At 34.7% G+C, this 62,570-nt stretch overlaps 4 protein-coding genes across 4 annotated transcripts; 2 read left to right on the top strand and 2 right to left on the bottom strand.

The window, feature by feature from the left end:
• Positions 1-16,883: 16,883 nt before the first annotated feature.
• Positions 16,884-23,029, top strand: LOC112020593 (G-box-binding factor 1-like). The gene is made up of 11 exons (XM_065780875.1): positions 16,884-16,943; positions 18,262-18,411; positions 18,530-18,577; positions 18,756-18,848; positions 18,935-19,030; positions 19,295-19,470; positions 19,699-19,750; positions 19,863-19,911; positions 19,987-20,135; positions 20,510-20,587; positions 22,592-23,029. Exons 2-11 carry the CDS (start codon positions 18,313-18,315, stop codon positions 22,778-22,780), a joined length of 1,029 nt encoding a protein of 342 aa, XP_065636947.1. The 5' UTR covers positions 16,884-16,943; positions 18,262-18,312; the 3' UTR covers positions 22,781-23,029.
• An 864-nt stretch (positions 23,030-23,893) lies between these two features.
• On the bottom strand, positions 23,894-24,514 carry LOC112020670 (uncharacterized). The gene is made up of 2 exons (XM_024053228.1): positions 24,062-24,514; positions 23,894-23,968 (listed from the first exon to the last, which is right to left on the bottom strand). The coding sequence occupies exons 1-2, from the start codon at positions 24,512-24,514 to the stop codon at positions 23,894-23,896; spliced, it is 528 nt and encodes a 175-aa protein (XP_023908996.1).
• Positions 24,515-25,308: 794 nt separating this feature from the next.
• Positions 25,309-27,642, bottom strand: LOC136070647 (arabinosyltransferase RRA2-like). Its single transcript, XM_065780874.1, has one exon. It carries the CDS (start codon positions 26,742-26,744, stop codon positions 25,662-25,664), a length of 1,083 nt encoding a protein of 360 aa, XP_065636946.1. The 5' UTR covers positions 26,745-27,642; the 3' UTR covers positions 25,309-25,661.
• A 29,049-nt stretch (positions 27,643-56,691) lies between these two features.
• On the top strand, positions 56,692-61,639 carry LOC111986350 (amino-acid permease BAT1 homolog). Its single transcript, XM_065780884.1, has 5 exons — positions 56,692-56,837; positions 57,049-57,228; positions 60,112-60,435; positions 60,529-60,711; positions 61,004-61,639. Exons 1-5 carry the CDS (start codon positions 56,727-56,729, stop codon positions 61,493-61,495), a joined length of 1,290 nt encoding a protein of 429 aa, XP_065636956.1. The 5' UTR covers positions 56,692-56,726; the 3' UTR covers positions 61,496-61,639.
• Positions 61,640-62,570: the final 931 nt, after the last annotated feature.

The following is a 62,570-nucleotide window of genomic DNA, read 5'->3' as shown; positions in this document are numbered from 1 at the left end:
GACTTCGGAGATCTGGTATACTTGGTAAAAATCTTCCGCGTAAGGAGGAGACTTGTTCATCACGTTTTGGACTCCATAGGAAGAGTCCTATAAGGAAAAGACTTCCGCATCAAGGAAGGGAGGTCAATCTCAAGCCACTATAAAAGCCCCAATACCCTCATAAGCCAAGGTACGCATAATTAACCCTCTCTAGCACTCTAGAGTTGTGAGCACTCTTTCTGACTTGACCTTCGGAGGGTATTTGGCCGGCACCACACCGGTGCTCTCTATTAGGTCCTCTTTTTTCTGTGCAGGTGTCGTCTCGAGGGTGCGAGCATTGTGCAATTCACTGTTGATATTTTCGGCATCATCACCAACCTTGATCTACTACTTTCATTTTCATCGGATTCATTGTGATTCTCTTGTCCAATTCTTACCCATACCAAGTCGAAGTAGTGATCTAAAGTGAGACTTGGGACTGAGAATGTTTCACAAGTACATGTAAAGCCAATCAATTTGGATTCATAAACTATTGCATTAAAGACAAGATCTTTCTTGGTTAAAAGCATAAGCGTGCAAGCAATCAGATTAAAGTTTTTGTCTGCTTTTACTTAATAGTATGAAGGTTTGTGAAATTATCCCATGGTGATGGAGGCCGTTATATGGTATGGCTGCCAGTGATCACATCACTATAATGCTTGATAAAATGAACCCAATCCTCATCATCGATGTTATAATAGTTTGTAATTTATTCCTTAGGTCCTCGTCTCTAATATTGTACAAGATAAAATATTCTCTAGTGTACTATGATTAATTAAGCTAGGAAATGGTTGTAAGCCATTTTTTTTAGTAGGGAAAAAAAATAGAGTAGAAGGATAATAGGGTTAAAGGAGTTTTTCTCTTGGCCCAAAAATTGGGAAAATAAAAATATTAAGATTACCCCGATTTTTCCATGCATCATTCTTTTTTTAATTTTTTGAGGAACAAGTAAGTGAATTTTATTAAGCTAAATCAAGATTGATTAATACATCATCCAAATTCAAAGTTAGTTCTTCTACCCATACATCAGTATCTGCAGATACAATTGCTCGTTTAGCACATCATTCTACTTTTAATAAAAAGGATATTATGATAATCAATTCTCTATCTTTCAACTTTTTTTTTATTATTTTTATTAAATATACATGGTGGAAAATACAAATATTTTCAACTATTCCAATTTTTTTTATCTTTCCAACTAAACAAAAGCCTAAAAGGCCAAGAAATTAGAACAACAATATTGGGATGGTGAGATTTAATTTCGCACTTCAGTTAAAAATTAGCATGCTATTAAGTCATGACAAAAGGAATATTATCCTCTTTGTAAATATTTTTTTTTTTTTGTTTTTGAAAAAAAAAATTAAAAAAGAAAGAAAGAAAAGAAAAAACCAGAAAAAGATAAGATTGAGGATCCCATTATTTGTAAGATTATAAAAATGAAAAGAAAAATCCAGATCTGACAATATTTTAAAAAAATGAGGATCCTCCATGTTTTAAAAAAATGCATTACCCTTCCAATCTTGGGAGTTGCAATCCTCTTCTCATTGGTTCAAGAAAATAAATAAAGAAAATGACCCATTTGCCAGTTGAGCATAAGAGATTGCATTACCACCAACAATCTTCAATTATTGAGAGAGAGAGAGAGAGCCACATTATTGTCTTGTTGTGTGTGTTAAGATTATTTTTTTTACCAAGAAATATGCTAATTCATTGCATATTTTGGTTCAGAATGTTGAAAAAAAAAAAAAAAAAAAAAAAGCCCAAAAAATCACTATTCTTTGAATGGTAGCTCATTTTAACTCTTCCTATGGCCCATGTACTGGACACTAGTTCAATACAGAACAGTCCCCTGACAATTTTCCATTGATCATTTTAAGATAGAGAGAGAGTAATTACTTTTTTTTTTTTTTTTGGTTTTTAGTTACTGGTATTAATATTTGATTTCGATTTTCATTGGTGGGGTTCAGTATATTATTCTTCAGAATTTATTGAATGCAATTCAGAATTTAGTTAATTTGTACTGTTATAATTATCAAAAAAGAAAAATAGAATTTAGTTAAGTTGTAACTTGTAAGGATGTTGCATTTAAATATTTGTAGTTTTTTTTTTTGATCCCTCAACGGTTCTTTTATTTACACAAAGAAAAAGATTACAATTCAACTTAGCCAATTTCAAACCCATTTTAATAACAAAATGTCACAACTTAAGAAAACGCAAACAACATTTGCGCTAGATCTAAAAAAAGATTAGTTAAATAGCAATTAAGCTTCTCATAATCATTTATATAGCTTAGATCAATTTAGTATATATTCAATGGAGGATTTAACACAATGTCTACCACATTCTAAACAAGTATACAATCCACAATCATAAGTCATACCCCATTAAAAATGAATGTTAAGATGGAATGGTCATATGTAACACAAGTTTAACATCATATGAGGATAAATGGTTTGTTTGAGATTCGCTTATTTTCTTGAAACTCAAAACTTTTTGCTAAAATCACTATAAATAAAAGTAAAAGTTAATTGAAATAGTATAGTGGGACCCACGAATAGTACCAAAAAGTGTAGTGGAACTCATAAATAATAGCAAAAATAAGTTATACAGTAAAATAAGTTAGTTTTTAAGCTGAAACTAAACGCACACAAAGTCGTGTGAATTTTTGATATTTTATTTTGATAACACGGGATATGTAGGTGATGAATCTTCTCAAAGAAAAAGAAGTCTCTAACAGCCCCTCCACCAAAACTGAACATTTAACCAACAATCAGACCTGGTATCATGGTGATTTTTTAAATCATAACAGCTAGATTTATCCCCACATTCATTTTTTTGGATCTTTGCTTTTGTAATGTACGTATTCTGCCAAATTAAGTAGGCCACATGATTAAAACGAGACCAAAATCTTGTAGTCAATTGGTACCTACTGATATTCCCAATCAAGACGTCAAAAGTTCAAATGCCAATCGAATTATAAAAAACAAAAAAACATGATTATAATGACAGTTGACAAATCTTTTCAGCCATAGTTATTTCTCCCTGTGCAACATCTCCAGCACCATCTCTTAAAAGGGGTAATAATTCCATTGGCTAATAAGTACCCCACCTATAGCTGTGTTTTTCTGAGCCACCAATTATCCTGTGGAATTATCCTACTATAGCTGTGTTTTTCTGAGCCACCAATTTCCTGTGGAATTATCCTATAAGATTAAAAAAGAAATTTATGAGAGACAATATAGCATCATTGGACGATTAAAGAAAATTACAACCTTTCTGCTGTTTATTTTTTATTTTTATTTTTTATAAAATATAGAAATTTTACTTCAGTCTAATCTAAGTGTATATATATGTGAAACTTTCTTTTGAAAAGTTGAATCCCGACCCTTCTCCTCACATTCTATAAGCACTTATACTTATGGAGTGACTACCGCACTAAAAATATGTGATGGTACTATTGTTGCATTTTCAATCCCCCAACCATTGGATTAGGTGATAAAACTTAAAAAAAAAAAAATATGTGGCTATATTCCAGTTAATAAATTTGAATCCTGCTTGGGGTGAAATTGTTCTCACTGTTAATGTTAACCTCAAGTGTCAAGACAGTACTTTCTATTATTATCTCTTTTTCTTTACCACTACAATCTTTGAAGACTCTCTGATCTCTGAAGATGCTGTCCTTGATTTGTAAATGGGTTATGGGTCTTGTCCATGGGTGCCTATGGGGTAATTTTTAATTGACAATTTTAAAAAAGTTTTGATATTATTTTTATGAGAAATATAAAAAATTGTCAAAAAAATCAGTTGTATTTTTTATTTTCTCATAATTTTTTTTTAAAAAAATATTTCATAAGCCAATGCCATTACGGCATCATTAACATTTCCCTTTGTAAATTATAAATTAGCCGTTGGGTAGACATCAGTGAAAGTGGAATATTGGGACCTATATGTTAGTTAGTTGTTACAAACCTTGCAATTTTTATTTATTTATTTATTATTTTAATAATTCGATAGTTGAAGGAGAAGAGATTTAAATCCTAAACGTCTTCTTTGAAAATACTAGAATGTACTAGATGAGTTACAAAACTCTTGCTCCCTTGCAAAGAATTAAAAAAAAAATCCCCTTATCTATTTTGATGATGCCGTAAAAAACCACCAGTGAATCACACGAACCAATACCTATACAACACAAAAAGAGAAGACCTAATAGAGAGCACCGGTGTGGTGCTGGCCAAGTACCATCCGAAGGTCAAGTTAGAACTTCTCACAACTCTAGAGTGTTGGAGCTGAGGGGAATTATGCGTATCTTAGTTTGTGAGAGTATTGGAGCTTTTATAGTAGAGGGTTGATATCTCTTCTTTGGTTTAGAAGTCTTTTTCTTATAGGAATCCTTATAAGCATATATTGCGGAATCCTTTCCTTGTAGGAGACTAACACTAAGCGTGGGGCACAAAATATTTCCTTATACATGCATGTGTGTGGAGGCCAAGTCAAGATTATGTCAGGACTGAGTATCTCTTTCAGCTTAATGTCATCAGCTTTCCATCTTAGTTGCTCAAGGTGTTCCCGTCAACCTCAAGGGAAAGCCGTAGACTTCTTGCCTATGAGCACAAATGGGACCGAAGGGTTTTTGGGCGTTGCCTCATGCATTACAATTTTATCCTTGTCATATTTAATTTGAATCTTCCATTTTGGATAAGGGCATACAAACTATGACATTGATATGATATATATGGAAGAAGAAGAAAATATATCAAACAACGATAGGAGAGGAAACCAAAAAAAGAAGTCAGCTTACTGTCGAGAAATGAATAAAAAATCCCCTAATCTTTTGAATGTTCCATTTTATTCTCTATCTCTAGGAATATGTAAACTGAAAAGTATATTAAACCTAACATTAATAAACGAATGGAGGATTGTTATCACCATTTAATGGTGGATACACCAAATAAGGTAAAAGCATGTTAAATATTAGTATGAGCCAATACTTGTGGATGTGAGGAGAGAGGATGTTATAAACTTATAAATGCATTTAATTACCACCTACCCAGCAATAATAAACCATTTTCAACCCAAATATTGGCATAGCTAGCTAGATTGTTTACGAAACTTCTTTCAAAAATACTATTTTTGATGAGTTTCAGTTAGCTCAATTAGTAAAGTTTTTGATGGTTGAATAAGAGATATAAGGTTCAATCTTCGCCTATACCAAAAAATAATTAGTATCTTGATCTGATAATAAAAATTATTATTAAAAATAATGCCATAAGTAAAAATCCTCTAAAAAAAGCACCATTTTTTTCTTTTTTGATTTGAAAAAAAAGCACCATTTTTGGATGAAAGGAAATTCTTCATTCACAAAGCATTAAAAGACAATTTATTAAAAGTTTAGAAAACACTTTTGCACATTAATATATACTGTACACACATGGCTATGGCAGATTTAATTTATCACTCACATGGTGGCCAGGAGGTACGGAATTGACAACTGGCTTGTGTTGTGTATGATATTTCATATTTGGTTGGAGAAGATTTTTTTATTACGAGATAAAACTACCCATCAAAAGCTTAAATGATTAAATAATTCAAAAAAGTTGGAAACACCTTTTCCACATTTGTGTGTGGAATTGCTATCACAATTATTACTGCTTGATAAAATTATTAACCCGCACCACTGGTACACATCTTCGTTAAAAACATTTGGGCAAAATTTTGGTTTTTAATTGGCATTCATTGTAATTAATTTCTATGCTAATCTCTATTTATAATAGAGAGTACTTTGGCTTCCAATAACACGATTTTCAGACCCAGACTGTTTATAGAAATGTAAAAAAGAGATGTTTAAGGTTTTTAAGGTCGAACGGTGATAATGTTATAATTAATTTAATAAATACAAAATAATATAACATATTTGTAAAAATGAGTAATTTTTATTAAAAAAAAATATAGAGAAATTAAATAATTTTCAAGTACATTTTCACAGCTTATATATAAAAAAAATACAACACAAAAAAATAAAATAAAAGTATAATCACACTTAATCCTTCAAATATAAAAATATTACTTTTTTTAGAGTAAACAATGGTGCTTAAACAATAAGATAATTTTGATGTTTCACATACAATAAAATTAAGTATATTAGTCACAATAAAATATTTATGATTTTAATTAATATCAAAATATATATTTTATAATCAGACTATTGGATTCTTTTTTAATATATCTAAGTTTTTGAAAGTTAAGTTAAAACTAATATGCTTTCATTTTAGTGAATAAGAACCTTAGTTGCCGTGGTGGTTAGCGTGTATGTATTTGTTTGAACCCTATCCGGTTCTCTAAAAATTGGACGGTTCACCCGTAGTTTGAGCGGTTCACGAACTTTAGTGTAATGTTCAGTTCTTGATGCTTAAAAAATCAGTCTTTGAGTTGGTTCACAGTTAACCCAGTCGAATTGGTCCGGTTTGGGATTGAAAACCATGACCAATAATGGAGAAGATATGGGCTTGTTTGGTTAAGAGAAAAAAGTGGAACATATGTTTTCAAATATTGACCTTGACTTGAATCGTGTTTGAACCATGTCCAGTTCTCTAAAAACCGGACTACTCTCCCACGATTTGAGCGGTTCACAGACTTTGGTGTAATGTCTAGTTTTTTATGCTTAAAAAACCAATTTTTGAGTCGGTTCACGATTAACCTGGTCGGATCGGGCGGTCCAGTTTGGGTTTGAAAACCATAGCCAATATTGGAGAAGGTATGGGCTTGTTTGGTTAAGAGAAAAAAGTAGTGTTTTCAGTATTCATTTTCACTTTTTTTTAAAAAAAAAGTGGATTTGAATACAAAAATGAATACAACTTTTCAGTGTTTTTGTTTTCTATGAATATGAATATGAATATAGTGACATATTTGTAAATACTGTGAAAACAAAAAGGTTATTATTTTTTTGACTGATGTGATGTGTGTGAGTGAGAAAAGTTTATTTAAAAAAAAGAAAAGAAACAATGACCAAACTTGGGTATGATGTATCTTATACCCAAATTATGTATTTAAAATAACTTACCAAACACTACCAATTGTGAAATAAAGTGTTTTTTCTATATTCAAATTCAGGATTTGAATATAGAATAAAATAAATAAAAAGTGGATACACTACTTTTTGAAACCAAACAAGCCTTATACCTCTTGCATGCGATATATACCAATGAAAAATATATTTTTCCCTAGTAATAAAGGGCTTGGGTATGATATTTTCACACTTAAATCAAGAATTTTTTTTTTCTCATGGTCCAGATCTTTCATGAGTAAGTTTGGCTTTTGCATATTTATGGTAGCTTACTTACATTGTGTTTATAAAAAAAATATAATTTCTAGTCATTTTTATATTAAATGTGTTACAAAAGAATAAAAACAAATTTATTTAAACAACTTTTTTTTTTTGAGAAGATTTATTTAAACAACCTAAAAGTAAAATGAAACTGAGACATATATATATATATATATATATACTGGACTTTTATGTGGTTTAGAAATACCCCTAAACCTTAGGTTTAATAGGGGGAAAAACTTGAGGACAAATTGGTAAAAATACATCTTCAACTTCACTTAAAATGCCTACAAAATAGGGCATTTTCCTACTAATTCATATCTTCAAAACAAACTTATCATATTTAAAAAAAAAAAAAAAATTATGACACCAAACAAAAAAAAAAGCCTCATTGCAGGCGTAAATCGCATGTGATGAGGCTAGTGTACACACACACACACATTTAAAAAAAATTATTTATTATTTTTTTATGGGACCAAATATTAACATTGCTTTTACATTAATAGTAACTTCTATCCTTATTAACCTTTGATTCTCAAAAAAAAAAAAAAAATCCTTATCTATAATAACAAGATTCCCGATTTGGTTTTCAACTTTTTACGTACTAAAATACCCCCACACAATTTCTTAAACTCTCTAAAATATCTCTATCATTTAATTAAATAATTTTAAATTAAAAAACACAAACTGGTTAAAAAAAAGTAATTAACTTTTTCTAAGTTTTAGATTTTTTTCTTTTATCTTCTCTATTCAGCCTAAAACTTAGGACACTATTTCTATTTTATTTTTAAATATTATTCCACGTTACCTTATCTATTTCTTAAAAAAAAAAAAAATACACGGGCTATTTATATATCACTTTTAAATATTATAACACTAATCCAAAAAACAAATAAATAAATAAAAAATTATTGCATGCACAAAATGCGTGTATTATGGAGTATCATGTACATGAAAAAGTCTAGAGACAATTTTTTCACTAAAACTCTCGCCACAACTCTTAAGTGGTCAATTGTGAGGGTCGGAATGGAAAAAAAACTGATAAATCCATGTGAACATGATAATCTTTTTTTTTTTAGAAACTGTGGACGTGATAGTTTACCGTTCATAATTAACTAAAAATTGTGGTCATAGTAGAACTGCGCACATATTATCAACTGTATTTGCAACTGGACCATAATTACATGCAAGAAAAAAATTAAAAAAGAGGATGGTGACATACCAACTAATACTCACGCATAATAAAAGGCCTTAACTTTTGGTTGGATGTAAATAGAAATAATAAAGCTAGATAGCTCAAGTGCTCAACTGTTAAGGATAAGATAAGCCACGACGTTAAATACAAATTCAAACTGACACTTCTAACTTCACTTTAACTGATACTTTTTGAGGTTCAAATCCCGTGCTCCCAATTATCAAAATATAGTAAGCTTTTTGTTTATAGCAGCTTCCATCCACACACCTGTTAACAAATGCCGTATTAGGTAATGACCTCCCTGTGTCAGTTTAGCTTTTGGTTATGTGGTAAGGCTATCATCTTAAGCCACGTCCCAACATAGCAACTTATTTCTAAGCATTTTTTGGACCACTCTTTGCACATATCTCTTCAGTTTTTAAATAATATTACACACATTTTTACATTAAAAAAACATTACACACATTTTTACATACTTTTTCATCTATACATATTTTCAAAAAATGTTACCAAACGGCCTTTAAATTACAAGAATATAGATTTATTGAAACCAAAGTAGACCCCAAAAGAAAATGGATAAAAATATGGGGGATATAGAGAACAGGTTGGGCACCATTAACACCATGAATGCTGGAATGGAAGAGGAGACACAATGCGAGTGGAGTTGGAGAGACTCTGCTTTCTTTGGTTTTCTTTTCATAATCATTTTTCTCATAAGTTTGCCATCAATTTTGAGAGTGTCTAAAAAAGCAGAGAATAGGGGAGTGAAGGATCAACCAAGAGACTTCCACTTTGAGGAACGTTTCCCAATGGGTTTTCATCTATTTCAAGGAAAATTTGACACCCAGAGTTTTGCGGTGTCCATCATTCTCATTGTCCTCCTTGGTTTGGTAATTTGCTTGATTTTCTCTAGGCAAAGAAAGAAGAAAATGAAGGCTGCCCTTCTCAAAGAGGGTGTTGTACATGAATCTGGTCGTCTTCCTTCTGCACAATAATTAACTTATGCATTCGATATGTATTGTGTCTCTTGTAATATGCAAGCATGATGGTACCCGTGAATCTCATTTGTGGTTTTATGCAAAAAAACCTACCATTACATGAGAGGATGATGTGTTTGGGATAAAGTTGGTTTTTTATTTTTTGGGCTCGAGCCTGGGGGGAGCGTGGGTAGCTTAGCTGCCTAGGGCAAGGCAATGGAAAACTTTGAATTAATAATTAGAGTAAGACATTTCTTTTATTTGAGTATATGCACGGCCTCTCATAAATTTAAAGTTCTTTTATTTTTTGCCAAAGAGGATGGTGTGCATTTAGAATTTACTGTTCTTGTACTATTTTATATTATGGTTTAGCTTTAGTCCAGTGTTTAGTGCATTGAATCAAGTAGGATCCTGTTATGTGTCCAGATATTGCCATGTGATAACATCCCATCAAGTCCAGTGCACAGAAAGCACTGGACCTAAGCCTCTCCCTTTATATTATGAGTTATGGAAATTTGTATGATTCTTTTGTAAAAATGTTTTTTTTTTTAATTATTATTAGTAAGCTGTAAGCATCTTAATCTAGGATTTAATATACTCGGCAACGCTTGTAAACAAATCTCCACATATGTTTTTTGCCATATTTCTGTTTTGATTTGGTAATTATATATAAGTCAAAGTGCCTAACCAACTTATTTTTGAGACAATTTTTTACCACTGTTAAGAGCATCCATCAACCAATTTCACATAGTTAGATATACAATTTGCGAAATTGTAAATTAGTTGATGGCAGCTGTGGTATTTACCTAGGGAAAAATATAAAAAGTGATAAGTCGGCAAATGACCATTTTTTTAAATAGTTGTGCAATCGTTGGGGTAGGAGGAATTTGAAGTTTAAACCCTAGTCTTCTCGATCCATTGGAATACCAAGAAGTATTAACTAATTTACAAGACTCTTGGTAGCTAAGGACCCCTTAGAATAGAGGAATGGAAGGACCATAGATGTGGAAACTATGCTTTCATTTTTAGTTGGTGTATGTACTATCATTTGAATCATTTCTTACTGTTTAGTGTTTAGTTGGACTTTAAGTTAAGAAAATTTCAAAAACTCATTAATTTTATTACAAAGAGTTTACAAATTGACATGATAATGAATGTAATTTATAATACTATATAATAATATAATTCTTAATCACTTTTTTGTTTTGTGTTTGAAAGTTCACACATTAACTTATAAGTTTTATATAATAAAATTTAAAATATATAGTAAAATCAATGAAAGTGGAAGCAATAAAATTGCAGAGTGAGCTATGTGTTTTAAGCCAAATTCTTATTTTATATACCAACTAGGTTTCGAGCAGCCACTAGCTTTTCACTTTAGAAATAAAAAATGTTCTCCAAAAAAAAAAAAAAAAAAAAACTCAAGTAATAAAAATTATTTTGTCACATTTTAGGTGTTCCACTTTATGCTTTACTAATCACAACTTGCAACATATTATTTTCTTTCCTTATAAAACACTCAAAGTTAAAAATGTAAAATAAAATAAAATAAAATTTATTAGACACACGACATACTACAAGTGGCCTCGAAAGGTTATTTTTTTATTATAAAATTTTTGGAACCAAATATTTAGCATTATGTATTCAATTGAACATTCTTCTCAAAAAAAAAAAAAAAAAAAAATCCAATCAAACACTCATTTCTTTCTTTATTAATAGTAATTAGCTTTTATTTCTCTTTTTTTTTTTTTTTTAAAGGAGCATTTTATTTATAAAATATCCAAGTTCACACATAGATTTGTAAGGTTTATATTAAAATAGGGTAAATTACAAATTATATCCCTAAAGTTTGGGGATGATTGGATTTTACATTCTAAAGTTTCAAATTTTGGATTTTACCTTCCAACATTTTTGGGATGTTTGGATTTTACACCCTGACGTTTTAAAATTTGGATTTTAGTTCTTATATTTTAGGGGTGTTTGGATTTTACCCCCTAAAATTTGGGGGGTGTTTGCATTTTACACTCTAAAGTTTTATAATTTTGGGGTGTAAAATTCAAACACTCACAAACTTTAGAGAGTAAAATCCAAATTCTGAAACTTTATGGTATAAAATTCAAACACCCCAAATTTCAAGGGGTAAAATCCAACTTCTGAAGTAATCCAATCACCTCCAAACTTTAGGGGTGCAATTTGTGATTTATCCTATTAAAATATTACTAATATTACTCTTCTGTTTATAGAGTAAAATCAATGAAAATGGAAGTAATAAAATTATCGAATGAGCTATGCGTTTTAAGCCAAGTTATTATTTTGTATACCAACTAAGTTATTCTTTATTCGCAGTCATTTCTTTAAAAAAAAAAAAAAATGACATTAGCAGTCATTGGCCTTTCTCTTTAGAAATAAAAATCACTTGTCCCATTTAAGTGTTTTAGTTTATGCTCTATTAATCATAGCGTGCAACATAATCTTTTTTACATATCCAATCAATCATCCATTTCTTTATTTATTAATAGTAAGATTTTTGACTCTAAATAAAAAAATAGTAAAATTTTTGTTTATCAAAAAATAAGTATTGAAATTTTTTTTACATGAAAAGTGTTAAATTCATAACATTTTCACAACAGTTTATAGGCAGTATTTTGTTACTAGTAATAGTCAATAACAATCTATTACTTAGAAATTTTCATAAAAATATTGTATACATAACATTTTTCCTATGATATGACGACTTCTATTTATATGCTTGGTAACAAATGTGGTATAAGGTAATGGCTTTTCCGTGTTAGTTCATCTTTTGGTTATGCCATAGTGGTATTTCCATAGGCCACGTCCCTACATACCAACTTATTTGTTATTTTTCAGAATTTTAGGACCAATGTTGTTGCACAATTATAGATTACAAGAACACATACAACTTTGGTATTTTATTTATTTATATATTTATTGAATTAGCTGGGGTGGTAAAAAAACCAAAGAAGTAGACACAAAAAGAATGGGAAAAGATGATATAGAGAATAGGTTGGGCACCGGTATCAATGTTGAAATGGAGGAGACGAGGTGCAATTGGAAATGGGGAGACTTTGCTTTTTGTTGGTGTGTTTTTCTTTTCTTTTTTCTTTTCATGATTCTTCCACCAATCTCAATAATGTCTACAAAAGAAGCGGAATATATCGGCCCACCATTGGACATATTCAAGACCAAGGGTTTTGTGATTTTTTTGGCTCTCACTGTCCTCGTTTGTTTAGTACTTTGCTTGAATTCATCTAGGCAAAGAAGGAAGCAAATGAAGACTGTCCTTCTAGAAGACGGCGTTTTATGTGCGTCCGATCCTCTACGTCCTATCTTGCAATAATTATCTTATGCATATGATGTTGTATTGTTTCTCTCCTAGATATGTGAGCTCCGCAATATACAAGATTAAGAACTTAATATGTTGAACGTTTCGTACAAAAAAACCTACCCTTATGTGAGAAGAAGGCATGTTTGTCAAGCATAATTAATTGGTTTTTTATTATAAGGTTGGTTTAATTAATGATTAGACAGGTTTTTTCATCTGATTATATGTACTACCTCTCATTATGTTAATGCTTCATTGTTTTTCGTTTTTATTTTTTGAGGATTGTTAGCTAGTTTCGTCTTGCCCCAGGCTTAGATTGTATTTGGAACTCCTCCCAAAAGCACCACTTTTGGATGAATGGGAATTCTTCATTCACAAAGCAATAAAGACATTTCAGATGTTTAGGAAAACATTTGTGCACATTCATGGCAGATTTAACAGTCACAAGATTGCCAGGAGGTACAGAGTTGACATGGCCAATATTATGGAAATTTTCGTATGAAGGATTTCTAGCCTTCATTAGGTCATACTTTATACTTCTTTGTATAGGGAATGTTCAAAGGGTCAGGCTTCCAACCTTGGCCTTATAAGTTACATCTAAAGGTCTAGCTGTAGTCAATGATGTCTTCATCACAGCTAGAAATGAATGTGGTTTATGTGGAAAATAGAATAGAATTCACTTGGACTTTGTAATTCTTGAGCAAAGGATGGTCTAGTGCTGGCTCTTTATTATTGATGTCTATTTTGGATGAACACTTTGTTTATTTGCTGAAAGTTTATTAAAATATAGTTGTACTGAGTAAAAATGAGGTTTTAAAAAGTTGTACATAAACAATTAAACTAAAATAAAATGTTAAATTTATCTGAAAATAAAAAAAAAATGTAAAAAAAAAAAAATGTTTGACAAAATATTTGGTTGATAATGTCAAGTTCCTTGTCTAGCTTCTCAAATTAAGACTTGCTATGATCAATTCTAGATTTTTAGTGAGTGTTATCGTTCTTGAAACCATATTAGGATAAACCCACAACCAAAAACGGTGCAAAGCTTTGTTAACTAGATAGCTGTCCTTCTCACTTAAATAAATCAATCTGATATATTACAAGTCTTTCACTTTCCCAAATGTCTTAATTACATGGGGTTGGTTCAAAACTAAGTTTAAACGTGTCTGTTTTATAATAATTGCTATTTTTATAATTAAGACAAAACATTAATTAGTTTTTAATGTAGACAAATTTGATCTCTAACTCTTTCACTTGACGACAAAAAAGTTTACTAGTTAAACAAATTGGAAGTTGGAACCCACAAAATTTTGAAAAATTATATTATGTTTCGGGTGTATATGCCATTTCTTTTATAGCAGTTGGGTCTCACACAATTGTGAGACCTAGTTGTTGTGAGAGAGATGGTATATATGGGACCCAATTATTGTGAGAGAGATGACATATATACCCGAAACATGATATACTAAAATTTCATGTGGTTTGATCATTCAATAATACACATGGCCGGAGCCACTTTCAATGTTGCCTTGGGGGGGTTTAATGTTGGGGCCCCAAATGAAAGTTTCTCAACCAAAATCTTGAAGTTAGCCCATAGGCCCCCAACGAATGAATTTGTGGGTTGGCCCAGTATTATAGAAAATAGCTGCGGTCTGGGGAGTGTTGCGGTATTTTACTGAATTGGTTTTTTTCTTCTTCTTCTTCTTCTTCTTCTTCTTCTTCTTCTTCTTAAATTAATTATTATTATTATTTTATATATATGTAGGATTCATGGAATTGAGAAGTAATATCAGAACTATTATTATGTTTTTATTGGAAAAATTACAATTTTATCTTCATGTAGTTTGGTCTTATCATAATTTAATTTACAACTTTTAATGACTACATTTGAAATGCCAACAATTTGGGCTAAATGTAATCGATAGGGTTTTGTTACTGAATGAACATTTTTTCACATATGTGGAATATGTGACCTCTTATTGATTTCATTTTGATCCAACCTTTTAGAGGTCAAAAGGTAATAACTAAAACAATTGTGGGACTAAATTTCGATATAGCTAGTCAAACCGAAAGGGGCTAAATTATAATTTACCCAAATGGAAAATTCAAAAGAAATTTATTCCACAAAATAAAAAAAAAAATCTTTTAATTTGGATGGAAGTAGGGATGGCAATGGGGCGGGGCGGGGTGGGGCAGGGCGGGGTTGAAGGATGGGGTATTTGTTCCCGCCTCGCATGGTTTTGTCTTGCCCCGTCCTCGTCCCGTCCCACCCTACATGACGAGAAAAACTTTTTCACCCCATTCCCGCCCCTTGGGGCCCCGCCTCACTTCGTAAAACTCTACTTTTTGTTAATTTGCCCTACAACTAGTACAATTTTTTTAATGAAACCTATTTCATTAATAAAAATATAATTGAAATTACAACAAAATTTATCCCATCAAATCAAATCAATTTTTAGAAAAAATTGAATAACATATCTAAGTGTTTAACAAGACAATCATAATATATATATATATATATATATCTCATAGTATAACACATAACAAAATAAAGGCAGAGAACCACATTGGGTAGAATAAAATAAACTAATATCGATATGTTTGTTTAAATAGTAGGGTTTTAGGGTATAAAAAATTTACAATTATAACCTTTAGCAACGCGGGGTAGGGACAGGGAGGGGTAGGGTGGGTCTAAAAAGTTTAAACCCATCCTCATCTCGTCCCGTGGTGTAGGGCTAAAATCTTGCCCCATTCCCGACTCATCACCTTTGTGGGGCGGGGAAAACCTGCAATGGGCGAAGCTGGGAAGGGCGGGTTAAGCGGGGCAGGGAAAAATTGCCATCCCTAGATGGAAGCCCAATGATTTCATTTTGATCCAAATTAAGAGGTCAAAACTATAAATTGAACGTTTTATTTCTAATTCATTATAAGACTAAATCATTTTAGGGAATTTTTTTTTTCCTTTTTATTATTATTTTAAGAGACCCCTTCTTGTTTTTGTAAACTCTAAACCTTTCTCATTGGAGTTTAACATTTTTTTTTGTTGCATATGTTTAAATTTTTTGATAATTCATGAATTTGAGAACCACATTGATTCCATTTAGAATGTATTTTATTCACATTTAATAGCTAATTTAATAATTTATATTGAAAATAAAATTATTAAGAATGTAAACTATAAACCTTTCTTATTGGAGTTTAACAAATTTTTTTTTTGGTTGCATATGTTTAAATTTTTTATAATTCCTGTATTTGAGAACCACATTGATTCCATTTAGAATGTATGGTATTCACATTTGATAGCTAATTAAATACTTTATTTTGAAAATAAAATTATCATGAATTTCATTGTAAAGATGACAAAGGACATACCGACATTAAGTTCAAAAGAGCAATCTTACTCATTTAAAATCAAGACATATTCCTAATTCTTCAATTAAAAAAAGAGACAAGAGCAAAACCTAAATATAAGAACTTAATCGGTATTAATTGAGCATATATCTTTAAAATTTGGAAAAATATTGTTAAAAAAATTCATAATATATATCTATACCTTTTATAAAAATAAATTAACAATATTAAATTTGAAATAAATATTATTTATTTAATATTTAAATATCAGAAAAAAATTTACTTAATTCATCAATTAAGTCTCAAATTATATTCTCCCCAAACTTGAATTTAAGGTGAAAACATATAAAACATATAAGAGCAATTCTGGATTTAAAAAAAAATTATTTATTAATTTATCAAGTAATAAATTATGATTTGTGTAACACTCTATAAATCTAGGCATTATTTTTATTGGATTTCAAATTACCAATCAAATAAATTGTGAAAATTAGCAACAACAAAAAAGAAAAAAAGAAAAAGGGGAATATATATATATATATATATATTTTTTTTTTTTCTTTTGATAATAGTCGGTTGAGATAATATATTTTGGACCGTAGATAATATAATGGAAAGGATCCCAACCATTGAGAAGCTTTAGTAGAAAAGACCCGTAGGACTGTACCGTATATTATATATATAACACACTACCTATTCTGTTCTTACCAGGACTTCCCTTTCGCGCCACAACCACAGGTCTCTGTCTCTCTCTCTCTCTCTAAGTATGCTTTGCTTTTCATACTCTTTCTCATAAGGGTTGGAGTAAAATTCTGTTTGATTTTCAAGAATTACTTTTCTTTACTTTGCTTATATTCAATTTATATCTTCTTATGTGCTCAGGTAGTGAACAGGGTTTCCTTGTTTTTTGTTTCTGTTACTTTTGTTTTTTGGGGTGTTATAGAATGTCCTTTTATGGAGTTTGATATGCGTGATAAATTGATAACATTGTTTTTGGCTGTTCTTGTCAAAGTTTCAAAATCTATGAGCTTGTTTAGAGTTGGTGTGAGACTAGTGAACTATAGGTTAATTATTTTGAGTTTGCTCTTGATGTTAGTTCTGAGAAAGTTTTGTCGGTGTGGTGATTCTTACTGGGTTTTTTTTTTTTTTTTTTCATTGGGTTTCTTTTTAAATTTATTTATTTTAAGTGGGTTTTTTTTTGGAAAGTTCATAATCTCCATTAATTTAGTGTGGCATCCATGTTTCTTATATCTCACAGTGATGTTTATTTGAGCAGGATTTTTATTTTTTATTGTTAAGATCATCTGGTTTCTGGTTCTTTAAGCAAAATTTTCAAGTTATCCTGCTGTTTACTCTGAAAGGGTGTTAAATATGGAGATAAAGACTGTTTTAGATCCTTTAGTAATTTTGAATATTGAAAAACATATACCATACATGTTTAATAGTGTAGAAGTCCTATATTACCACATAAAACTTGAAAAAAAAAATTTGTGTGATTTTAGTTCATCCTTTATAGGTATCAAGCATATAATGGAAAAATGGAGGTCTTTGTAAAATGACTTGATGAACTCAAGTAAAGTTATAAGCATCTGACTATGATATCACTTATGAAATAATTTGGGGTTTCAGAGTTGAGTCCTCTATAAAGTTAAAATTTTAACGTAGTTCATCCTTGTTAAGAGTAAAAGAGCCTGGTGTGCTAATTTTCATAGTAAAAATAGAAGCCTTTGAACTTTTAGTAATCTGCTTCGGTCACAACTTGAATAAGCACTAGTCATATTTGCTTTATACCCCAAATAGATTTGTCAAATTACAATTAGAGCTTATCGTAATCACTTATATACCCCAGATTGTCCTAGTAAACACCCTATGTGGAACTCAACACTTATAAAATCTAATCCAATATCTAACCCATTTGGGGTATCACACTTTCGTTGAAAAATGATCTAGCCTTTCTCTTTAGTTTAATGCGAATTCTAATTGTGATGAATGTGTTTCTAGAGTGAACATGTAAAGCTGATTTTTTTTTTCTTTTTATTGGTTTAATTTCTTCCAGCCAGTTATTGGATTAAGGTGGGTCATTGAGCTCATATTGAACCTTGTCAGAATGGGTGAAGCCAGTGAGATGGCCAAGCCTTCCAAACAAATGGGTATTGGGGAAGTCAACATGCCTCCTAAATGGTTCGTACCATTGTTTTCATCTCAGGTTCTCAAGCAATCTCTCTCTCTCTCTCTCTCTCTCTCCTCCCCCCAATTTTTTTTTTTTTTTTTTTCCGACACACACATTTCTTGTCATTTTCACTAAATCATTACTAATGTTACAGGAAACACCAAAGACACCTTCACAACCAGATGGGCCAACTTTTGTGCAGGTTCAAGACAAATAAAACATAAATTACATATATTTATCCATGCGTTTGTTTGTGTGTGTGTGTTTGTGTTTTGGGGGGTGGGGAGGTGGGTTATGGGTGATATGGATCTTTGGATTCGATAATGAAGAACCAGATTGAGTGTCTTTCGACTTACTCTTGTGTCTTGACTCTTGAATAGGCATATTATGGTTCTGGGGCTACCGCACCTCCCTTTGTCACTTCAAGTTCCGCTGCCTCTTTAATGTTTAATCCCTATATGTGGGGAAATCAGGTGATTATCTTCATATGTGAGAGGTCAAGCAAAGATTTGACTACCTTGGATTATAACATGGGGAAAACTGACTTATTTGCTCTTAGGTGGCTTATCAGCAATGTATGTCTCAATATGGACCAGGACTTCAATACCATGCTCCATATAACAAGGAGGTCTATGCAAATTATAACACAGTTAAGGTAATCCCAAACACATCTTGTCATCTTACTTTTGTGTGCTGTACTTTTCTCTACATATTAAATCTAGTAGCTATATATATATATTTTTTGATAAATTAGAGGCTAAATTTCTTTATTTCATCAATTTCCATTAATAAAATAGAGGTTATGAGAGTTTCTTTTGGGTATTAGTGGTTTGCAACTTATAGGTGCAATCTACTTGTCTTCCACTAAGACTCACATTTTTCATGTATATGTTATATAAAACTACTTATATATGGTCAGGGTGTGGGATTGGCCATTCCAGAAAAAGAGGAAAGGATTCTCAACGGAAAGGACTTGGATTCAATGAGCAAACGCAAGAGAAGCTCAGAGAATTTGATTTTGGTAGGTAATGGATCAAGAGAAAGTGAGAAGGCAGCTTCAAGTACCAGGAATGATGGCGGTGGTCCTTCACGAAGGTATTCTTAATTTCTATAGGAATTTTTCTTCCCCAATAAGTTTTATTATGTTAGTAGTACTACCATTCTTTTCCTTCTTAGCTGGGTGTGGGTTTTTTTTTCCTTTCTTTTCTTGGGGGGTGGGGGGTTGTATGCTTAACTCTAGATTTTTATTTCTAATATTTTACTCTAGCTGAATATCTTAAATATGCTTTGCTAAACTATGACTGCAAAATTTCCTTTAAACAGTGATGTAAGTGGAAGTGAGGGCTCATCAGATGACAGTGATGTCATGAATCAGGTATGTTGCTCCAATTAATTTTATGTTGAGTAAATTCTTAAAAATCTAAAGGTCTATTAGGTTGGTTTTTCCTAGCACTAATATGCACTGACTTTTCATTTTTTTTTTCCAGGAGTTTACTAAAAGTAAAAGGCAAAGATTTAACCGGTTGCAGGCAGATGGTAATTTTTGAAGTTCATGGTTTTTGCTTTCATTATAAAAGTCCATTAGTTTGATTACCTATAATACTTGAACAGGAGTGGTTGCGCAGATCAAAGCTAGTGTCCAGGATTGTGGTGCAAACACAGATCTGGCATTGCATGATTCAGTAGCAAACGTGGCTGAAACTGATCTGAATTTGGGAATGAGCCTCAGTGCATCCAGTGCTCAACCTTTTCTTATGAAGGTGAGGCCAACTACATTGGGTGCATGACTGCTATGCTTCAGCAATAATGCTTGTGTGACAATTTACTCTTGGAAAAATGGATTTAGGAATGGAAAGAGTTGAAGCTATCTGTTATTTTGATGTCCATATTATTTGAATTGTTTTTATGGATTATATTTTCCTTGTTTAATGTAATCTTGTGGGGGTTAAAATTTATAGTTTACAGTTGTTTCTTAGCTTCTCTTGCTCTCTCGCTCTGCCTTTTTTTTTTTTTTTTTCCCTCTCCTGAACCCATGTTACTTAGGCACAATTACAACTGTAAAAGTGATCCATGGTCTAAGAGGTCAGGATTACTTGTTCTTACTTTTGATGATCTTTATCTCTTGCTTTGACAGGAAGGGATTGACCTGAGAAATGAGAGGAGAAAGCAGTCTAATAGGGAGTCAGCTAGGAGGTCAAGAATACGTCGACAGGTACTTATCTTTGTCCTTTTGTTTGACCTTTCTTTTCTGGGTAACATTTTTAGTATTCTGTCAATAAAGGTACCAGCTATTTTCAGTCATCAGATCTTGCCTTGTTTTGAAGGTTGAGTTCTGGTATCGAGTCTAAACGCATCAAATATATACTTGCAGATGTGGCAAAGAATCCTCTCTATGGTTTCTTAAGGTCCTATAGGCAACTATATCAGATGCTCCTTCAACTTTTATAGGTTTAGGTACCTTATGTGGAGTTAATGGTTAAATTCGAAAAGGAAAAAATTTTCTTCCAAACTCCTCCAACCCATTATGAGATGACTCATAATTCAATCCACATGTATTATTTAAACAAGTCACATAACCCATTCAATAGGTCATGTGACTACAAGTACACGTTGATGGTTTTATCAATTGTCATGTAGTGGGTTGGAGGAATTTTCCTCCAAACCAGTTTGGAGATAAACTTTTTCCATTTGAAAATACATGAAAAGGATCACCATATTCAGTTACTATGTTTTCCAGAGTTTTCCTTTGCCTTTTTATTAGCATTTTCAATCTTCTTCTTTTTTATTTTTTATATTTTAAATCCTGGTCCATCTCTATTGCATTCTAGGTTTGGTTAGCTATTAAACCTCATGATATGTGGATTATAAATTTTGAATTTCAGAAAATCCAGGCTTAAAATCTTTGTTGGGATGTCAAAATTTTCTGACATTGATTGATGCTCTAGTTTAAGTTAATTTAGAGGTGGATGCTCTTAGCAAAAAGTGGATTTAAACAAAATGTTGGGGGGACATTTTCATTTACCATGGTTATGCCTCCTAAATTTGCTTTATTATTCCTCTAATATCTGTTTGCTCTGATTTTCTACTAAAAACTGCTTCCTCAAAGCATCCCCCTTCCTTTTGCTAAAACTTTGTAAAAAATAAAAATTAATAAGTCGATGATTATGGCACTAGAGGAACCGAGAGAGAGAGAGAGAGAGAGAGAGAGAGAGAGGATGGTGGGAGGGGAAGGGGGGCTGATGATAGAGCTCATTATGTCTGGCAAAGCCATAGAGCATGACTATGAATGGTTAGTTGGTTACTGATAATATGTCGAAAAGATTATCCAACAAAAACTTCCAAACTCCCTCAGATTTGGTTTTGTATAAAGGCATTAGGTTGTGTAAAATTTTGAATTTAGATTGAGCAGGATTACTTTTGATAGAAAACCAGGCATTCTGGAAGGAATCTTGTATTGCATCTTATAGAGCAGATGGGAGAAATTTTTCTGGGTGGTTGGCAGGTTTCTAGCCTATTGGGTCGCTAGTTTCATTCCAATTGCATTTATTTTGAAGGGAAAAAAAAGAGAGGAGGGTTTACTCCCAAGGTTGGCAATCGTTTTTTTTTTTTTTTTTTTTTTTTTTAGAGGAACCGAGAGAGAGAGAGAGAGAGAGAGAGGATGGTGGGAGGGGAAGGGGGGCTGATGATAGAGGCTCGTTATGTCTGGCAAAGCCATAGAGTATGACTATGAATGGTTAGTTGGTTACTGATAATATGTCGAAATGATTATCCACTAAAAACTTCCAAACTCCCTCAGATTTGGTTTTGTATAAAGGCATTAGGTTGTGTAAAATTTTGAATTTAGATTGAGCAGCATTACTTTTGATAGAAACAGGCATTCTGGAAGGAATCTTGTATTGCATCTTATAGAGCAGATGGGAGAAATTTTTCTGGGTTGGTTGGCAGGTTTCTAGCCTATTGGGTCTCTAGTTTCATTCCAATTGCATTTATTTTGAAGTGAAAAAAAAAAGAAAAAAGAAAAAAAGAGAGAGGAGGGTTTACTCCCAAGTCCCAAGTTTGGCAATCGTTTCTTTTTCTTTTTCTTTTTTTTTTACCCCCAGAAAATTTGGGGTCAAACTTGAAGACTGTCAATTTTTTAGAACATTCCCTTACTTGACTTGATTATTAGTTTTGTTTTTAAGATATTTTGCTTTTGGGTTTCTTATTATCATAGCAGGAATGCGAAAAACTACAAGCATTGGCAGAGGTGCTAAAAACCGAGACTTCCATGCTGAAGGAGGAGCTAGTTAGGCTTTCCGAGGAATGTGGGGAAGTTGATGAAGAAAACAATTCCTTAATGGTTTGCCATCCAAATCCTTCTTCTTTATTGATTTATCCTATACTGATGATTGTTGCAGTTTCTTAGCTTAACCTATAATAAATATCATGTTCTCAAATTGCACATAATGTGTGCTTCCTGCTTTCCCCCCTCTGATCTTTTCGAAATGTAAGGTTGTTTATGGTTAAAACCACTCTAAAGTCTAAAGCTTATAGTATCTGTATCTGTTATGCGGAATCTATTTACTGTCAAGTCCAAACTTCTACTCACAAGCCACCCATGATAAAGATTAAAGAGTGCCTATATAGTGGTTTTTAAAATTCAGTGTTTTCATCCACCACCAAGCCCCACCCGCCGCCGCCCCCCCCCCCCCNTGACCTTTGCAAGTGTGTGTAATTACCAAAAACAAATCACCCTCAAAAAGGTATCATTATACTCCTAGAAATAACATGTAAATTTAAGCATGACTTTACACATCTAATATTCTACCAACATCCAAAGACTGATAAAAAAAACCTACTAAATCAACATTTCATATTTCAATATATTCTAAACAAACAACTCTGAATCACCTAGGCCAGTTGGTGCATCTTGAAACAAATACAATATTTCTTTTCAGTAATGACTAATGAGACATACATAATACACTGGGCTTATTAACCAAAAAAATGAAAAACCCTGCAATGCTAAGTACCAAAGAAGCCACCAAAGATAATGGCTCACACGCAGATGGGGTTCATAATTAAAGTCTAAACAAGCTACAGATGAGCACATAATGCATTAGTACATTCCAATTGCACAGGAATAATTGTTGCCATAACTTGTCACAGGGCCTGCAATTGGAAATTGCATTCCATGGCCAACTGAGGAAGACAACAGACAGGCTTGAGACAAAATGTGGTCTGACCAATGAAGGCCAACCAACGCTGCCGCCCCCCCCCCCCCCCCCCCCCCCCAAACAACAAAAAAAAAATCGCACAAATATGCTCTCCATGATTCTTAATTGCAGAATATTAACAAATGGAGGCTCCCATCAATTGCCAAAAAAGAAAAAAAGAAGAAGAAGAAGAAGAAAGGAACAAGTGGATGCTCGCATAATTTACTTCAAGAGTGCTAGATATCCAAAAAATTTTACTACTTTTTTATTATAGACTCCACTTTTATCCTTTTTTTTTTGGTCAGCAAGGAAATATCATTAGACTAGGAAATTATAAGTCTGTTACAACACAAACTAGCTTTATCATCAGTTAGAATTCTTTCCACCACAGGCGGTGGCTGCAAAAATACATCATATGACATTACGTTACTTGTGCCTATTTTGGCCATAGCATCGGCACATTAATTGGCCTCCCTAAAGATGTGCTTTACCTGCTTGTTGGGAATCTCCCTCACCAGGTTCTTGCAATCATTTAGCAAAGGTTCCAAAGTCAAGTTGATAGTATTATTGTTCATAAGTAATACAACACTTAAAGCATCCAATTCAATGATGAGGTTGTTCAGCCCCATTTCCTCTGCTAATAAAAGACCATCTCTAAGTGCCCACAGTTTAGCCATACAACTGTTTGTGCTCCCAAGAGACCGAGTATAGCCTTTTAACCATTTCCCATTATGGTCCTTGATTACACTGCCCCTACCTACATGCCTAGGATTACCTAAAGCAAACCCATTTGAGTTAAGCTTCGCCCATCCCACTGGAGGTTTCTCCCACCCCACGGCAACAACAGATTTAGCTCTAGGCAACTTTGCATTCAACCCAACGGAGAAGAACTCAACACCATCCTTGATGCTTCGCTTGAAATCACTTTTATTAGCATCAATCATGAGATACTATTGAGAATATATATATATATATATATATATATTATGTTCTTCCACTTCGATTACTTCAATCATCTCAACCAATGCTCGCATCCATATCACTTTTTTTTCCTCACCCAAATCATTGATAAAATTAAAATGTACAACACCCATTTTCATATGAATGATGAATTCTTCTTCTTCTTCTCTATTTTATTTTATAGTAAAATTTTGTCCTTGAGCCATGAGTCTTTTAACTTCAAAATCTTAAGCTACCAATGATCTGTTGGAATTAGATGTTAATTCTCTTTTATTCTTAGCAAAATTTTGTTCTTGAGCCATGAGTTTTTAACTTCAAAATTTTAAGCTGCTAATAACTAATAATCTCTAGCTATTAGGACCCTTTCCATTCTCTCTCTCTCTCTCTCTCTCTCTCTCTCTCTCTCTTATCAAGGAAAAAGCTACATCTTCGGGTAACTTCTACGTGGCAACATCAGCTTTCCATGTGTTGCAACATGGATCATAAAACCATAAGCCATTAGGGGGTCCTTTCAAAACAGTGAATTGCATTGACATTGACATTGGAGGGTCCATATTGCACATACAGGTCCTGCTTGATGGTTAATACAAACGTATGAATTGCATTGACATTGGAGGGTCCATATTGCACATGTGCAAAATGTGGACAAGAGGAAGCTGAATGAATTTAAAGTGAATGTTCATGATCCGATGATATATACTTTTTTCATTTCCGGGGATTAAGATTAACATGTTTACCTGTTACTTTTATGTCTTCTGCAAAGCTAAATCACACTAGATTGATGACTGTCACGAATCAAACTGCTACATTCATTCATCAAATACCACAACAAAGAAATTTCATGCAGAAGAAAAGGGAAGCTCACTGCGGTATATCTTGTAATAACAATTAAGTAAAAAGCGGGATTGGTAATGTGAAGCGTACTATAATTTGCACGCGTTTGAACACTAGGGCTGTTGTAATTGGGGCCAAGAAAGGGCATAATTCACATTGCACCAATAAGATAAAATCTCACTTAATTTTAGCCTGCATGTGTGCTTTGAAACATTTACATTCTAGTTAACTTCCCTTCTCCTCTCCCCCCATCTCTCTCCGTTTCAAACATACTCTAACTCAGCAAGAACTTTCACGTTAAAGATAATTTGAACCATCAGGGAAGGGTTTGAGTGCATCCTTGTTCCCTTTAACATAAAATTCCACAACTGCTTTCATTCGGGGAAGTTTATCAGGGTGGTAATTTACGTGAATAATTACTGGTTTGAGCTTGCTCAGGTTGGCATCTTTCCTCACAGTTTTGAAGAGCACCTTGCTGTTCATAAACAGATAGAAATCCATAGTCCTTCTTGCAGCATGAAGCCCATCATACCCAGGATATGAAGGGAAAAAGAGCTCCTCATTGAAAACTGCCTGGTCCCAAGAGTGTGGCTCCTGAGAAAGCCGATTCGCCACACGATCCAGAAGCTCAATTGAAGGAATTGTTGGTCTAATGTAGAAGAAACCAGAGTTATAGACCCATATACGCATTGTATGAGCATATCGAGCCCAACCCATTGCAGGTTCATCAAAGACATCATTATACCCATAAGCTGTCATATTATTATGACCATCAGTCATGGACTCCACATCTGAATCTCGATAAAGATAATGAAAAGGATTCTGCAAATACACAATATCAACATCTGATAGAAGAACACTATACCCCAGTTGCAAAAACTCTCTTAGAATACGAAATTTCAACCCTGAGACAGCATGGTTCCCTCCTGTCCTCGCAACTGAATCAATACCTTCATCTGGATCTCTCTTATACACCGGAACATCCTTTGATTCACAGAATTTGGCAATCTTTTCATCCAAAGCAATAACCAAATAATTGGGTATACCCACTCTCTTGATGTTAGTGAACCAGACTTCCAACATGTCCTTCACATTTGAGTTTGCAAGAGCAACTATAAGCTCTCTCTGGACAGCAACTTTCTCTAATATCTTTGCCAATCTTGGATTGACAGATTCATCAGGGATGATAGCAGGGCTGGTTCTTAAGCCCTTGACGGTACCAAAAGGTCCAGCCTTCTGCTGTTTACCCAACACAAGAACCTGCTTCTGCGCATTATCTTTCCTTTGATCAGCCAATCTAAGCTTTTCAGTTAGCTCCTTAATTTCTTTTCTCAGTTCGGAATTTTTCTCAGATGCTTCCACAAACTCTGATTTCAACATGTTTATCCGTTCAGATGATTCACATGAATCGGAATTAACCTGATGAAACGAGAGGGAAAACAAAATATGAATCTTATATTTGTGCCTAACGAAATAACCAATTCAACACTATGGAAACTCCACTAAGACTGTATGCATTGCCATTAGATGATTAGCTTGCAAAAAAGTCATCAGATGTGCAGCATACACCATATGAATGAATCATCTTCCTTTGCCTCATCTCAAAATTTCACACAAAAGCCACAATGGTGATTGGGAGCATTTAATACACACACATGTATTGTGTAATTTTTTTATTACACACGTATAAACTAAATAAAAGCATATACATAGACACGCAGAAGGGGAGAGAGAGAGATTGTGGTAGGAGGAAGAGCCATTTGGGCTGGGGCTCTTTGGCAACATTGTCTCAATCAGTATACCAATCAAACACAATAAGAGATTTAGGACGCTTCACATTGAATTGAATATAAATTCCATATTTGAAACTATTACCACTCACACGGCCTATGAAATACAAACAAATATGATCAAATTCAAGTCAAGGTCTCAGACCACAATGTTCAAAAATAGGATTGTAAATTAAATGAGCATAGAGCTTCAAATCATCGATTGTTACAATCAATTAAAGAGTTTGAGTTTAAATGTTTAACTATCGTCCATCCCTCGTTATCACAGATTCTTATTTTTTGGTCTTTGTGAGGGTAAAACATGTAGAAATTGTTTACTAGTAGACTTCAGTGTATAGCCAGAAAAACTATTTTTTTTAAGTAATCATTGTGGCATTGTATACAAAACCCATATCCAATTCAAAGTCAAACCACAGAAACTATAAGTCAACGTAATGGCTTCACTTCCCCATCAAGATTCAGAATCCCAAAACACACCCACAACTAAAAATCCAACAAGAAGTCCAAGAACACACCTTTTTTTTTTTTTTTTTTTTTTTTTTTTTTAATTTTTGGGAGAAACCTGACAATAAACCACAAATATCCTCGACGATATTCCCATTTGAAGACAGCGTTGCACTCCCTTGCGAGATAGCGTTAATTACCAAAGCCGAATCTCCTTAAAAAATGACTCTGTGAAGTCCCAATTCAGCAGCAAATAGAATTGCCCTGCGACATGCTAGAGCTTCCAAATCAACAACCGAGGTGGACAGAGGAATTGGCATGGCAACAGCTCTGACTGCCTCACCACACCAGTTCTGAGCAATAACTCCAATCCCAGCTGAGTTTGTCGCCTTGAAGGCTGCTACATCAAAATTTATTTTGAACACGTCTGCGTCTGGAGGCCGCCAGTGAGGAAGAATACCAGATCAAGCTTCCTTTGGATTTTCTTCTTGAGCTGCCAGAAATTCCTGCAACATGTTGCCTGCCAAGGAGCAGATGTGTGACAAAGGTTAAACAGCACGCCCAAAGTGGATGGAATTCCATCTATTCCACAAGCTCCAAGCAGCAATCGCAAAGAATTCCTTTCGAAAATCATCTTGAACCTGCAGAAAATGGTTAAATAAATCACAGAAATTTAAGGGGAGAGGGACTGATACTTGTTGAGACCAATATATTGGGCTCCATACAACATCCAATTCTTTGCAGCTCCAGACCGTATGCAAGACATCCTCAGGAGCACCATTGCATAGCTCACAAGTGTCAGAGGTAGTAATTTGTCTTTGAAAGAGATTATTTTTGTTGGCAAGGCATTATTACAAGCCCTCCAAATGAGATGTTTAATCCTGTTAGGTACACGCAACTGCCATACCCCTTCCAAAATTGTTTTTGAGCGACCCCTGAAGAACTTCCTGCATTGTTGATTGAGGCCGAAGCAACCAAAAGCTTATACTGCTAGTTGAAAATTCACCAGATAGAGTATGAGCCCAAACCACTCGGTCAGGGGATTTCCTCAAGCTAAGAGGAATTCCCAGAATCATAGATGCTTTATGGGGGAGGAACATCTGCTTAAATCTCTTTGTTTTCTAGGTAATCATATCCGGATCAATTAATTCCCTCACCTTAGTCTCAGGCAGAACAGAGGGTAAGGGAGAAATAATAGCACTGCTAGTTCTCACAGGAAGCCATCTGTCCTCCTTTATTCGGATCAACTGTCCATCACCCACTCACCAAGCCATCCCTCTTCGAATAATATCTCTAGCACTAATTATGCTCTTCCAAGCATAAGACCCGATCACTGAATCTTTTGCCTCAAGAATAGAGCAATTGGGGAAAAATCTCACCTTAAAAACTCTATAGCACAATGAATCCGGATTATTGATCATTCTCCAAACTTGTTTAGCTGAAAGGGCTTCATTGAATTTTTCAATTTCTTTAAAACCCAACCCGCCCACTTCTTTAGCCTTGCAAAGCCTCTCCCATTTAGCTCAATGCACTTTCCTCGAGTTTCCATTATACCCCCACCAAAACTTGTGGATCAACACTTCTAATTCTTTAACTAGGCTTTTGGGAAGTTTAAAACAGTTCATGGTGTATGTTGGAATGGCTTGGATGACAAATTTGATAAGGACTTCCTTACTTGTTTGAGAAAGTAACTTCTCTTTCCATCCTTGCAGCTTCTTCCACACCCTCTCCTTTAAATAGATGAAGTTTTGTTTCTTTCCTTTGCCCACCAAAGCTGGTAATCCAAAGTATTTTTCATATTGACAAATTGTCGAGACACCTAGAAGCTGTTGGATTCGGGATTGGAGTGGTTGAGATGTATTTAAGCTAAAGAAAATACTGGACTTTTCCTTATTTATTTTTTGGTCTGAACCTCTCTCATAGATGGCCAAAATCTCTAGGATCTTTTGACATTCTACTTCTATTGCACGACAGACTAATACACTATCATCCGCAAAAAAATAGATAGGAAACCCGCGGACCATTTTTGCAAATAGCAACCCCACTAATCTCCCCATTCACCTCATCTTGTTGCAATAAAATTTGTAAACCCATTGCACACATCAAAAACAAGTATGGAGATAATGGATCACCTTGACGAAGACCCTTAGATGGCTTGATGTTACCTACTTGTTGACCATTAAGCAAAACAAAGTAAGAAACAGATCTCAAACATGACATAATTAGCCTTACCGTTCTCTCCTCAAGCCCAAGATGGCTCATTATTCTCTCTAGAAATTCCCATTCAACCCAATCATTTGCTCGTATCCAATTTAAGAGCCATATACCCCATCATTCCTTGTGTCTTCCTTTTGAGGTAGTGGAGAGTTTCAAATGCCACCAGGATGTTATTAGTAATAAGTCTTCCCGAAAGGAAATCGCTTTGTGAATCTGGAATAGAGTTGGTCAAAAACTTTTTCAATCAATTAGTTATCACTTTCGCAATTAATTTATAAATCACATTACACAAACTAATAGGCTTAAAATCCGAAACTTTATTTGGATTTTTAATTTTTGAAATGAGAGAGATAAAAGTGGAGTTAATGGAATCCGGAACAATACCTGAGTTTAAAGACCAAAGAACCACAGTAGTGACATCCTTTCCCACTATATGCTAGAATGATTTATAAAATACCGGAGACATACTATCAGGCCCTAGTGCAGTGAGCAGAGCCATTTGACTAAGAGCTTCATGGGCCTCAATAGCTAGGAAATCTCCACCCATGTTAGGATTAAGATCATCAATCATAGTATGTTGGATGCCACCTAAGATAGTGCCGAAACCTGATGGATTAGAACTAGTGAATATATATTGAAAATACCTCTCCACCACACAACTCATTTCAGTCTCATTCTCCGCCCAATAACCGGCTTCATCCTCTAGACCCAAAATCAGATTCTGACGATTCTGCAGTGAAAGTACTTAGTATTTTTATCTCCTTTTTTGAGCCCAAAATTTCTAGACCTTTGCTTCCACATATACTCCTCTTTAGATTGCAACTTTTGGACTTCCTCCCTTAGATGGTGTACCTGAGCTGGATCTGTTAGGTACCCGCCACCTTCCTCGGCTAACTTCAACTTTGCCAATTTCTTCTTATGTGTATTACAGACATGGCCAAATGAGTGTTTGTTCCAAGTTTTAAGATTTTCTTGACATGCAAAAATCTTCTTGTTAAACTCCTAAGCAGTCCCTACTTGTTGTCCCTTATCCCACAACTTGCGTATCACCTCCTCACAAGAATTATCCTTTAACCACATAGCCTTAAATTGGAAGGGTCGCCCATTTTTATAAAACTGTTTGAATTCGGAATTTGCACAAAGAAGTAGTGGCTTGTGATCGGAGTGGAAAGCATCTAGGTGATGAATACGGGCAGCAGGGAATCTTAACATCCAGTTAACTGAAGCCACACCTTTATCCAAAAGAATCCACACATTCTGATCACTGAGTCGTCTATTACACCATGTAAATGGAAAACCATTGAACCTTATGTCCTTCAATCTGTAATAATCTAGAGCCTCCCTAAACCCTTGCATTTGTCTCTCCGGTCTAGTCAACCACCCTTGTTTCTCATCTGCAAACAAAATCTTGTTAAAATCACCAATACACACCCAAGGAAGATTGAACTGGTTGTTAGGATTAATGCCCTTAAATCCTATTGTATGATGCTATGTATGACATTATGTATGACTTAATGTTGTGATTAATAAATTTGTTTTATTATTATCTAAAATAATGATAACATGAATATTTGGACATTATCATATAGTCCATAAGATGCATAGTATGTGATTTATGTGATTTAGTCACAGAAGATATAAGTCACAAGTTCTTTGTAAACTCAGAATTTTAGTTCGTAGTCGGTGATGAAATTTGACATTTCATCTGCGAAAACTATAACATATCAACTAAGATGATTTGCCTTGATCATGGAAGTAGAGACTTTTAGTTGATGTGTTAATATGTTTTAAGAGTTAAGACATATTGAATTGAACCATTGTGAGATTTATTATTTTCTTAACGATTGTCAAATGAATAATAAATCTCACGACTTCTATTTACATGAACTTTTAATCCTGAGAGAATAATGGATCTGATCATGAAGTGTAGGTTGTTTTGATATATCAGAAGTGAGATCTAAAGTCACGATCAAAATCTCAGTATGTTGGGTAGCCACATTTAATGTTGATGGAATATATATTCTCAAGATGAAATTTATAATCTCTTAACGGAGATATAAAATATTTACTTGAGATAAGTTTAATGGGTTTGGTTATTCAGAGTGTTAGGCCTAATCACTTTAGTAAGGAGTTACTAAAGTATATATTTATGAAATTGGATTTTATAAATATATGATGAATAACTTAAAGAATTAAACCGGGTATTCAAGGACTAAGATGTAGTAGTCTTCAAAGTGGCAGTCTATATTCATGACTTTGAATTATTACGAATATTTTATGAAGGGGTTGCATGTTTAATAAAGTCTTGGGATATAATTTATTAAATAGGCCTAGAGTGCAATTATATTTATATAGTGGTATTAAATATAATTAATAGTAAATTTGGACTTGTCAAGAGTTGACAGAAAAGCCCAAGGCCTATTGGAGTTAGTGTCTTATTGGTTTCTTTTGATCTCACTCCAAGCTACACACTAAAGCCCAATTGGAAAGGCCTAATAGGCCATCCAAATTAGATAATCAGTTAAATATAAAAGGAGAGACATACATAATTTTTTTTATTAGAGAAAAAAAAGAGACATCATTGTGAAATGATGTGTATGTGGGAGTGAAACCACTCCATTATTCTCTCTTGGAAATTGATTGAAAGACCACACTTTTTGGGCGTAAAGTGGAATTGGAGTGAAGACTAAAGTGTTTCCAAGTACATATAATCTTTTGTTTTTAATTTCACTACACTAAGGTACGCTATCTTATTTTTAAATTCTGAAATTGACATAGTGCATGTTAGCAATCATGAATGAAATAGATCCATGTTTGTTGCTTCTGCTGTGTGTTTTGTATGAGATACAAAACCAGATTTACCAACACTGGTGACTTAAAGTTTTAAGGAGTGACCAGGAGTTTTCCTGGTTGGTAGTTTCAAGGTCCCCATAAAAACTCGTAAACCACCAAGCATCATCAACTCCATGGTCAATAATAGCATCAATATGGTTATCAGAAAAAGACCGCACATCTACACTCATATCTGATGGCCAAAGCAAAGCTAAGCCTCCCCCTAAATTATGGCATGGAACAATGAAAAGATTAGAAAACTGGTTCTTCCTCCCCACTCTTTCCAAGACAACATTTTCAACCTTAGTTTCCATTAAAAAAACCAACTTGGGATCTTTGTTACGAATTAACTCAATGAGTTCATCCTCTGTCTGTGGGTTCCCAAGCCTATGATAGTTTTAGCTAAGGCAACTCATAAGGATTGGTGGTGCTAGACCCCAGCAACCAAATGAAAATTTTCTCTATCATACTAGCTAAAAAATTCTAAACACTATTTTTTACCTCCTGGTTGATCAATCATCTCAATAGCAGGGCACCCGTTGACGAACATAGGGGCTGCATTCATGGAAGGCTACCCAGCAACTCGGGCACGTTCCTTCCATTTTTTGGTGGAACCAGCGAAGTCCATGGGGATAGTGAAAGTGATCAGATTAGTGCAATCCTACAATGGAATAGAACTATACTTTGGAGCCTTTAAGTCTGTAAGTTTAGAATTAAATAAACTTGAATCAACTTTACCACTATCTTGCACCTGATCAATGATTGAAAGCCCATCCACTACCTCCTCCAATCAAATAGAATGATACACCATATTCCTGCTGGTATTCAGACCCCTAACAAAATCTCCCATGGCATCATGGGACACCTGTAGATCACCAGAGGTGAGGTTGGCTTGGAAGCCGCTGAATCACCCATTGAGTTTTCTACATCCATTGCAAAATCATTATCCTCTTTAGATTCATCTCTATTTAAACCCGAACCACTGTTACTAGATTGCATGTTCTGCGACCCCCTATAATTCTTATTTTTTCGCCACCATGGAGTCTGCGTGCGTGAAGCACCTAAAATCACAACCATCATCTTCCGAGTATATTGTGTTGGATCTGCCGTCAGCCACTCCTTATACTGTCGGTCATCTTTTTGCAAATTCTCCTTACCTCGAAGCCATTTTTTGCAGTCCCATTCACCATGAGTAAGACGACCACATCAATAACAGAAATTAGGTAGGCGTTTATACTTGATACCTACCCACCCCAGTTGTCTCCTTTTTGACTTGAGGTTGGAGCAACGTGGTAGGGGTTTTGATATATCTAGGGTAACTCTGACTCTTAAAAACTCACCCCCAGAATTGTCGTCCTCCAGATCAGCAATCTTCACCACCACACCGATCGATTTCCCAATCAACTCCCCCGTTTCACACGTCAAACTCTTCTCGGGTATGTTATGAAGTTGCAACCAGAAAGTAGCATGAGAATAATTCAGATAGGGAACCGATTCCACATCCTCAACTCGTTGGAATGCCATTAAGTTTTTATCGAAAGACCAAGGTTCATACTTAAGCACGCGATTAAGATCCAAGATGTCCTCAAATTCAAACAACAAAATATTTTCCCCCACATCTCTAATCTTTAATTCACCGATAGGCTTCCATAGAGGGTTGAAAGTTTGCGTAACAACATCCACGTTCACCACCCTCTTTGTAAAGAATCTACCAGCAAGCCTATGAATCACGTCAGCCTCTTGTAGTGGAACTTCTGCCCCTCCTTCCTCTTCTTCAGTGAGAAACGAGACCACAGATCATCCAAACCAGCCATGAGAGGATGCAAAACACCAACAGACCACACCACAGCAAACACCATCGTCCTATCAGACCGAACTAGAGGTTGAAGGGAATGAAACCTAGACTAGGCAAAGGACATAATTCTACAGACAACTAGGAAAGGTGTAACCCTAACCCTAGCAACGAGAGAAACATATGAACATATATTCGTATAATATTTTTTCAATTATCAATCTCAAATTAAAAAGGAAAAAAAAAAGACAAAAAAAGGGACATGGCTGTTACTGAAATGCTTATCCATCAGGGACGCCCACCATCCCTCTCATACATATTCACTCGCAGATATTACTCCCTCATGTATTAAGGCTTTGTTAACTGTCATGGTGACATGAATGCATAACTTAAAGTGTGCTTAATAGTTAATACTCTGCACTTAAAATACTCTTCTCTTTTTAAAAAAGAGTGTGGTTAATACTCAATTAAATAATAAGAAAAAATCACACACAATCACCCTTCTGTTATGAAACATTTTTTTAAGAAAATCACACACGGCCCGAATGGCGTAATTTTGTGTGTTTTCTTTATCTCTTGTGTTTTTCTTTTATGCTTCTGTTTCTCTATAATATTTTCTATTTCTTCTTTAATTTTGACAAAAACTTTGTGAACTTCATTTGTATTAAATATATAAGAATTTAGTAGTTCTATTTTTTTTATTAAAATTTTTGTTATTTGTTTTTAATTTTGAGGAACAGAGTGATATTTTTAGTAGAAAATGATCTGTAAGACTGTCACTTTCAGCAGCTTTGTCGTATGTGCGCGTGGTCTATTGTTGGCCATTTGTTTTTTTTTTTTTCTTGGTGTGATCCTTGAAATATTCACAGATGAATATTTCATTTCCTGCCTGGTGTGATTGGTGTAACTTACGCCATGTTGCATATATATAGATATATATATATATATATATCTCCAAAGCTAAGAGAAAATATAATTAAAATTTTAAATTAGAGTCTAATTTGCACATTGTGTCTTATTTAATTTAAATTTTTTTTGTATCAAGTGAATTATTAGGTGCAAAAATAAAAAATTCTAAATTCAATTAGATTCAAAATTAAATTTTAATTGGAGTTCAATTTTGCGCCATGTGTTCTATCTAATTTTTTAATTTTTGTGGTAAGTGAATTATTAGATGCAAAAGCTAAAAAGTCTAGATCTAATTAGATTCTATATATATATATATATTGTGGGAGGAGGAAGCTAAAAGATAGGGAATCATGAGGTGCAACTAGACCCAACTATTCATTAGATCAGGCCTAGCCCAGTTAGGACAATGAGGTCAAGTAAACTGGGGAGGACAATTCGTTCGAGGAGCCTAAGGAATGGATACTTCTTGAGAAATTGGAAACGAGCAACCAAAGCCATAAGGTTGATGGCCAAAGAGGGTTGTAGTAACGCATGAGTGAGAATAGGAGGAAACTTTCAAATAAAGCACCCATCACCTCTACATTTAGTGCACTATACTAACTCAGCTTGCCACATTAATGACAGAATGACCCCTAAACAGTGCCCCCATAGCTTGTAGCCTACTCTACCACCACCAGAAAGGTAGTGATGGGACAAGTATCTAAAGAAAGATCAGCAGCCCTCCAAGTGGCAGGCTGGGATGCCATTCAAACGGTTATAAATAAGAAGGAAGGTCCTCCTTTGGGGGGGTCGGAAAAAGTCTGGAGAGAGAAACAGGGAAAGAGAGAAAGAAAGTGATCATTGTAATACCGAGAAGTGTATTCCTAAAGAACACCTGCTCTTCGGCCCGTGTGAGGAAGGACTTAAATAAGAATTTCTCTTTTCTTGATATAATTCCTTATTTGTATTGTCATCTTTACTAATCTAGTTTCTTTAATTACCAACCTGTGGCTATAAGAGATCCAAGTGTTGACCTTAACCATCAACCTTTACAAATTAGTTGTATTGGGTCTCCACTCTAGCCCAGTCTCATCCGAGTTGGGCCTAGTTGATTGTTTTGCCCCCTATATGTGTGTGTGAGTGTGTGTGTAATTGTGATTGTTTTTAAATGTATTCATGTATATGCATGAGGTTACATACTAGTGTTTCCTAAATTATGACTCCAATGTACTAGTGTTTTTTTTATTAAAAAAAGCATTATAGTAGTAGGTAGCGTCAAAATTCTTAAAAATTGAAAACATATCAAATTTTGAGTGTGCAATTTGTAATTTAACCACTAGTGTACAAGTAAATTAATTAACATAATCATCTAACTTTCCATGGTATTCATATTTTAAATTAGGGAAAGCTCTGATATTTTTTGAGGATATTGTACCCATTATGGTTATAATAATTTATTATTATACCAACACGTGTTAATCTTCACCATTGTTTCATTAGTATAAATAAAACTTAAATTTAAATACTTGAAATCTATGATTCTGAATTCTGTTGATATTAATATAATTAATGGGTATGAGAAACCATAGAAAAAGCTTCAATACATTACTAAAATGGTTTGCTTCACGCGGTTAGTGAGGCATGTATTCTTTTACCATATCATACTCGGAGTTGATTTTGACCATCGAAACCATGCTCTGTGGAACATGGATATTCAAACCTGGATCACATTAATCAGCCATATTTGATATCACGTTACTAGTAATGTCACAGGCTTTAAAAAAAAATTCATTTTCAGGGTAATTTCAAAAAAGGATAAAATTGATAGACAGGCAAAGATACAAACCCTATATTTAGATGAGAGGAGAGGAAATAAGAGAAGAAGGGAATGAATTATGATTGGAATGTAAAAATGTTGAAAGAGGACTGAATTGAATGCAAGTGAAGTTAGAAGATTGAATTTAATTTTACGCTACATTTTTTTAGCTGTAAAATATTTTCAAATGTAAAATGTTTTACGTTGAAAACATTTTAAAGATTTTTAAAAATTTTATTTATTTATTTTAATTTTATAGTGTTTGGGTGTTTTTTTGAAGGCGTAAATACACTTTTAGTTCCTACATTTTGACCTATTTCTATTTTGGTTCCTACATTTTTATTTCACCACTTTTTGTTCTTAAACAAATTAACGCGTGTTATTTTCATCCTTTTTATTAGTCTACAGACGAAAATATCTGAGGTGGCTGACGGAGGAATTAAAATATTATTATAAATCCACTGTGGCACTTATCACCCATGCCACATAGGTTTCCCGCCCTTTTATTTCACACGTGACAATCACTACCACATAAATCCCCCAAATTTGGACCAAAAACCCTAAATTCCCAAAATTCAAGCTTGGACCTCCACCCATACAGCTGGTCCTCACCTCCCTAAACCACGATCAAAACAATGTTCGAAGCCCCAGACCAGAATGGAGGTAAGCTTTTCAACAAGTTCCAACATGAGGAGGAGAGCACCAATGAGGTGCTACTGTAATAAAAAACTTGTCCTAGTTGTGTCGTGGACAACAGACAATCATGGCAAAAGGTTCTATGGTTGTCCAAACTACAGGGTATGTCAATTTCAGTAAATTGTTTGAGTGGGTTTTAGTACATTAATCTTAGTATGTTGTTTCAATTTGTTGCTGTAATAGTTTATGGATTTTCATTTTTCACAGCATTATTTTCATTTCAGGTGGGGCGAAAGTGTAGGTTCTTCCAATGGCGTGATGATGAAATATGTGATCATGGTAAGGTGCTTATTCCATAGCAAAGGCAAGGATCATTACACTTGAGGCTGAGGTTGTAGATTGCAAGAAGAGAGAGAAGTTTTTAGTTGTGCCTGTGGCATTGTTAATGGTGATATGTGTAGTTTTGTGTTTGGTTAGGTAGGGGGTGGAAATTACTTGTGTGCTTAATTTTTGTAGGATTAGTTATTAGCAATGACACACCTGTTGCTTATTTTGTACTCTTTTTGTTGTGAAATAAATGAATACCTTTCTCCTTAAATGTGTGGATGTGTGGACTGGTAGTGTGATAGTGTGATGGTTTGATAAACATTTTTCTATGAATTGGAAAATATGAAATAGTAGGATGTTGTGTACTACTGTTGTGCTCCTGCTGCTGTTGTGCTATTGCTGTGTTTTTTGTTGGGGCACTAGTTGGGGCATTAGTTGTGTTATAAATAAGTACAACAACAACCAAGAACATGAGAATTGAATATTTAACTAAACTATGAATGAAGAAACAAAAAGCTTTAGAGAAATGTCTTTGTTGAACCATGTAACATAGTTCTAAGTCAAAGAAACAAAAAAAACTGGTATTAACAGATAACATATTCCAAGTCAAGCAGGTAACATATTTCGAAGTCAGGCACTAGTATACACATATAAAACAAGACAAAAGGAAATAACAAACTTAACATCTTAATTAACATACTGCCAATCTTAACCTAAACATCTTCACAGTTATCATTAACAAAGCAGGACAAAAGAAGTATGTTTAAATCCACAAAAGGACATTATTCAATTGCCAATCTTAACCCAAGCAACAGGGCATTGTTTAACTACAAAAGTGACTGGCTTGGCTATAATTATACAAAACACAAGCCATTCATCAAAAAACAGAAAAACACAAGCTATTCATTTCTTTGGACCATGCATTGATGACTGACTCCCAACAAACTTGATTGCCCCCATGTATCTGGATGAATTCTTGGAAGCATTTAGGGTCTTTGATGTGACCATCCTTTTCCTCAGTATTGGAGTTGGACTACTACCTAAGTTGAGTGGTGCAATTGGATTGGAGTTGGACTAATTTGCATAAACTTGAAAGAATGAGCTTCTGTTGGCCTGAATTAGATTGGATGATCCTGTGGGGGCCTGAGGTGATGCACTTGGGCTGGATTGGCTCATTCTAGTTTGGTGTGCAATTGGACTGGAGCTGTGCATGCTGGACTGGGGTGGTGGAAAAGATGTGAGTGAGCTATGCATGGTGTACTGGTATGGTGCACTTGGGCTGGATGAGCTGTGATTGTTAGTCTAGTATGGTGCAAATGGCCTGGAAGAGCTTGTCCATAACTAAGGTAGTGCACTTGGAGTGAAGCTGTGCATGGTGTACTAGTATGGTGCACTTGGACTGGATGAGCTATGCATGCTGGTCTGGTATGTTGCAAATGGACTAGAAGAGCTTGTCCATGGCTGAGGTGGTGCACTTGGACTGCAGCTGTGCATGCTGGATTGGAATGATGCAAATGGTGTGGCTGAGCTTAGTTGAGCTTGTCCTGTTGGCTAATTGATGTTGGAAGAATTTCTGGATCTGCTGGTCTATAAACAAGAAATCCACATTTCTTAACATGTAATATGTAAAAGCATCTACTTGACAAATATGTTAGAATGTTACCTTATTGGCTGCACTGGTTATGTTTGTGGGGCCTGGTAGTGAAGAGTTTTCTCCAATTTCACCCTTGCAACTTCTTTTATTATGTCCTAATTTACCATAGGCCCTACACTGCTTGGAGATACCGACTCTCTTACCTGTTGGTTCATTAGGCTCCCTTGCTCTTTTCTTCTTGGGCCTGCTAGGTGGTTTTCTTTTGATAAGAGGCTAAACAAGTTGGACACCACTGGGCCTCCACATATTCTGTCCATTGATAGGTGCAATTATTGGCTCATAATAGGCCTTGTATGTGGAGACATGGAATTACTTGTGCACATACTGCTTAGCATCTTGCCTGTTGAAGATTGTGCAGGTAATTGCATGGGCACGTGGTATGCCAGTTATATCCCACTTCCTGCAACTATAGTGTGATTTGGCCAAGTCCACAATGAAGCTTTGCAATCCATTTTTAACCTCAAACTATGTATGACCTGCTCAACAAGCAAGCCACTTACTGCATGCAATCTTTTCCTTATGCAACCTCTTAAGCACTTTAGGGCATATCTCTGATTGCATGTTCATGATCATTTGTCTGTTTTCTTGAAACTTGGTTATAAGAAATAACCTGATGGATTCTAGCTGTAATCACACATAAACAATGAATCAAATAATGTATCTAACTAACTGTGACTGAAAACACAAGATTCATACTATAGTAATTATAGGCTTAGATCTGAACTTCGGTATCCTACTGTTAAAACTGACACATCTTGTCCAGTATTGTATCAGTCAACCCATCCTCATTGAACATGTGTTTAGCCCATATGGTGGTTGAATAAGCTTGTAGCCAATTGTGTGCATCCTCATCAATTTCCTTTAGTTCATCCATCACCCTTTAAACTCAGCTTTATAAGTAGCTTTGGTTGATTTCCAAAACAAGTCTCTAATCAGAACACCAGGATGGTTCTTCTTGAAATTTTTGTAGAGGTGTCTGCAGTAGATCCTATGCTCATATTGTGGCCAATTGTCAATGAAAGTCTGCACCAACTCCTGTTAGTATAACAAGAAAATATGTGGTGTTGGTAACTCTATACATCCAATATGGTAATGCATATAGATTACAGTATGTGGTGTTAGTAACACTATACTACAATATGGTAATAAAGCTACATACCTTCTGCTGGTTTGATATAAATGTCCATCTTGTGTTCAGCAATAAGCAAATTTATGAACAAAGTCCATGAGTCTTTAGTTTCAGCCTCTACTATAGCATATGCAAGTGGGAAGTACTCTTCATTAGGATCTCTAACAACTACTGTAATTAATTTCCCACCTGACTTGGTCTTCAAATGGCAGGCATCCAAACCAATGATTGGCTTGCATCTAGCCAGAAACCCTTTCTTGCAACCCTCCAGGCATATGTACAACCTCTCAAAATAAGGAACCCCACAAACCATGTCCATCTCAGTAGCCAAATCACCTTCATTGAAGGTATGTACCTTTAAAAGTATGATATTGCCAGGGTTAGCCTTCCTCAACTTCTCACAATACTCCCAAAACTGATTGTACTGTTGTGTGTAAGCCCCATCAACATATTCTCTTGCCTTCTCCCTAGCCCTACTGGCTTTTCTTGCACTTATATTTAGTGTAAACTTCTCATGTATAGCATCTTGGATGTTTCTTAGTTTCATGTTAGGTTGTCTTTTCACCTTCTTCATCAACTTCTTTCCAATGTATAAAGAAGTGCACCTTGGATTCTTATAACTCCTGGAGCATGTGTGATCCAAATTCAATGTTCTTAGTTGGTAGTTCTTCTCCCTTGGCACCTTTGTTAGATAGGCTACAAACTTATAGTTTTTCTGGCAAACTGCTTTTATCCTCTGCAAATCATTTTTTTGCAAATTTGATCCCCCAGCCACCATGAATTGCATACTCAGTTATACCTTCTTTGAATTGCTAAGGTGTTGTGAACAACATATCTTTCTTAAATATGATATGTTCAGCCTTAGCAACTGGCTTAAACACTGGGAATGTCCTCTTTTGCTCAGGTTTCTATCCCCTTCCCTTTCCCAAAAGTGTTTTCAGTTCATCATCAGAGTTATCATTACTATCATCCCCAATCTCATCATCAGATGATGATTCCAAAAGACTGTGCAACTCCTCACTCTTATAATCAAAGTTTATTACAATAGCACCCATTTGTATTGGTTCAAAACATCCTCATCATCATCATTACCATCCCAATTGTCATTGATGTCCTCAACAAACTCCCTTTCATCAGGATTCACAATATTTTCATCCTCTAGGCCATTTCCCCCCATTATCACCTTCTCTACTGTCATTGCTATCAGCTACAGCCTTGTCCTCAAATGGGTGCTGAGTCACATGTTCCTTGCTATCCTAGAATACATCTCTGCAGCATCAACCTCAACAACATCATCATCTTCAACCCCTTCAATAATAGGTGTTTTACCTTCTCTCCTAGAGTAGGCTTGTTCAGCATCTAGTTCAATGGGATCTTTATTATCATTGTTATGATCTTCATCACTAACATACATATCATTACTACCATTAAAGCTGTAAAATCCATCCTCATCATTGTCAGCATCTTCACTACCATCATCATTATTGCCATCATCATCATAATAACATAAAAGGTTTTGCTCCACTGCCAATGGCTACATATCTTCCCCAATATCCTCACCTTTACCCACTAGTATAGGATCATCCACTGGGTGTTTTACAAACACATGAATCTCTTCATGACCCATTGTTGACACCTGGCCTTGATTGGAGCGAGAAACTGTCGTCGTCGGGCCTTTGTTCGACCACCTACCGTGGCGACGCTCTTGTGCACGTGAGGCCTGTTGGAGGCCCCTCTCGATTGGTTGGTACGCTTGTTGTGGTTCACATGGAGTGTCGGGTGCTCTCTCTCTCGGTGGAGGAAGGTATTTATCTACCTTTGGCAGTGTGGCAGGAATCTTGGCCAAATTTTAAGGGATTACCAAAGGTAGGTGAAGTCATCACCAATCATTGGGTTTTTCTAAGATGTGATTGGTCACTTATTTTTAGTTGATTTTATTACCGATCCTAGGCTAAGAAAAAAGGTCTTTTTTCCTAATCTAATGTGGAAGGTAAAAAATCTTGATTCTTGAGTTCGAAAGTTTGGTTACGTGTGGGGAAGGTGTTAAGCACCCCACAACGCCTGTCCAAGGATAGTCATTTGTTTTGATAAAATCTTAATTTTTGGAGATTGGCTGTAAAAACATGATTTTGACATTGGATTTCGGGGCTTCGCATGCATGGGGGGTTTTGAGGTTTGGCTTTTGAATGGGTGGTTTCCCAATCTATGCTTTCCTAAGGCATTCAGGCAAAGTACCAAATGTCCACGGTGAAAATCCAGTGACATGTCACCTTACTTTCACGACAGAAATTAGGCATCGCTTTGCCTTAGGTAACATGGACTGTGACAATCACACCGGAAGGGGTGAGCAAGAATATATATATACATACATCATACATAATGCAAGCACACAGAGTAGGAAAGTAAATGCTTACATCCCTAGAGTATGACCCAAAATATAGATGCAGGAAAATAAACAGGGGTTACCATATTCTAGAGATAAGGACGAATGATGCATGACATGATATACCTAATACAACCCGTCTAAGAGAGAAAGGAGGGAGGAAGGAAGGAGGTTTTAAAGAGTACATAACCAAACTACTGAACATTGCTGCTTGGCTTATATTGACATGCTTGCATCCTAGCCCTTGTTGCTTGCACCTAGTAGACCGTGCCCCAGCTCCATGCGTCATCACTCCATTTGTGTCATGCAAAGGCAAGAACAAGAATCCACTAAACAAGCAATGGAAAGAAAGAGATGCGTAGGGCATGTAAAAGAGGAATAAAGCAAATAAGTATGATAAACATGGCAAGCAAAGAAACAAGAAAGCAAGCAAACAAGCGAGAAGGCAAACAAGGCAAAAGGCAAACAAAAGGTGGTGTCATAAATGTAGGTTTGTATCGAATGTCCATAATTTCATTGTATTGAAGCATGGACGACACACTAGCAAGCAAGACTCATGCATGAACATGTAAGCAAGCATGCAAAGATGCATAGAAAGCCAATGGGGGGCACAAACAAGCAAGGTAAGCATAACATCACATGGAGCGGAAAAGGGGAAAGGTATGCACAAAGCAACTGGCATCATGGTAATGCATCCCAAATGATTACATCTAAACAAGGCCTCACGGGCATTAGGTGTGACCACACAACCACAAACCCACTAAGGGCGTCAAGCGTGGCAAAGCCTAGAACTAGAGAGGCTAACACAAGCATAATGCATAGAAACAAGCAAGCATTGACATGCAAATAGGGGTGATCCAAACCCTTTTATGTGGGCCTTGGTGTATGGATGATGGCAAAGACAATAGGCTCTAGATTGGGTTCTAACCATTAGGCCAAAACACAAGAAAATGCGATAAAAAGGAACAAAAGGGCTACAATAGCACATGGCATGACAAACAAGGTCTAGTCCTAAGCACATAAACAAGGTGTGAAGCACGTAAGTACATAGAAGATAGCATAAAGCATGTAGAGAACATCGATCTAAGCATGTAAACAAACCAATCTACACATATAAGCATGGAAATATGCATGTAGGCATGTAAAAGTACATCTAAGCACGTGGATGTAATCATAAAAGCATGGAAGAACACGAATCCAAGCATACAAGCATGTGAAGGCATAGGCATAGGCATAGGAGCATAGAAAATGCGTACAAACATGTTGATCTAAGCAAGGCATAGCCGAAGACATGATATCAAGCCTGTGAGCATGTAGACCCAAACATCAACACATAAGAAAGAAGGATCTAAACATGGCATAAAACATAAAGCATGAGAAAAGGAAACTAGCACATGAACAAACATGGAAGCATATGGAAACAAGCAAAAAAAAAAAAAAAAAAAAATGCTAAAACAAGAAAAAGCAAGAATCATGCTAGATAAAACAGTAAATCATATTATTAAGGTAAAAAGAGCAAGATAAATGCTAAAAAAAATTTAGAAAGTTAGGAGTGTGGATAGTAGCTAAAAAGCTACATCCACACCCCTAAACCCCAAATCCAAGGTGTAGGACCAAAGAAAAGAAGATTGGGTATAAGAACAATACTTTATATTTTTGGTGAAGAGAAGAATCAAGGGGCTTTGATGTGTTTTTTGTGTTTCAAAGAGAGGAGAAAAGCTTAGAATTCTTCCAGGCAGAGATCAAGGACCTAGGGAATTTCCTTTTATTTTTTACTTTTTATTTTTTTATTTTTATTTTTGGTTTGAAGGGTGCCTGGGGCCTTTTATAGCCCTAGCACGATTTACGAGGCGAGGGCCCTTCAAGGGCCGCCCCCCTCAAAAGGTCTTGGAACGGTTGATCTTGGCACCCTTGGAAAGATATTGACTTCCTATTTCTAAAAAGGTATGGAACTTGAAAATCCAACGGTCGGATCAAAAGTTATGGTTCCCGGAAGTTAGCGGTGCATCGACGATGCGTTAACCCGGTTTTTGTGATATCTCGGCCGTTCTAACTACGATTTTGATCTATGAATAGTTATTGAACTGAGAATTTGATAATCTTCACAATGATGTTAGTTTCAACCTGTTCTGACAGACCAAAATTAGGGTTTCTAGGGCTTGCCAGGAGTCAACTTAGGGTTAACTTGGTCAAACTTGGTCAAAGTTGCCAAAAATCTTTGAAAAGCTCGGGTTTGGTGTAGAATTATGAAAAATGTTATTTTGTGAGAGTTTTGACCTAGTTTGACCTTCGGTTAACCCTAAGTTTTCCAAGGGCATTTTGGTCATTTTAGCTAAAAAATGCACTTTTGGTGCTCCAGTGTCCAAATGGGTTGCATCATGTCATTCTGGATGTTCTCACGGCCCCATGGAGAGAAAATGATATTTTTGAATTTTTTGGGGTCCGCCATGCAAATTGAGGGTGGACAAAATATGGTATCAACACCTATCACTAAATTTGTCATAAACATGGCATCATGATCATCAACTACCAAATGGAAATTAGCTCTCTCTTGATCCTTACCAAGCATTTTATACCAAAGCCTACTCATAGAGGTATATCCAAAGTCCTTGCATATACCCTCAATCTTTGTCTTGGACCACCTATCAGGGTTACAATTTTCCACTACATCCACTTACCTTCCACATATTTTCGAGGGTTATTAATAAAATACCCACCATGATGCATAAACAAACTAAATAGGTCATCCATGCTGCATGCAAAACACATATAAACCATTTAAATAATACTAACTACATTCCAAGACAGCGCTCATTAGTTAACAAAATAACACACATTATATAACATTATTTAACAAATCAGCACTCATCATTCCACAGGCCATCTCAGCTATTTTGAATTATAAAAATATTAGAAATGCATATTATCTTCAATAGGGGAACAGAGGATGAACTAAAAAAACCAATATGCTTTTCATCACCAATTCAGTATCACCAATTCATCACCAATATGCTTTTCGCACACATATTTGACAATATACATAAGACACGTAATCAACCATTTTGAACATTTTGAAATATAATAATGTTTGTCAAATATCACTATCTTCAGCAGGGGAAAATAGGGACCACATTGGAAGCCACAAACAAACACATACCCAGATAAGAACCAACAAACTGTCAAAAGTCACTGAACAGAATAAAGTCAAAAACCAAACAATCAATATACAAAGCAACATTATGGCCCCTACACATAATATAAGCTATATATAAGAGGAGAGAGAGAGAGAGAGAGAGAGAGAGAGAGAGAGAGAGAGAGAGAGAGAGAGAGAGAGAGCTAATACCTGTGTGTTTGGTTTCAGTTCACAGGGACAGATGTCTCACTGCTTTTCTTTTCTTCGTTATTCTCACTGCTTTTCTTTTCTCTGCTATTTCAAGAAAAATGGGGTTGGGTTTCGCTTTAGAAATGTCTGTGTGTTTGGCTTTAGACATGGAGTTGGGTTTGGCTTTAGAAATTGAGATGGATTCACCATGAGAAAATTTCGGATGGGTTTGTTCTTTGCACATGCTGGGGATGGGTTTAGGTATTTGCATTTCTGGGTTATGGGAGATGGTTGATGTTGTTTGCTATGGTGGTTTGAGATCAATGGTAGTTTGATTAAGGGTTCACAAATATTGTTGGTCACTTTATAGGTTTGTTTGTCAATCAGCCGAGAGATAATGGCATGAAGATTCACCATATGACCTTCAATCATACTATTAGTTATGGAAGTAGGAAGATTGAGAGCATCAGACAAAGATTCCTTATGCCTGGGGTCACATGAAACCACTACAGATTTTTTACCTAGATCGTAGCCCTGGAACACCTGATCTTCAGGATCCTAGAATTTCACAGCAGCACGAAAGAAGTCCCACTTGATTTTGACATTCCTCAGATCTTTGATTCCCTTTAATTTAAAGGTTGTAAAATTGGTTTTAGTACTGAAATCAAAGCTACAAACCCATCTATTGATGTCATGAATTGTTGAATGAGAAAAATTATGATTGCTAGCCATGGATGACTTTTGCTTGTGATTATTGTGTTTTGCTAACCTTTATGCAAAGATTTGTCGCAAGAGAATTCGTTTAAATAAGCTGCATCAATTCCTAATTAGGTTTGAAATAAGTTTCAGAGAGTTTGTAGTTGACTAGGAGAGAGTTTCATGATCACAAACGAAGTAAATGTTGTTCAAAAAACGCGAAAATGCGAAGTGCGCATTGGGAGCCCATGAGGAGTCGGCCCACCATGGCGTGAGCATCATGGTGTGGCTCAGTACAATTTGGCAGTGCCGAACGGCACTCAAAAAGTGTCGAACGACACTCTTCAGTTGCCAAGTGGCACGCAGCCCCTCGGTCCTACACTCATGCAATTCCATGCAGTTTCATGTTCTCATGTAATTTTTTATGATCGTTTGACATTCAAAAAGATTTTTTTTTTTTTAAAAATCAAACTGAGACATTCTGACAAGTCTAACACACTTGTTTTCAAAAAATCATCTCCTGCATCATTGTTCTCAAAAGTGATCAACTCAAGTTTTCTTAAGGCTCATGGATTTATGTTCCATACTAAGGGCATTCGCCCACGCCTCATGCATTTTCAAAAAAAAAAAAAAAAAAAAAAAAAAAAAAAAAAAAAAAAAAAGAAAATCATCATAAAGATTTCCAAGAATCATGCATCTTTTGTATACTAGGGGCATTCGCCCATGACTCATTTTCAAAAAAAAAAAAAAATCAAGATTTTCAAAAATCATGGATTCCTTTAAAACTAGGGGCATTCGGCTCCACCTCATGCAAATAAGTGTAGATTCCAATGGAGCCAGCAAGATAAGTTTAAATTAGTACTACAAGATCTCATCAGGTGAATTCTAAACTTGTTTTAGTTAAAGTTTCTACATGATCCAAGGTGATACCAAGGACAAAGAGCTAAACATGGAAATAATACAGATTGTCTAAGGAACACTTCCTTTTGTTTGTGTAGGAAAAATAAACATACAAGTCATGCATCATTAGGACTTCGAGTCTGCCTGCGGGAGGATCTCCTTGATCCACCTCTAGAGGAGTCGCCTTCAGTATTTCCTTCCTAGCTTGCAAAAAATCGAGATCATACTGACGATTTTCAAGTTCGAGGCTCCTGATCCTTTCCTCTAAAGCTTCTTGGTAGATTAGTAGTGTCCATTCGATGTGCCTAAAAAGTCAACAAAATCAAGTGTTAAAGAACTATCAAGCAAAGCTCAAGCCAAAGATGCTTAAAAAGAAACATGGTATACCTAGTTAGAATCATTGATCACATATGGGAGGACTGAGTACGCGCAATGACTGCAAGCCTCCAATCATCTGTATGCTTTCTTCCACAAGATCCACATAAACTTGAAGCACAACTCTACCGAGTTAGAATTTGTTCAAGAAAAAGACAAAGAACTGAACATTCAAGAACACACTGGATCGGGCCAAGAACATTTGTCACATGCTTTGGCCTAGTCAAAGGCATGGAACTATACGTTCCATCAGGATTCATCACATCATGCTGCTATGCCAGAAAATGAGGATAAGTCTCTGTGAAAGAACAAAAATAACCACCAGCATGGTGAGAGAGGGAATCTCTTCCCTCTTCCTCTTCCTCTTCCTTCAGAAGATGGAGGCTGAAAATCCAACCTGCAAATATGTTACCAAGCAGAAATACGGAAAAGGAATTTGCAAAACAAAAGTTTGATCTTAGAAGGGAAGAGAAATACCATTCTACCAGCTAAGCAAACTTGCAAACGATCCCAGACGAATTCAGCATAATTTTCGTCTAATCTTGCAACATCATAGCCATCACGGGCCTGAGTAATCTCTTTATTATCCAGGAAGTTAGCCAACCGAATAGTGAGACAAGGAGGAGTTGGAATTGTGGCAGGAGGATACACATGTTCAACTTGGGACAACACTCGATCACTAAGATACCAGTACTTTCCATGCCCACATTCTAACAATACTTGGTGGCTATTCAATTCTAGAGCCCACTCACACTCAGCATACCCCTCACATTCAGCCAAGGATTTAAGTTCATCTGAAAAGTCACAAAGAAACTTCGAAAGAGAAGAGACTGGATCATAACCAAGGGTTAAGGATTTAAAAGGAAAAAGAAAGAACTCACATCATCAATGATCAAATTGTCAATCACCAAGCGCCAAAGCTCCAAAGAACGCCTAGAGGGTAGAGACAAGCGATGTTTAGGCAACCAACGAAGAAATCTAGGAAAAATGCCAGTAACTTTCTCTGGGATTTCAAGACCAACCCCAAAATACTCATACATCCAAACTTAAAAAATTCACAACACCATTACCATATAGCCAAAAATAATTTTCACAGCCGACACATAGCCAAAAAAATACCAAACCTCACTTGCCAAACAAATGGAGCCCTGCCCAAGCTTGAAAGACTTCGCCTAGAGAGTTGGGTCATGAAATGCATTAAAGTAGCATAGGCCAGGCCGCCCTGGTATAATTCCAGATTTGTTCAATTCTTCCTTAGATGTAGATTTGAGTTTTCTCAAACAAAAGAGATTTGCGTCTTTATGAGATGTAGATTTAATTTTTCTCAAGTCAAAACTGATTTGCATCTTTCTTAAGATGCAAATTTGATTTTCTTAATACATGCAAATTGTTGAAATAAAGAAAGAGATTGTGTATTATTGTGTTTGTGTTTATTTTAATTCATGATTGCATAAATTTGGATTATGAGTGAAATTCTCTTCTTAAAAAATCTTTTTCATTCTTTGTAAAACATATAACAAAACATATCTGAATGTTTGTCATCAAAAATCATTCTTTTAAATATAACAAAATAGATCTAAATTTTTATCATCAAAAACCATTTTTTTTTTAAATTTTAATACTACAAAAAAGATATGATATTTTGACAAATCAAAATCATTTTTTTAATCAATAAAAATAGATCTGATTTTTTAAAACAAAAGAAGAGACTTCATTCATAAATAAATTTGTGCGATTTAATTTTTCATTCACATGTTCAACATATCATTCATGACATGCATAAGAAAGTACATTGGTCATAAGAGTCTAGAAGACAAGATCTAGCCTTGTCTTTATTTGTTTTGGATAGAATGTAACTAGGACAAAAGCCATGTAAATATTTGGTAGATTGTAACTAGAACCCAAAACTATGTAACTTTTCAATTTCCAAATATGTAATATTATTCAATCAATGAAGAGAACAATTCAATCATGTATTTGTATATATCTAGTTTTCTTAGTTTTTTGTATAAAAATAAGTGGTGGCTCCATACCACTTACCCAAAAAGAGAGGTGCCCTAAAAGGTACCTGAATCTCTTTTTTGAGGGATGCTTTTCATTGATGTCTCTCACACCACCTACCAATACAGATCTAAAAATTACTTAGTACTAAAAATTCACAAACATTTAAAAAAAAAAAAAAGACAGTATCCTTAACATCTTAAAAACAATGAAATGCATGTTTAGTACCCATCTTCCTTCACATTCTAGAGAGCAAAACAGCATAAAACCTAAAGCCCACAACTTTATTCTAAACCCACTTTTCCTTTGTCCACTCTCTATCTACCTTTACCACATTTTTTCAGCATCCAAAAAGACACTAAAAAAAGCCAATATTACACAATAAAAAGCAATTATCTTTAACTACCAAAAAAAAAAAAAAAAAAAAACCCTCTAGAGAGCATAGTACAGACAGCCCACATTGTTATTTGTTCTTAATTTTCATCAAATCCCAGAACCCAAAACAACATAAAACCAAAAACCCATCATTTTAATCTACTTCAACCTTTTATTTCCTTTATTTTCCCTACAGTTTTTACAGCATCAAAAGGACAGTTTAAAGACAATATTACACAATAAAAGCTAGTACCTTGAAATGCAAACTCATAAAAACCCATATTCCAAAATTACAAAGAACAAATCAGATTATACAACACATAAAAACAGAGAATGCGTCTTACCTTTCTCCTTACTTTTTCTTGTCAATATTTACAAAGTGGAAACGTAAAACTTACAGTATTTCATTAGTTAGATTGATCTATGTTTCAGATGCATAATCAAAGCATATTCCAAAAAATACAAAGAAAAAGTCAAATCATACAAAACATAAAAATAGAGAACACGTGAGGTAATTTTCCAACTAGCATGCATTTGGGAGAGCGTTAGTTAGTATGCGTTAGAAAAATTTAGTAAAATAGCATCTCGACTCTCTTAGACTTGAGTTCACTATAATAACTTGAGCCTAAAAGACTTGAGTTCTATGTGCTCGCACAGCTGAGGTGGAGTCTAAAATCCATGTGGAAATCGAGTTTTAGACACTCGAGTTCCGTTTTTTCCTTCTCTGTTTTCCCTTTCGCCTTGTTCCCTAACAATTTCTCTAACTCTCAAAACCCTAAACCCACTTTCGAAGACAACAAACCTAGAAAACAACAAAACCAAGCAAAAATACCAGACATGAACATCAAACCCAAGCGCGCTTCAGTGCCAAGATCAACAAACCCAAGCGCGCTTCAGTGCCAAGATCAACAAACCCAAGCCGCTCTGGTGCTGAGATCAACAAACCCAAGCTTAGGGAGCTGCTCCGGTGCCGAGATCGTGATTTTTAGGTTTGGGTTTTTGCTAGTGCCAAGATATTGTGAATCCATGGGTTTGGGTTGTTGCTTCGGTGTCGAGATTTGATGAATCCATGGGTGAGGTATAAGAAGAAAAGGATGAACAGGGAGAACGAAGGAAGAAAGGAGTAAACAAAGAAACAGAACTCAAGTGTCTAAAAGTCAAGTTCCATGTGGAAAATTGTCCTCATTAGCTGTTTCCTAGCTTTGGAAATCAAGGATTTAAGACTTGAGTTCCACCTGAACTTGAGTGTTTAAAACTCAAGATGCTATTTTCCAACTATGTTTTGCCAACGTGCCCACTAACGAAATTCTAAGAAATTTAAAGTTAAATGGGAAAAAAATTCGAGAACATGTCTTACCCAAGAGTGGGTCTCTCCTTTGAGTTTCTAGAATGAAACCAAAAAACTAGATTAGTAAAAATGAATGGCTATTTTTTAGCAAATTATGGGTCATAATTGATAGTATCAAAGGTGGATTTTTTAAGCAAAATCAAACAAACCTAATTTTTTAAAAATTAAAAAAAAAAAACTCTCCAGTCAAACAATAAGATCCCCCAACCATTAAAAAAAAAAAAAAAAAAAAAAATTCCTGAAGTACCAATTAGAGAGACAGAGGAACTTTACCGGAACCATTGCGAGAACTGGTGGAGCAGAACGCGGTGGCTGCTAGCTATAGCCATGGAGATTGAGCCATGGAGTCTATGGAGATTTAGCCATAGAGTCCTACAAAAAGATTTGATGGAAGAGAGAGAGATGGAGAGAGAGTTTTTGAAATTTGAGGAAGCTAACAGGTGTTGAGAAAAGAGTACAGAAATGGGTGAAGGTGTCACGTGGATCGGTGACATGGCTCTATGATGTGTCATATTTATATCCATTAGATTAAAGTAAGGGTTAAGGTTGAAACTATTGCACCCCATGCAATACCTTAGGTATTGCATGGGATCTCAATGCCCCTAACCAACTTATTCATCACTTCCTCCATGGGCCTACACCTGCACCACCATAAATCTTAAGATTTTAGCTTCGATTTAGCGATCTCTTCATCTTAATTCCTAGCACCAACAAATAGGAAGAAAGAAAGGGATTTAAATTCACAAAGCTAGAGAGAGAGAGAGAGAGAAGGGGGGACTGAAATCGTCCATGGTGGTCTGTGATGGATGGGGCAGAGAGAGAGAAATGGCCATGGATTGATCTAAAGAGAGAAGAGCTAGGGTTTTAACTTTGAATGGGATGACAGGAAGGCTAGGATTTGAATTTGATATGAGAGAGGGAGGTTGGAGTTTTATGAGGGAGAGGAGGCTGGGGTTTGATAAATTTATATTAGGATAATTTTGTAAATAAAATTTATTAGTAAGGGTAGTTTTGTCAATTGCTATTTTTTTTTGGATACGTGCTAAATTATTATATTCTCCCACAATAGGTAATGTAAGATTACTCTCATTTAAGAAGGTGATGTGATTAAGGTAATGTGATGTATTTTGTAATCTTGCATTACCTTGATGTTAAAAAAAATTAGGTGAACCAAACACCTTAATGTCACATTACTGTGATGTGCATCACATCAAGTGCACACCACAGCGAACCAAACGTCCCCTAAAAGTTATCTTTGTCATAGGATATATATACGTATAAATACATCCCTATTTCCACTTTTGATAGAAACTACAAAATTTCCTTGTTGAATCTAGCTATTATGTTCATGTGGAGCTATTATTGTGGTCATTGGAAAATACACGAGAAGTAAGGTGACATAGAATAGACAGTACAAGCCTTCCTGGAGCAACAAGGGTGCTGAAAGTCATGGCACAAGATCAAGGGGGTGCTAGTAGAGGCCATCGGGGTAATAGTGTCAGAATTGCATGAAATTTGGTAGGTTGAAGGAAAACGACATTTTGATCTAGACTTAAGTATCAAGCGTAGCCTAAATTTAGGAAAATTCCTTCATTATGGCCTCGAAATGGTGTTTTTTGCTATTTATAATAATATTTGTTTTTCCTTATAAATTTTAGCTTAAAAATTAGAATAAGGTTCAGTGTGTTTTGGGACATCTCTTAGAGACAATATTTTCAATTTCTACAATTATTTCAATTTTGCTATTTTTGGCAAAAAAAAAAAAAAAAACTATTTTGCCACCTTATGACGTGATTAGTGCGAATTAGGGTTTTTGGGTATTTTCCTAGCCGCCTTAAGGTTTCTTTTTACTATTTAAACATATTGTAGGCCCTAGGGTAGTTCAGTTTTCAGATTTATAAGAAATACAGACTTTGTCTATTTCTCTTTGTTGGGTTCCAGAACCCAATCACTTTGTGGATTTAAGGTATCTCTTGTGGATTCGAGATTTTCATTTAGAAGCTAATATGTTTAGTTTCTTTTTTCCATTTAGAAAGCAATGTGTTTGTTTTTTTTTTTTTTTTGGTAGCTTCTGCAACATCACAAGTAAGCAGACCAAAATGGCCAAATAACACTATTTAACAAAATATGTAGTAATATATCATTATTTGCAAAATATTTTGGAGAATACCACTATTTTGAAACTTGAGTTTAAGAAAATTGAGTTCTACATGTAACTTGAGTTCACATAAATCAAATTCTATATAAAAAAAATAAAAAAAAGATACCATGGTGGCACCCAATAATCTAAAATTTAGAGTTAAAAATGCCACGTTAAGCTCGAGTTTATAAAACTTGTGTTTTGTGTAATGTGAAACTCGAATGCACTGAAATTAAGTTCTGTTTAAATATTAACATGGAACTTGAATCTAGAGAAATCGAGTTCTATATAAATATTAACGTGGAACTCAATTTCGTTGAAATCGAGTTTTGAATTAATGAATGGAATCACTCCCCTGTAGTACAAATTACAGTGACTTTTACCTACCAAGGATGAGCCACAATTATTGAATGGAATCACAATTACTGTGTTTTCAAATGCTAAGAAAACCATCAATAAAAAAATTTCATGTCACTGCATCCCCAAATCCAAAAATCCTTTTTTAAATCATAATGTGCAGCAACAATTTTAATAAGGTGCACTCTTCACCACATAACATTATTGACAGGATTAACCATGCTTGTTCTATTGTCTACCCATAACTTCCTGCTCTTTAGAGATCTAAGTTTCAAAGGCCACCAAAAAAGAAAAAAGGATGCCATATTTCATGAAATAGTATCTTGCATTAATTATATAGAAAATATTTGGAGGGTATGGAAAAGGCAAGAGAGAATACCTGCAATGATTCTGGTAGACATTTTAATTCTTAATTCTAGATCATCGGATGCCACCGTGGCACAATTTTTTATGAAACTCAATTTCTGTAAACTCGAGTTACATATAGAATTCGAGCTTTTTAAACTCGAGTTTTAAAACAGTGAAATTTTCCAAAATATTTCGTGGACAATGATATATTACTACATACTTTGGCAAATAGTGCTATTAGCCCAAGGTGTACACTACAGGTGGGTTTAGTTTTGTGCGTTTTGGAATTTGGTCCATTGATTTATTTTGGATTGGATTGGATTGGAGGACTAGATGAGCTATTTGGTTTGTTTCCCCGAGTGATGCTTGAAATACTTTACTAAACACCTTACAAATTGAACATTCATTAATCACGAAAAAGTAATTCAAATATTCATTTATTATCATGTTTAAGTGATACTAATTATATTATTGCCACATTAATTTGTAATTTTTAATGGTAAAATTTACAATATTTTTAACATTTTTTTCTCCAAATAATCGGAAAAAATTAGATTTTACCACCTTAAATTATATCCCAAATTATACTTTGTACTGTAAATTTTTTAAATACATGTTTTGCACCCTCAACTATCATTCTTGTTACGCGAAAAAGCTGAAGTCATTTACAAGATGTCTCAAAATTTAGCCCAAACCAGGACTCCATGCGCCTCAGTCTTTCCTGTGCCGCATGAAGCTAGCAAAGTGCTTCACGCTCGCCATAAGCCTCTCACACTTGCAAGTTCATCCCCTCTCAATTTGTGCCGTATGTATCTCTTTAATCGTGCCACGTCACATACTTGCCACCTTATCTGTCTCATCTTTCCCCATGTCAAACCTTATAGGGACTAAGTCCCACGTCGGTGCCTGCCACATCAGCATCCAGTGCCACATCAGCATCGATTAAGATTGACCCGACCTGAGCCCAATCTGTAAGTTAGATCCGATTCGAACTGCAAATCTATTCGTTGACCAAGGTTGACACTTTTCACTTATTTGTATCTTAACTCCGTTTCTTGGGTAGATTCTAATTAATTTTGGGGTATGCATGTTTTCTCATATAAGGCTCCCAAGTCACAAAAATTGGCCCATTTCTTATTCTTTTTTAGTTTAATCTATGCGAAATTTGTCAACTCACTCACATGCGTCATGATGATTTGAAGCTTACATTTGATTATAAGCCGATTTTCCTCAAGCTATTGTACCCGGTCTTCAGCCATATTAGCCAGTCTTTGGTCACTAATGCAACCGTTCTTAGGTTTGTGTAGCCGTATTCAGACATTTGTCTTTCTACAGAATAATTTAACAAGAGAAGGGCTGCTAAGAGAATTTAGAAACTTTGTGGCACCCACTGATACTTTTGTTTAGAGTAGGGGTCGAAGTTAATATTAAAAAGTTATAGAGGCTTGTAGAAATTTAGTTTGACCACGTGAATTGTGAATTGACATAATAGTATAATATAAAATTCAAGAACTTAAAATATGCATGACAGTTCTACTTCTCCCTTCATCTTTATATATGTTTTCGCAGTTATACAATTTATAGATACGCATATGGCTTTTAGAGAGGTAGATGTTGGAGTGAATCCAAGAGCTATGGAAGTTGATTCTGGAGAGAAGCGTCTAAACGAGCTTGGATACAAGCAAGAACTCAGAAGAGAAATGGTACATATATGATACTTTTGGTTATATGTGTTATATATATATATATATGTATTTAAACAAAAAATCTTGGAATTCTAATTGATGTGTTTTGAATTAAGGACATCCAGAAACTTTTTATTTGATATTACATAAATGTTGATGGGGTTTTCTGAATAATATGTATGGAACCATCGAGATGAGAAAATTTCCTCTCCTCTTTTGGAAATTGCAGAGTTTATTCAAGACATTCGCAATAACTTTTTCGGCCATGGCTTTTTTTGTTGGAACACCACTGTACGGACCAAGCCTACTTTATGCAGGCCCTGCAAGCTTGATATGGGGTTACGTTGTGGTCACATTCTTCACCTGGTTTGTTGGATTCGCCATGGCTGAGATATGCTCATCATTTCCAGTATGCATCATTGTCTTCTTCTTTTTTTTAGTTTCTTCTCTAATGTTACTCAGATTCACTGTTTTTATAATAGTATATACTATAATTCTGCTCACATCATGGTGGGAAAAAACAAGTAGTCCTGGCCGGCAGCTTTCTTGACTTGACTGGTGGCAGAGTTTGAAAGGGTCTTCTGACTTTTGTGAATATTGTGTCTGTTTGCCAAAATTTTTAGCTTTTAGCTCTTTCTTTTTTCTTTTTCTTTTTTTTTTTTCAGTTATTTATTTATATATTTAAAATTTAACAAAATTATTTTTTAAATTCCCAACTCTTTCTTCTCTCTTTGCTTGTATGCAGCGATAAAGTATAGAACTAGTAATGATGCAGGTAGTAACTGATATTTCTCAATTTTCAAGTATAAAGGTGTGGCCTCTAATATTTAGGCCAAAAAAGAAAAGAAAAGGTTTTTAATAAAAAAACTTGTGGCTATCATTAGAGGACTAGAGTACTGGGTAGTGCTATAGAGACTAATAAGAAGAGGGAAAAAAATTAAAAAAAGAAAAGAAATTGGTTGTTTGTTTGACTTTTGTGGTCTTAGAACAATAGAAAAGTTGTTTATTTAATGTTTTGTAATGATTTTTTTTTTTTTGAGAAACTTTGTAATGAATTGTTAATATTAATATTGTTGTGACTTTATTATCAATAAATTATTAACATTAAATTTGTTATGTTCTATGGGCATGTTTATTTGGGTTTATGTTTGGGATTAATTTCGTGGAAAATGTTGTGGATTCGGGTGTTCTTAGCATTATTCAAAGAGAAGTTATAAATAATTCATAAACTAATAATTTTAGGGATTAGTGTTGATGTCCTAATGTTTGAAAATCTTAAAATAAAATCTTGAAAAATCACCAACAATGAAATTGGTATTAGTTTATATATTGTAGTGTGATTTTGGATTGCATTTGCAAATATGAGATTATGATGTTAATGAACATGATAAAATTCGATAAGCTTACATTAAGCTTCCCCCCCCCCCTCCCAGGTTCGAAGTCTAATTCAGTCCCTAGCTCTGACAATTACTCTAGATTTTTTTAAATAGAAGCAATGAATTAAAACCTCTTCATCTTTGTGCACACGTCTCATGCTAATATGCTTGTTTCCTATAAATTTGGAAAATGATGATAACCTCTATGAATTATGATTAAGTAGTAAAGATTCTTAACTTCAACGTTTAGAGTAATTGGAGCACCATTTTATTATATTCTGCAAATACTTAAGAATTTGTCCAACTTTTGCATAGCAATATATATATATATATAGGAAGATTGGATTAAGATCCTTTAGCTTTCTTAGTATAACTTATTTTAGAGTTTTTAAAATTCTATTCATTTATCTTGAAATGAGTGGATTAAATTTTACCACATCATCAATATTTAAAAAATATTAATTGTCATCATATTTGGTATCTTTTTCTAGAATTATTAATGATATGGAAAAATCCAATTTACTCAATTTAAATTGAAAAAATAAAATTTTGAAAACTCTAGAGTATACTAATCCATGTAGATCAATTTACTTCTTTTAATTGACATGTCATGAGAGAATGCAGGTAATAGGCGGATTCGTTGTAATTATAGGTCTTCCACTTATATCAACCTCAACACAATCAGCATCATATGTGTTTACTCATTTTGAAACATCTCCTGAGGCAACTGGAATACATAGTAAACCTTACGCAATAATTTTATCAGTACTTCTAAGCCAGTACTGCTTGTATGGCTACGACACTGCAGCTCATCTAACTGAGGAAACAAAAGGCGCTGACAGAACAGGTCCTATGGCCATTCTTTCTTGTATAGGAATCATTTCAACATTTGGATGGGCTTATATCTTAGCTCTAACTTTCTGCATCCAGGTATATATGATTAGTATGAAGAATCTGGCTTTTGTTTCAGAATTTCATTCGCTCGACCATTAGGTTTGACATTAGACAATGTTGTTACTGCAGGATCCAGCCAATTTATTTAACACAAACAATGAGACAGCTGGTGCACTTGTACCAGCACAAATAATATATGATGTGTTTAATCAAAGGTATCATAGTGGCACAGGAGCCATAATTATCCTCTGTATCATTTGGGGAACCTTCTTCTTTTGTGGGCTCTCAGTCATTACCGGTGCTGCTAGAGTAGTAAGCAAAACTGAAAATCTGTGTCTTTGGTTGTTTCCTAGTTCAACTATTATAATTTTATAACAATAAGAGTGATCTTGGAGATATTATAAATTTTATTATATAAATCTTACGTACTGATGCTANACATTAAGCTCCCCCCCCCCCCCCCCCCAACCCAGGTTCGAAGTCTAACTCAGTCCCTAGCTCCGACGATTACTCTAGATTTTTTAAAATAGAAGCAATGAATTAAAACCTCTTCATCTTTGTGCACACGTCTCATGCTAATATGCTTGTTTCCTATAAATTTGGAAAATGATGATAACCTCTATGAATTATGATTAAGTAGTAAAGATTCTTAACTTCAACATTTAGAGTAATTGGAGCACCATTTTACTATATTCTGCAAATACTTAAGAATTTGTCCAACTTTTGCATAGCAATATATATATATATATAGGAAGATTGGATTAAGATCCTTTAGCTTTCTTAGTATAACTTATTTTAGAGTTTTTAAAATTCTATTCATTTATCTTGAAATGAGTGGATTAAATTTTACCACATCATCAATATTTAAAAAATATTAATTGTCATCATATTTGGTATCTTTTTCTAGAATTATTAATGATATGGAAAAATCCAATTTACTCAATTTAAATTGAAAAAATAAAATTTTGAAAACTCTAGAGTATACTAATCCATGTAGATCAATTTACTTCTTTTAATTGACATGTCATGAGAGAATGCAGGTAATAGGCGGATTCGTTGTAATTATAGGTCTTCCACTTATATCAACCTCAACACAATCAGCATCATATGTGTTTACTCATTTTGAAACATCTCCTGAGGCAACTGGAATACATAGTAAACCTTACGCAATAATTTTATCAGTACTTCTAAGCCAGTACTGCTTGTATGGCTACGACACTGCAGCTCATCTAACTGAGGAAACAAAAGGCGCTGACAGAACAGGTCCTATGGCCATTCTTTCTTGTATAGGAATCATTTCAACATTTGGATGGGCTTATATCTTAGCTCTAACTTTCTGCATCCAGGTATATATGATTAGTATGAAGAGTCTGGCTTTTGTTTCAGAATTTCATTCGCTCGACCATTAGGTTTGACATTAGACAATGTTGTTACTGCAGGATCCAGCCAATTTATTTAACACAAACAATGAGACAGCTGGTGCACTTGTACCAGCACAAATAATATATGATGTGTTTAATCAAAGGTATCATAGTGGCACAGGAGCCATAATTATCCTCTGTATCATTTGGGGAACCTTCTTCTTTTGTGGGCTCTCAGTCATTACCGGTGCTGCTAGAGTAGTAAGCAAAACTGAAAATCTGTGTCTTTGGTTGTTTCCTAGTTCAACTATTATAATTTTATAACAATAAGAGTGATCTTGGAGATATTATAAATTTTATTATATAAATCTTACGTACTGATGCTATTGAATTGAACCAATTTCTTTCATTATCAAATCAGTTAGTTAGCCTTTAGTAATAAAATTGACAATATCACAGTGTTCAATTTTTGTTTGATTGGCTTTTTTTTTTTTTATCGCAATCCATAACCTCCGCTAAAAATTTCAATGCATGTATATTTTCTACTCCCTAGGTTTATGCTCTATCAAGGGATGGAGGAATTCCATTTTCACCAATCTGGACAAAACTACATCCAAAGTACAAGAATCCAACAAATGCGGTGTGGTTATGTGCGGCCATTTCCATTATCTTAGGACTTCCCATCTTGAAACTCAATGTGATTTTCACTGCCATCCTCTCAATTAGTACAGTTGGATGGGTGGGTAGCTATGCTGTCCCGATTTTCGCAAGGCTGGTCATGGATGAGAAGCATTTTACACCAGGTCCCTTCTATTTGGGTAGAGCAAGCAAGCCAGTTTGCTTGATATCTTTCATATATATATGTTATACCTGCGCAGCTTTTCTATTACCAACTCTTTACCCTCTCCGATGGGATACTTTCAACTATGCACCTATAGCCATCTCTGTAGCATTGACACTCATACTGCTTTGGTGGTTCTTGGATGCAAGGAAATGGTTCAAGGGACCAGTAAGGAATATTGACGTACAGAATGGAGTCCATTGAAGTTAGAAGTTTTATCATAAAGAAAGAATTAATAAAGTTGTTCGAGAAGAGTATTTCATCAATCCACTTCAAATCATGTAAACTGATTGAAAAGAGCACTAAAAGTTATCTTTGTACTAAGATATATATATATATATATATATATATGTGTATAAAGGACTTGCATCCCTATTTTGAGTTTTGATAGAAACTACAAATCTGATTGAAAAGAGCACTAAAAGTTATCTTTGTACTAAGATATATATATATATATATATATATATGTGTATAAAGGACTTGCATCCCTATTTTGAGTTTTGATAGAAACTACAAAATTTCCTTGTTGAATCCAAGAGAACCTGAATTGCATAACCTCACTAAGTTTAGTCAATACATAATATTTTATATTAATGCGAACAAAACAATGACATACAGACCCACATCACATAAGTGTCCATTTTGACGTTAGTTTATTTAGGTTTTCATTTTGTTTAAATGTAAATTAAAATATACTTAGAATTGAAAAAGGTACTTTTAAAAAAAACTGTACATTAACAAAATAAGTTTACTGACAAACTGACATTTCAATTTATGGTTATTGTGAAATACAAAGAGAAAAGAAAAAAAAAAAAAAAAATTCGTGACTTCAGTTTGCTTTTTAGGTGCGTGTAAAACAATTTGTGTGTGTGTGTGTGTGTGGATAAAACTACTTATGTGCAACAAACACTATTTAATATTAATACTCTTGGCTGGGAAGGTTAACCAAGCTGGATCTTACTCAAGTTTCAGTGGCAGAGAGAAGAGGATTGGCCACAAGTTATTATTCAAACTCACGTGTACCAATGTGGTCCCTGCCCAATAACAATATATAACAGACATCAAAATATTGTAGCAATTGGTAGTCATATCTAGCTAGTTGCTTAGAAAGATTTCTAATTCATCTTCTATTTTTTTTTAGGCCATCCTCTACCTATTTTGTTGATGCCTAAACATGCACCTACTCTTATAATTTTTTTGATAAATTCTACTCGATATATATGACTAGGCCAATGTGTGTTTGTGTATGTACCTAGGGTGTTTGTGCATAAATTTGGTT

This window comes from Quercus suber, unplaced genomic scaffold (assembly GCF_002906115.3).
Source record: "Quercus suber isolate HL8 unplaced genomic scaffold, Cork oak 2.0 scaffold_249, whole genome shotgun sequence".
Classification (NCBI taxonomy): Eukaryota; Viridiplantae; Streptophyta; class Magnoliopsida; order Fagales; family Fagaceae; genus Quercus; species Quercus suber.
Note: the sequence above shows the minus strand (reverse complement) of the source record. Positions and strands in the feature narration are given on the sequence as shown.

Coding starts and splice junctions, on each gene's coding strand:
- LOC112020593 (XM_065780875.1), top strand. CDS start 18,313: ATGGGTGAAGCCAGTGAGATGGCCAAGCCTTCCAAACAAATGGGTATT. Junction 19,912..19,986: donor TAACCGGTTGCAGGCAGATG/GTAATTTTTGAA, acceptor ATACTTGAACAG/GAGTGGTTGCGCAGATCAAA. Junction 20,588..22,591: donor GGTCAAGAATACGTCGACAG/GTACTTATCTTT, acceptor TTATCATAGCAG/GAATGCGAAAAACTACAAGC.
- LOC112020670 (XM_024053228.1), bottom strand. CDS start 24,514: ATGATTGATGCTAATAAAAGTGATTTCAAGCGAAGCATCAAGGATGGT. Junction 23,969..24,061: donor GGGAGATTCCCAACAAGCAG/GTAAAGCACATC, acceptor GTATTTTTGCAG/CCACCGCCTGTGGTGGAAAG.
- LOC136070647 (XM_065780874.1), bottom strand. CDS start 26,744: ATGTTGAAATCAGAGTTTGTGGAAGCATCTGAGAAAAATTCCGAACTG.
- LOC111986350 (XM_065780884.1), top strand. CDS start 56,727: ATGGCTTTTAGAGAGGTAGATGTTGGAGTGAATCCAAGAGCTATGGAA. Junction 56,838..57,048: donor AAGAACTCAGAAGAGAAATG/GTACATATATGA, acceptor TGGAAATTGCAG/AGTTTATTCAAGACATTCGC. Junction 57,229..60,111: donor AGATATGCTCATCATTTCCA/GTATGCATCATT, acceptor TTTTAATTGACA/TGTCATGAGAGAATGCAGGT.